Genomic DNA, 72,089 nt, shown 5'->3' with positions numbered 1-72,089 from the left:
TTTTATTCTGCATTGCTATTCACAGTAAACAACACACTAGCGAAAGAGACAGTACAGGTTTAATGATGAATTAAACTGCATTGCATTGACATTTTCTAAGCCAGTAAGCTCTATTTAATTGATTTTCTTTCAGAGGTCAATGTGAAACAGCAGTTTGAAAGTGACATCTCCAAATAAATTCTGATTGTTGACCCCTTCCATAACTGTCTTTCTGTATATCATTAGCTGAGGCATTAATCCTGTCAGTTTTCACCTGTATTACATGAGTAGAATAATGATTTTGCACCAGGGGATTGTGAGTAGAATAGCTAATCATATGATTTTTAATATATTTTAAAATGTCATTTCTTAAGATTCCTAAATGTAGATTGAATTAGTTATAAGTTCATAAAATAATCATCATAAGTGTATTTTACTTCAGGGTACTGACAGATAAATTGTATCAAAAATTGTATACATAAAAATGTTAACCCTTCAAAATGTTAACAACTGATTTTAAATAAGTGTGTTGAAATAACTAGTATTATATACAGATAACATATCACAGAATTTTAATTGAAATTCAATTTTATTTCACTCTCAGGGTATACATGTACACTTTAGTTTTTATGTTTTTACCAAAAATATAGTAACACACATTTCCTTCTTTGCTCACAGTATGTACGAGTTGGAGTTTAGTGAATCTTTGGGGATTATAAAAGCAAAATAATAATTATGCTGCTCAAGTCAGTCTTATTTTAATCATATATTTGTGTGACACTGAAACATATTGACATTTTCTCTTGAACAATTTCTGTCTAAATTGGATAAATTGGGATGTCCAAACAAATTAGAGAAGGTTGACCAATGGAGTCAGATGGAAACAAGAAAGGACAAATGGCCAAATGGAATATTTCAGTCCCATTGCCTGACTTCTCAAGACAGACAAGAGCAGAGAATATCATTGGTTTCTTTCTGCAGTGCTAGAACATTAAAGCAGAAAAGACACAGTGAGTAAAACAGGATGCTCTGCCATTGTCTTCAGGTCCTTTTATTCTGCCATTCTTATCACCAGGTTGCCCTTTGCAATGATCAAGATCATATGGACTGCTTCCACAAAGAGAAAACAAGAGATGATCCTTCATGAGGAACCTCCAATCAAATTGTGTAAAGAAGATGATTTTTACAAAGAAAGAAGGCATGTAGTTATCTCGAACACCTGCTGGCAGAAATTCAAAAACATAAAGCCAAACAAAACAAAACCAACCTTGAATACATGGGAATTCTGATGGCAGAGGCTAGCTGAATATCCCATTTGGAAAAGAAACTCTGGGTGTGGATGCCAGTTCAAGTCCCAACAGTTCCATTTTCTATCCAGCTCTCTTAACAGTGGCCTTGGAAGGCTTGGGAGCCTGCACCTGAAAAAAGCTTGTGCCTATCAGTTTCGTAGGAACCCACCTCCAGGTGTTGTGCAGTGAACCACTTAGTGGTAGACCTGTCTCCTTGACCTCCTAGTTCAGTAACTGTGCCTTTCCAACATAAATAAATAAATAAATAAATAAATAAATAAATCTTTAATAAGAAATTACTTTGATATGGCTGGGACTAAAAACCAAGAAGAAATCTAGTCCTCTCCAACTGGCTACAGTTTTACTTTGGAAGCAAAAATCAATCAAAATTTTTTTTCTAGTCTTTTCATCAGTAAGTACACTTATACAGTAAGAAAGACAAAACAGAAGCATAATCAGAGCTAAATGTGTTATATGTGGCCAAAAGACAATATGGCCAGAGCAGTTTAGTTTTCAAAATGATCTTTAATAGCCTCAAGTATACATGGACTATCTGCTTTCATTCATTTCAGAAAAACACCAACAATTATTATATATCTACAATGATCTGAAAATGTATGACCTTGCAAATTCTTGCAATAGAGCTTAAATGCTAATGTGGCCATGCTAAGCAATGGAGCCATTGGGATAATTAAATCATGACAGTGGGCTCATAAATGAGATTAGCTTTCTTGTAATGAAAATCAACCATAGGAGCTTTTGGTCCCTCCGCCATTTGAAGAATGAGCTAGAAGATACAGCCATGTGAAGTGGGTCCTCTCGAGTCACTGCTGGTTCATCATTTTGGACTCCCAACCTTAACAATTATAAAGCATGGATGTTAATAAGCCAATCTGATATTTTTGATGCAGCAGATTAGCAGAGTAAGATGAGATCCTATGAAAAGTTAAATTTATTATGAACAGAAAAACATTTTGCACATTGAGAACCAAAGTTTCCCCTTTTCAAAAAAAAATATTAGTTGTAGTTAAAGCAAATAATAGTAAACAGTGTCAACATGAAGCACCCATAAGAGATGAAGAACTATCTGACATGGGTAATGTAAGCATAAGGGTTGAAGGAATAATAATAAAAAAAAAACCCCTCTAATCCTTAATTACCAGTGAAGACAATGAGAAAAATGGAGACAGACAGAGATTGAGAGAAAGATTTGAAAATACTAAGTAATTAGCCTTGAAAAAGATGAAACACAAGACAGTTTGCCCCTCTGACTGTTGATCAAAAAGGCCCTCTCAGGGCAGGTGTTTACCCTGGCAGCGAAGGCCCTAGCTACTATGCCCATTTCCATATCAACGTGCATGGAGTTGGATTCCTAAGAGTGTTTAGCTTGCTGGGCACCAGGTAGTGCCTCAAGTAGTTAATTCTCCTCTACCCACACCAATGTTTTCTAGCACTACCTCATTCATAAATTCTAGTTTGGAAATAAGATGCTTTTCCCAAAAGTAAAACAGAGTTATGGTACTAGAAAAAAAACAAATTGAGAATGAAGTAAGAGATATTTCTGTATTTATTTATTGTGTAATGCTCTGTAGATGCTCCTGCTTATTTGTTTATCATCTCCTTTTCATATATCTGAGCTCTTCAACTACAAATTCAAAGAACTACAGGCCATTTTTTCCTCAATTTTCAGAGCAGCATGCTATATTTAACTAACAATATGAATACATGTAGAACATAAACTCAAGCAAGCCTAATGACAATATCTTAAGCTAACTTCACATTATATCTAATTTTAAAAATATAACTTACGAATTCTTAATATGCTAAATAGGGTATAGTATACTAAATTGTACATAAAAAACAGAAAACACATAATTCTATTAGAAAATGTAAACTTCACTAAGAGTTGTTTATATGATCCATACTCAATCTATAAAACTGGAAAACTAAAACTAGAAACTTAATAAAAGGAAAAAATACTGAATTACCCATCTGAACTGCTTCTAGTAATTAAAACAATGTTGGTTAGCTTTAGGGAGTGGGCTACATTTGAGTTTCCTTGTTATTGGATATTACAGATTATAATAAATTGTTTAGCTGCTAAAATAAGCCAATAGAATAGAGATATTTCAATGAAGTCCTGTCCTGATCTTATCACGTTAATGCTTCTATTTATATGCAACGTCTGTATTTTATGACTTAGGAGAATTTAGATTCAAATTACCTAGCTTTAGTTATACTAGTCCAGTCTGATTTCCCAGAATTATTTACTTGAGAAGTTCTGTGTTGAAATGTTATATTTCACCCTGGTAGAATGTAGGGGCAGTATTAAAGTTATATTCAACATGTGGAGTAAAAAATAAATACAGCAGAATTAATGATTATTTCCTTTTTAGAAGATCTGATCATTTCCAATCACCAAATATTAGCTTAACAGATCACACCACCAAGAACAATTTCCTTTGCTTACCAAATTGTCTAAAGAAGTGGTCATCTCTACACAATTCTTCATATAAGATTTCTTTACTCTGAGATTATTCAGTGATCTTACTGAACAAATTCAGAGTATAACAAGATAAGATAAAGTTAGATGTGTGTCACCAATTCCTTGCAAAACTATAAGAATCTTAGAATTGTTTGAATGACAGCTTTCAGGATGATTTTGATTCTTTTTCTCAACCTCAGGAGATATCTATCTATTTATTTAGATATCTATTTAGATAGATAGATAGATAGATAGATAGATAGATAGATAGATAGATAGATAGATCCTGAGGTATATATTTATATAGATAGATATAGATATATAGATTTAGATAATGATATATAGATATCTCCTGAGGGTGAAAAATGAATGATACGTATGGCTACATCCAAGATCAAGTAATCTCTCTTTTATAGCTTTGAAATGCCCAACAAACAATGTATGTCAACCAGGAGAAGCAGCACAAATCACGCAGTCCTAGGCCCAAATTCAATCTGAACTCAATCGTTCGGGGTGGACAGGCTCTTCAGCTGTTTCCTCTTTGATTTGTGTCCACTATTCTATGCCAATGATTGGATTGCTTTAGAGGCAATATGTGAAAAAAAAAAAATGAGGTTCCATAGCAATTTCTCCCATCAGTCAGTTTTGGGACTTTTACGTAGCACAATTAGACTCTGATATGATTCTTTAGAGAAGAGCAAGGCTGTTACTGCTTACATAGTAACTGGAAAATTGATCTGATGAAACCTTTATGGATTCGGCCGTGGAGAAGATAATGTACGATGTTTGCCAAAGTGAATTCTGGCTGAAGGATTTTCAAATCAGGCCCACCTGCTAACACTGATATTATTCTGGAAATGCAGGTTTTTGTACACCAGCAGACCTAACTTATGGTCTTCCTCTAAATTCTTTTGTTTCATCAAGCTGTTTTCTTTCGTCTGTATATGCCCAGATTGTGTGCAAGGCAATAATTTTCCCTGATGTTTCTTTTGCACATGCACAGTTGTGTTCTAAGAAGCCTAACAAAATTGTATCAGACTAATTTTTAAAGCCCAAAAGAAAGAAACTTTTGAGAAAAGGATGGAGAAAAAAAGAAACTTTTAACTTGGGATATCACTGAAACTTTACAAAGAAGCAGTTCATCTGGAAATACATGTTTTTATTTTAATGATTACCTAGAATTATTTTTACTGACTCTGATACTTTTGAATGTATTGCCTTATTAGTTTTTGTTATAGCTTCCTATTAGATTCAGTATTTTAATTTTTTTTGTTTATAACTTATTTTTGCACTCATTGATTTTACTGATATAATTTTGTTTATTATAGACTTAGTGTTTAAATAAACTTCAATATGCTTTATTCATTTATCTAAAGTTGACAAAATAGCTTCATTCTTTATAATTTATCTACTAATTTTGCTATGCTATTTTACATACATAAAATACTAAGTATTTATTTCCAAAAAAAAGTTGTTGTGGTGGAATCATTTATCAAATGAATTCTAGGTTATAACATATTTAAGGAATGCGATCATATCTTCTGAACTATATTGTTATGTTTAAAATTTCCTGCAGCAACAGAGGCTTAAAACTGTTAACACTATTTTTCAAAAGCTACTTAACATGTTATTTTCAATGAAGCTACTGTTTCCATGGGAATGGAATGAAGGACCCTCAGCAAGGGATTTCTGCAGTGTGTTACCTTTCAACAACTGAAACTTAATGTTCCTCTAATAACATAATCGAATTAGTAGGTGTTAACTACAGTGATTTTTTTTCTCCACAAAATTTCCCATAGTGAGCAGACTGATACTCCGAATGGTGGCTAAGTGGAAATGGGTAATTATCGATCTCCTTTGGAAACTACTGTAGAAAACACTGTGCATCTTAAACCTACTCAAAACCACCTTGTATAGAATTTGCGACTCAGCTGTTTGAAAAAAAAGTGCTTTTAATATATTCTCATTGCTCAGGAGTAGGAAATAATTCAATTCTCTATGGAAGCTTAGATATACAAATTGTGCTTGTTGTTTTGCATCAGCCTTTCATGCCTCGAAGCCAAGCCATTCCTAATCCAGGAGTCAGGAGCTTCTTCCAGTCCTCACACATGGGTACAGGGAACAAGGCTTTGATCCACACTGAGCTGCCCAGACCATAGACACAGAACTGGATTGGAAGCTGATCAGCCAGAACCCAAACAGGCCCTCATATTAAATACAGGATTAGCCTGGTAAGACTGTTAGCTGTGCTTCAGAAATAGTAACATATGTCAATTCATTTTTCTCTTTCATGTTGGTTGAAAGTGCTTGACATGAAATAAATAAGCATATGCGTTAACAAATACATCCTTAAATACATTTCTTGGGCAGAGCAAGTAAAGTACAAATCAATTTCTCCATTCCTATTTTGAATATTGGTGCTCCTTATTCTTATATTTGTGACTCAGTTATAATAGCTTTAGATCAATCAGCAAATATTATGAATTATAATAAAATTGTTGGTGTATGATAAAAGAATGTAAAGGCTTAGACAACATCTAAAATAAAAATCAAATAAAATGACCAAAACATACAAATGAGTACTGGAAGAGCCAATATATGAAGTTACCTATAATTTCCCTCCTAATGTTCTTTTTGTTTCTATAACCATAACAAAAGAAAATATATTTCTTTTCACCGTTCACTTTCTTCTTAACAAAAGTTAATTGCTGACTGTGACTAATCAGATTGAGTTTAATTCAGCAGATCAATAATACTTGCTTAAGAATTCTAGGGACTAACCACTGGGAGTAGGTTAGAATTGGGAGCTCTCAGGTAAGGAAAGAATTTCTAAGCACTCAGCACAAGTCAAAGGGAGCACCGCCTGGTCAGGAACTTACAGCTCACCATGTATAAACAGTTAAACAAAGCCATAATAAACATAGATTCCCAAATCAGTCCAAAGTCATTATCAACTGCCATAGATTTGACAAAACCCTAACAAGATTCTATATCCTAGCTTTCAAACCACCCTAGGCCAACACGACACCAACAGAGAAAAACAGAATAAAATGCACTTATACAAAATTAGATATTCCTAAGAAAAGTAACTGCAATGAATGACTTAAATCATCACATTTGAAACTGAGTTTTCACATAATCATACTAATGGCAACAGTCATAAACAACTGATACTGGATTTAACCTTCCTGTAAAATTAGGCAAAACATAGGGGATGAAGAAAAAAAATCACCTTGATCATTTTCCATCACTATTGTATTGAAGCTGCCTAATCATTCAGAATGAAAGAAAATAACTTGTGATTGTTTATAACATAATTGTACAGATAAAATACCCTGAGAGATTCACAAAAAGTGTTACTTGGACAAATAATTGAATTTAGGTAAAACTATTTATATTAACATCAAGAATGATACAATTTCTGAGGAAAAAATGAAAACAGTATGTACAATATTGTTATAGTGGGAAATCAAAACCATTTCTAAGATTAGACGTCCATGTAAATGAAAAGCTGGTAAATGGTTATCTATTTGAAAAAGGTGGAAGTTTAAGGGTGACAGATTTTTCTTAAGGTGATCTTTAAGTGTAAGGCAATGTCATTAGGATAGGAGAAAGTTTTTTAGACGGTTAAAATAAAATGTTGCAATTTTTCAATGATCACCATCCCAGTTAGGGACATGTTGAGTCCTCATTGTAGTTTTGATTTGTATTTATTTGGTGGCTAGTGATCCTGATCATTTCTCCATTTGAAGGTTGGCCATTTCTATTTCATCTTCTGAAAAACACCTGTTAATGTCATCTTCCCATTTCATACTGGGTTGCTTTGTTGTTGTGATTCCTCCCCTTGCATTATTTGAGTAATTTGAAAGGGATTGGGGTTAGCTCTTCTTTAAATATTTGATAGATGTCTACAGGGAAGTCACCTTTTTTGAATCCAATCCTCATTTTTGTCACTGATTTGTTTAGCACTTGTTATTCTAGGTTCTGGAGCTGCAATGTTAGATTATTGATTTGTGATGCTTCCAATTTCTTGACAAAATCATCAAATGCTCTAAATGTTCAACTTCATACTGCTCTCCATATATTCTATTAATTTGGAGACTGAAAATGGAACATATGTGACATTTCTGACCATAGAAGATAGCAGAAGAAAAGGGGAGGAAGTTCATTCACAGCAGTCAGTTGGAGAGAATTTTGCCATACAAGTTTTACAAAGAGAACGGCCTTGGAGCAGCAGGAACAATCAGGCACAAATAAACAAGTAGTTCCGATGAACCCTGTCTGCAGCTGGTGGCTGGCGGGTAAGCTCTATTTCTGCAGCAAGACATCATGAAACCAGAATAGTGGAAACAACATTTCAACAAGGCAGATCTAGGCTGCTGTGTACCGCATGATCCAGGCTTTTATTAGAGGGATACATTTGCAGGCTCTACTGATTCCGGTTCTGGCCTGGAGGGTTGTTGGGTTTTAGCAATGGTGAGAAGGGCAGCACATCACTTAGGTCTGAGAAGCATTCTCCTTTCCACAGCACCTGGCCTAAGCTGCTAACATGGAACACTGATAAACACCCGTTGGTTAGACAGCTGCTTTGGGGATTTATCATGCCATTAATGTTGAGAGTACAGTGAGAAAGAAGCAAGGTCCCAAATGTTTGAGTACAGAAACTGGAAAATTATATTAATAACTAAAAATTATTTAAAATTTTAAATTATTTAAAATTTGTTCTCATTACCATCTAATCATAAAAGAAGGAATAAATTGTCAGGCATATATACAAATAAAATCAGGATTTTAGAAAACAGCAATTCCAAATATTTGCACAATGAACTGAACATCTTCTGAATTTCTTCTCTTTAAAAATGTTGAAAAATATATGTGGCACATTTTCATCAACCATCTGACAGGACAGTGAGAATCACTGTGCAAAGCACCATAGAAAATCATATTATGAATTTATTGTTCCATAAAGTAGTCATAAAATATTCCACCAATATTATAGGGAAAATGTGTTCAGCAACAGTGTTGACCTGCTCAGTGATATAATTTCTTTATTACTTTTTGGAGTTTATGGAATTTATGGGTGTTTGGTGATAAATGACTATCTCATTCTAAGTGGTTGATTAAACTGGTTCTTATAATTTTTGCCTTGTGTCCTATGAGATCTCAACAAATTTCAAAAGCCTCAGGCACTCCAATCATCTTGTGTCTATACTTTTATGTCCACAAAATATGAACAGTTGCAGATATGTTCTGTTAAAAACCAGAGAGAATAATATTTGTTCTGTCATGTCATTTCTTGGACTTGGTAATAAATACTTCAGTTACTTAAGAGAATTAGTAGTGGAACAGAAATCACGTAACCAACACAGAGGTTTGAAATACATTTTTGTTATATGCTGCTGCATCTGGCACACATGACTTGATTAATTTGTAAAGCTTAGCATTTCTATTTTTAACCATGTTCTTTACAATGATTTATATACCATCCCTCTTATTTAAAATTTATTTTAATTTGAAAGGCAGGGTTACAGAGAGAAGGAGAGATAAAGACCTTGCATCTGATGGTTCACTCCCCAAGTGGCCACAGTGGCTGTACCAAGCAAGCAGCCAAGAGTGTCTTGCAGGTCTCCAACATGGATGTAAGGCTTTCAGTCATCCTCTACTGCCTTCTCAGGCCATGAGCATGAATCTATATGGAAAGTGGTACAGTCAAGACTTGAAAATTCACCAATACAAGATCCCAGTAGTTGCAAGGTGAGGATTTAGCCATTACACCATTATGCCAGGACCTACGTATGCTCTTATTTTTATTGTTGTGCACATCTTCCTCCCACCTAACAACCTGTAGGTGGCACTATTTTCCCTACCTCACCTGGAGTGATGCTTGTCCTCTCCCTGTCCATTAAAATCTGAGAATCTGTGTACCTATTATCTATGTCATGGAGAAGTACTCGCTTTTATAACACTTGGCCTTGTTTTAAAGACTCATTGATGTAATTTATATATAAGGTACAAATTGTTGAGATTGGACATAATAACACCCATGATTAGCTCATCACAATGAAGGCTGACTATGTATCCAACACCTCCCCAAATTTCTTTGTGTTCTTTTGTGTTTGTGTTTCTTTTTGTTTTGTTTTAAAATATATTTAGTATGATATTTGCATTATGAATTATAAACTGTATAATATCCTACTACTTGACTGTAAGCACTGCATCGCTTTGATTAACTTACCTCCTTCACATGAACAAATGGAATTAGCTTTTCATTGAGGAAATGTCTGCGTGTTCTTTCTTATTTCTTAATTGATTTATCAGATTTTTCCATCTGTTTTTCAATGTATTGAGTTGTAAGAGCTATTATATATTTTGGAAAATAAGCCATTATCAGATATACAGTTTGCAGGCATTTTCTTTTCATTGTGTAGGTTTCTCTTTTATTCAATTGATACTTTCCTTTGCTGTGCAGAACCTGTGGAGTTTGAAGTTCCATTTGCTGTTTTTAGTGTCATGTCCAGCAAATAATTTCCAGCATTGTTGTCAAGAACCATTGCCTAGATCATTTTTCCAGATTATTTAATGTTAGTGTTGTTGCATTTGAGTCTTCCATCCATTTTTGTGTACAATGATCTCATTCATTTTTTCACTTGTGGATATACAACTTTCCCAATATAGTTAGTAAAAGGAATTATTCTTTCCTCTGTAATTCTTGTCCAAGACCAGTTTAACACGTGTGTTTTGGGACTCTAATCTGTTTCACCTTCTGCCTTATATTTTGTTGTTTTGTTTTGCTTTGAATATTTGTTTGTTTGTTTTCTTTTCTAGCTAGTGCCTCCCTGTTTTAATTATTGTAGATTTGTAACATCTTGAAATTTGTCAGTAAAATGCCTCCAATTTTGTTGTACATACTCAAGATAGTTAAAGTTTACTTTCATCTAACTTTCAGATATGAAACAGATAATGTAAAGGTATAAATCTTGGTGAATTCAAGTATATAGAAAAATTCTGCATGCTGTTTAAAAATCACAGCAAACTTCTGAGGGTAAATGTGTACTTTAATATACTTTTACTCAATGATATTCTGCTTTTCATCTGTATTTTTAAATTGATTTTAAAGAATTACTGTAAATAAAATAAGATTGTAAATAAAAACATCATTGTTTCCAGTGACAATATCCGAAGTAAATGTAAGACTTGAATCATGTCATTCCACTCTTGATGTATTTTTTTTGCAGGAATTGAAATTAATAACTTACAAATGATAAAATCCACAGAAGTATATATGAGAATATGAGGATAAAGCTAAAGAAAATCAATGATATATGATAAGCAATCTCAGCTTTATTAAATAATTGCTAAAAAGTTGATATTAATTAAAATCAAACGATGAGCATGTTTTATCAAATTCAATAAAGAGGTTTTAGTCCTTTTCCTCCTCTTGTTCCCTATATAGCACTTTTGGGCTTTCCAGATCATTTTATGTTGAAATGGATCTTTTATTGTGGTAACTTTCATATTACTTGTTTGCAAAATATTAAACTAGAAATATGAAAAGTGCATATATATGCTATTTAAGATGCATTTCAAATATTTGAATCAATATGTTTGCTGACTTACTTGAAGTAAAATTAATATCTAGTTTTTAAATGATCAGAGTGATAAAAATGGAAGAATCATTAGCTTGTTCCTCTTTCTGGCAGAAGAATTATTATGTATTTCACCCATAAGTCCTGTCAGGGAGAAAGTAAAACGATTTTTCTCTTCTTTATCTTATCTGTCCATCCTTGTTACCTGACTGGTTTGCCTGCCAGAATTAATTGACAATGATGGCTTTAGATGCATTATGCAAATTCTCTCTGTCAACCTTTGTAAACTAAATTGATAGCTATATAACCCCGTGTAAGCATAATGAGAACATGCCATATTCTGTAGAGTTCAGAATAATAGGAGTATTACATCAACATATATTTTTTAAAAGTCAAATTTGCAAAGAGAAGGAGAAATAGAACAAGATCTTCTATCTGCTGGCTCACTCTCTGAAAGGCCACAGTGGCCACAGCTGAACCAATCCGAAGTTGGGAACCAAGAGTAAACAGCTTTTTCTGGGTCTCTGATGCGGGTGTTGGGTCCCAAGACATTCTCTACTGCTTTCCTAGGCCATAATCAGGGAGCTGGATCTGAAATGGAGCAGCCAGAATAAGGACCGATTCCCGTATGGGATCCTGCTGGAGTATTACTTAACTGAGTCATCTTGTCGTCCCCCTCACTAAAATTTTTTATGTGGAGAGAAAAATCTCGTATCAAACTTTTCATATACTTTCAAGTCAACGTTTTTTGTAGTACTTTAAAAGTGATTTTGATCAAACTGTATTTTAATATTATTTAATATTATCTCCAGTTTTGAATTACCCAAAAACCCTTATAAAATTTGCACAAACCACAAAAATTCTAATTTTTCAATTTTGTGAAAGGTGAATTTCGTCTAAGGAGCATGTGTTATGGAATGTAGCTTGAATAAGCACATGTTTTGTGGAATGTAGCTTGTAGAAGTTATATATGTTTGTAAATATTGTCTGTGTGAAGTTACTGTGATATCTTTTGATGTTTTAGTCTTTTGAAGTGATGTGAATGAAGTTTAAATTTGTGCCATACTGTTTCCTAGAATATTCTTAAGGTGGTTTCCTGTCTACATTTTAGTATCTTATGTGGTTTTGCTAATTTTGTTGCTGCTTCTTTAACTTACTCTCTCTCTATATATAGATTGCCTGTTTTTTTCTAAACTTTTAAACTTGTAATGAAAATCAGATTTAATTAAGGTATACAGTTTGTTCATAGTTAATGCGGCTCTAGCACTTAAAATCCATGATATCAGAAAACAATCCCTCCCATAGCTAACGGCATATGCTTTAGTTTTCCTGTTTATATGGTGTCCTGGTGTGGCTTCCACATTCCAGGATGAATGTGTAACACATATTAGGCAGAACGGCAGTAGAAAATCTTCCAAATCAAAAAATTTGAAATATCCCGCACACGTTTCTTTTTAAATTATTTTTCTTTCAATATCATTTACATTCCTGAAAGGGATACATTTCATGTAGGCCTCTGATTTTAGAGTGAGAAGGGTCAAGACGTGGAGGAAGGTGAGCAGGACAAATGTATCAGCTCTTTTAAGTCTCCCAGTCTATTGGGAGGTCCAGGAGGGGACTGCTCCTGGCTTTCAAACTGCAGTGGTACTTGAGGCTAGGGGACAATCACATGATGATAACCTGGAGACCCTGACACAGCGAAGAATGTCCTGAGTGGTTTTGGTAATTCTGAAATGTCATCAGCTGTATTTCATTGGGTTGAGAAAATCTTTCCAAGAGTTATTGGCTGACCAAGTACACCTCAGTGTGCATCCATAGACCCAGACCCTTGTGTCAAAGCTTGGGCAGCAGAATTGTCCAAATTGTTCTGCTTTCCATCCTCTGACAAGGTGGTTGACATCCTCTGCTGGCCTGGATGAGCCGGATGTAATGTTGTGTGCATTTCAGTATGCTGTGCACAGGAAAAAGCAACTGAGGAGGCCTAGTCCCAATACATGCTCTCTAAGGTTACATTACATATATTTTATGTTCCCTGTGGCCAAGATTTGTGCTCAGTGACCTATCTGGGGACTCTCCCAAGAAACCCTGCGAGGGGTGATCTCAAACTTGACTCTTATGTGCACCAGCTGGTTTGGGTCAGATTCTGTTATGTGCACCACCCAAAGCACATACTAGTGGTAGCAGCTGCCTGGTCAATTTTGCTCTAAGCCCCATCTTTTGTGTGAACTGATGGGTGCTGCGACCTAGCCCAGCACAATCTGCCACAGGTCTGGTCTTCATGCATACCAGCGGATGCTGCAGCCTAGCAAGACAATCATCAAAAGCCCCCAACAGGTCTGCCCTCAGCCCCATTTTTTTGCATGTGCTGGTACGTGCTGCAGCTTAATCCAATCCATCAAGCCTCCCGTCTACTCCCATGCACACCTATGGATGCTGCATCTTAGCTCAGACCCAGATTCAGCTGATGCTGCACCTTTGATCATCCTGGCTTGTCTCTAATCCCCACTCTCATGCCTAACTGTGGGAGCCCTAACCCTGTAGGTGAATATCCACACTTCCCATACCATGCCCTCTCCCTCCCCTAAATCTTACTCCTACCAGGGGGTACTGTGGTCCAGCCTTGTAGGACCTTCAGCCAGTCCTGACACTTGCCAGGTTGTGCTGCAGCCTAGCCTAGCTAACCCACACCCCTTCTGGTTTTCTTTATGTTCAATGGGTGTGCCAGCCTAGACAATCCTTGCCCACCCACAGACCCAGCCTAAATTCCAGCTGATGGGTGCTTTAGCCTTGCCCAGACTGGCCAATTCCTGGTTCCAGGTCTCACTAGTGGAAGTAGCAGACAAACATGAGAATCTCAAAGATAACTCTATCAGGCCCACTCCCAGCCCTGGCTTCTGCACATGCCAGCAGGTATGGCAATTCCACAGAGGCTGACTCAAAAGTCCCCAACAGACTCTGCCCCTACATCTGGTTCTCTCATGTTCTGGCAGGTGGTGTGGCCCAGCCTAATGTGGCTCATCTCTTCCCCAACACTTGCAAGCAGATAGTGTAGTCAAGCCCAGCCAGGCATGCCACCATGCCCCAGCTTCTCATTTCTGGCAGGCTGGAAACAATGCTACTTTGCCCAGTCCAGGTCTTTCATATGTCAGATGCCTTGGCTTGATCCAGTCATGCCTTCCAGTTCCCCCTCTGTAAACCACCCTAGCTCAGCTTCCTCACTCACTTATGAGTGCAGTGACCCAGTTCATAAAAGTCCCTATTGGTCATTTCTTTCCTGTGAAACATGTCCTCAGACCCCGATTCCTAGGCAATCTGCAGCCTCTTCCTGCCAACCTGGGGATCAGGGTGGTGTGTCCCTGCCAAGCTTTTCCTGATTTCCCCTAAGAAAAAAAAATAGGCAACTATGTTGGCAGACACTGGCATATTTAATACAAATTTAATTAGGCCCAGAGTCCCCACCAATATCCACCAGCTGTTGGTTGCACTTGTCCCATTAGTGTAACACTTGCATAGGTACAAGGCAACCTAGGCAGTTACCTACAGCTGGGGCTTATATGAGTTTCTGTGTGAAGAATTTAGTATATCTCTTTGGGAAATCAATTGTAGGGTAAATGTCAGTTCTGTCACAAATTCATCACAGGTACATACCCTTGTCTAAAAGAAAGAATATTGACATAAAATATGGACAAGTACTGAAAGAATGTCCAGTATTTTAGCAGGTGCGTGGGTAAATTTGTAGCACTTACATTGCAGCAATTTTCTGTTGCCAGAAGAAAAGTGTCACAGCTTTACTTCACAATCTTCAACTTAGGACAATCGTACTAGTTACGGATGTTTATACACACTCATTCCACCAAGCTATAAATGCAAAAGTTCCTAAGATGGCAATATCAACATATGAATAGGAACATCCCATTTTGGAAAGTATGTCTGGATATTCCAGAATTAAACAGAGAAGAAACTGAGGAAGGTGAGAATTCTGCAGGAGACAATTAATTAAACACTCCATTATTTCATTTTAAAAACATTGTGTTAATAAAAAAACAGGCTTCTTGTATTTGACAAATATAGTTCTAAGAATGTAACAATATTTTCTTTCCTCTCTCACTTTCTCCATCAAGCACCAGTCTGTCCTTTTTTTCTTTAGTTTTTAAAACATAATTTCAACTTACTCTGTAATCATTGACTTAGTGTACAAGTGTCCATAATTAATAAGTAGAAAATGCAAAGTCCACTGTTCCACAGGAGTTTAGACAAGGGCTATAAATGATAATCAAATTATAAAGTATTCATTTTATTCTTATACATTTGTGTAGCTTATATTAACTCCTTCATATCAGAGTAAGCATGATATTCGTCTATGGGGGACTGATTTAATTCACTTCTTTGTAATTACTTTAAATATTTGTCTTTCATAGAGGAGAAAACATGAATTGCAAAGTAAATTTGAGATTTTATTGACACAGGTACAATGTCTACAGCGTATATTTGGGAGAAGTTAAAATTTTATCATCTATCCTGAACAATCAATAACATCCAAGATACAAACAACAATTAAAATAATGACTAATATTTTTGTTAGATTCTTCAAAAACTAACTTGAAACAAATATAGAACTGGTCTAAGGTCCTCCTAACCCTTATTCATGTTGGGATGAAAAAATTATTATAATTGGCACGTATTTTTTTAAAGACGGATGGATGGACTGATTTTTATTTGAAAAATTTATAAAGAGAAGGAGAGACAGAGAAAGATCTTCCATCCTCTGGTTCATTCCTCAAGTGGCTGCAAGGGCCAAAGTTTAGCTAATCTAAAGCCAGGAATTGTGAGCTTCTTCCTGGCCTCCCACAGGGGTGCAGGGGTCCAAGGCTTCAGGTTGTTCTTGACTGCTTTCCCAGGCCACAAGCAGGGAGCACCCATAGAAAACCCTGGTGCATGCAAGATAAGAACTTTGGCCATTAGGCTATAAAGCTCTGGGCCTTAGATTAGGAGACTTTTTTGGCAACAATCACCATCGAATGCTACTTTCAGAAAGTAGAGTGTCTGAGAGGGAGGGAGTAAGGATTTATTTTGTTTTAGACTTAAATAAACTGATGTAAAATATGATTGCTTCTTTTGAGTTGTACTTCATTGCATGCTTTACAAATAAACATACAAATTATCTCTGAACAAATTTAGACAAGTTTTATGATGCTTCATAAGCTTTTAAAAAAGTATTGGATTCATATTATTTTTTATTTTGAGAGATCAGTTTTTATTTCTATATTTTTAATTTTATTTATATTGTTCTAATACATACGGTATGCTTGGAAATAATAAAATAAAAAGAGGCTAAATTGTAGATCCAGTAAACTAGAGATCCTGAAGTCAAGTTCATATTTTAATAGACTATCTATACTGTTTATAATGGAACTTTCCTTTTTCCATGCTACATGTTTATGTAATATATATAATTTATTTGCAGATACTGCACTTATAAAAGTGGGAAAATGTTTGATGATATTTAAAGTCCTTTCTAAACTTTATAAGAAAACATAAAGCATTTATATGCTAATATTTCTTCCTCATTACACATGCTAGCAAAAGCATATTAAATTTAAGGTAAGCCAGGAAGTTATTAAGTGTATTACATTCATTTGAGGTATAGAGTCGGAACAGCATCAAAGATTGGACTCACCCCATGGAAGAGTGCCTGGTGGCAATTCTGGCTACTTCGCATTTCGGATCTGCCTTCTGATGGTGCATCTAGACAGCAGGAATCATGGTTCGAGTACTTGGTCCCTGCTACCCATGAGGGAGACAGTAATGCAGTGTGAATCCCTATCTACAGCTCGGGGTTTTGGGGGCATCTGGATTAAAACACTCTCTCTCTCTCCGTCTCTCTCTCTTGCTTTTTCGTTCTTTCTCTAGGTCACTCTGTCACACAAGCTTTCAAATAAACATATTCAAATTCATCTTAACAAGGATTGAAGTTGACAATTTATTGAACGCAGTTTCATTTAGAGGCATAAAGCACAAATATTCAACACTCAGAAGTACAATTACATACTAAATTTGAGGATAAATAATCGGTCAAAAAAGCAATTGCTGTACTTTGCTGAAAAGCAGTTTTCTCAAAGAGAATTACTTCTGGGCTTTCTACAATTAAAATTATTCTTTTTTAATATCTATATCTTAAGCACTTAGCTAAAGGTAAAATTTATAGACTGGCTTTCATTTTCAGAATGCATTCACTCATTTTGTCTAATGTCATTCTACTATAATATCCTAAATTAAACTTAACAAGGTTAATTCCATTTTGCAAGTACTGAGTTTGTTACGCTGAGGAAAAATGTACATGAGTGTTAACGCTTTGGCTTCTATTTAGTCAATAAATGAACTTTAGATAAAAAGCCTGTCTTGCAGCTTTTTGAATAACTAACCCTTTTAAATTGTCTTTCTTTTGTTCAGAGATGCCCTGATATTTGATGATCATGATTTAAGACATAGTTGAAAAATTCAAATCAGATATTGCAATGAGCTTTTCATAACAATTAAAAATTTTATTCTTAATACAACTGCATTTAGTTCTAGCTTAAATCCATTAAATTAGGCCTATAATATACATCTTTAATTTAAGCATCTATGAATGCTGTACTAATGCACTTAAGAAAAAATAATGGTATATGGGAGGCAATAACACTGACGTACAAAAAAAATCATGTTAGAATACTTAAACTAAATTTCAAGCAAGAGTGAATAGGACCCTAAACTGATTACTAATTTTGTAAATGATTAATTATCTCCTATATTGTATTAATATCTCTGACATTTATTCTAATTAACAATCCCCTTGGAAAATATTCCGTATTGTCAGTGTGAAGATCACGGAGTGTTCTTTCAGGTTTTGCAGTCACGCATTACCTTCCAAGTCACAGGAACTTTCAGTGAACTCCACAGTGAGCTTTTTCAACTTTCTGTCAGCCAAATGCTATCAAGTGGAATGAGTCAGGGAGCGACTAGTGATGCCTGCGGCTTTTCCGTTAAGGTCCCTGGGAGGGTTCAGTGTTGTTGCTGCTCTGCTGTGCTATGCAGGGATTTATTTATAATCTTAGAGCCTACACATCCACAGACAGCCTCAGTCCCTGCTGTGCTCCTAATACACATTTAACAGATTCTTCTCCATTTACAGTGGGACTATCATCAGGGCTGCTGTTGCTGGATTGCCCACGGTGCAGAGTTAAGGCAATTCTGAGATATTGACAGGCATAGGTGGAAGACAGAATGAAGGGAGGCTGCTGCAGAGTGGATCTCTGGCCGTTCTTAATGAAGTGATGCTACACTGTGCATAAATTTTGGAGAAGTAGCTCTGCTCAAATGTCGGAGCTGCTACTAGTCTGTTTCAGTTGGGCATAGTGAGTGTCATTTTCCTCATTTGCATAAAGGATAATTCCTGAAGATTAATTCCAAAATCTGTTCATCTCAAAATTTAATATTGTAAAATGTGTTACTTGCTTCTAGTACTATGGTATTTGCCATGTTTTTTGATTCATGTTGTGATTTCTCAGGTTAACCAAAATGTGTTGATTTTTAAAACTTTTCCTTGAACAAAGATCAAATCAGAAATCACTGCCATAACTTTGAAATTTGAGTGATAATCTTAATTTCTTTTTAATCTGTTTTTGAAACAGGAAGAAAATATCGTCATTATGACTTGCTGACCATTTCTGATAAACACCAGAACTTAATCTAAGAAAGAAGTCAGGGTGTGTACAACTGACTTGTTTAGTGTATATTTATGGTTGATATCTTGACTTATTTTCAATATTTCTTAATAACTAATGATTTGGTCTAATTCCTCTCACGTATATGTCAGTTGCACGGTAAGATGGGGCACTATTTCCTTACCTGTAGCTCTGGAACGTTTCCGATAAATTAAACACCAAAGTATGGACTACTAATTCAAATTGCTTCCTTATCATTCCTATTAGCCTTCAGCATGACCTACAATTTCAGCTCAACAAAATAAGCAACATAAAATTTGAATATGGAAAATAGAATATACATTTCCATACTAATTAAATTATATCCAAAATTAAAAATTATAATTTTCCTATCAGTTACTTATTTATCTTTCAGAGAACACTTCTGTTATTTCACTGTCCCAACTGTCAATGAGTTTGGATGACAAGAAAGTACATATTCAATGCTAATTGAATACAAAATCAGTTAGCTTCAAAATTCTAATAAAATCAATTTTAGAATCAATACAGTACAAAATGTGCAATTATGATTTTGAAGGAATTCATGATATCTGAACTCATTAATTCCAAACCTCTTAGGACCATGAAAATAGATCAAATAATCAGACATTAGAAAACAAACCTTGTTGGGTTTGTAATAAAAATATTAATTCCCCTCATTTGCTACTTGAGTGTATTTCAGAGGAGCTTCCAAAGGAAAAAAAATGTAATATCTTTTTCCCTAATTATTTCTATGGCTATTGGACCTCAATTTCAACACACAGGCAGCCAATCAAGTGTGGTAAGATTAAGGTTTTCCAGGTGTAACCCTCATTTAAGGGTTAATACTATCTATGAACTAATACTCCAGCCTCTTTATTCTGTCAGAGGACTAGCTGAAATCCCTTATTCCTACCTCCTTTTGGGGTTTACAATCAAAACCAGCCTTATAGGGCACACAGAAGCAGCTCACTAAGTAATGACAAAGCTGGGATCCCTCCCTTGGCTGAATTTCTCATATCTTGATGGTATTTTCTGAATCCTCACAGAGCCCAATGATATGCATTGCAATATTTGCCTCAGGATATGCTTCTAGAACTACTGCAAATCAAATCATCTAACTCAATGTGTCCAATTAAAATGAACAAAAATATTTAAAAACCAAGATAAAAAATGCACACAGATATCCTAATCGCCATAATTAGCACTCTCAACATGAACCTTTGCTCATGATATGCATACAAAGTTCAGTCAGCAGACTTTCAGTTCATTCTCAACCGTCATTGTAAAAGACACCAGGCACATCAGCCTAACTTTTAATCAAACAAGAGTTATTTCCGTGCTGACATTGCCCTAAGTAACTTTTTTTTCAGAAAGGGGACAATGAAGAAAACAGACATGAATTTTGGTATGTAACAGCTAAGAAACATTTTGCGTATGTATCTTTCATGAATGAACTTGATTTTAAACACATAATCTAACATGTGTCCTGCATCCTTTTCAGAGACCTCCCATATCCCTCAGGACACCAGTAGGTTTGAGGGAGCCCCAAATGCCTGAAGGCTCCTTACAATATCAGCCTAGTAGTTGCTGATATATCCCCCACTGTAGCCCCGGAATTTCCTTCAACTCCAGTGACATTCCATGTTTGAGTGACCAAATTTTATGTCCAAGTTTGAAATTCTAGAATCCTCTCATATGCCACAAGGGCACTGTAAGTCCTTCCCAATCCCCAGGAAACGACTTGAAATTACATAAATATGCTAAAGAGCTTTGAGATATTTCTAGAAATTTTCCTTTTAACTATTTTATTTTACTTTTGAAATGTTTACATAGTTGAGAAGGTTGGATACCTGTGTGAACCACTGATTAGGGTAGGAGAGGTCAAGGAAGTGGGGAAAGTGGATGAAACAATTGTTTACATTTTTTTTTCCTCCTGAGGATGGGAGGAGACAAGGTGAAAGAGTTGCTCCCAGCATCAGAACCAGCTGAAGATATGGAATGGCCACTCAACGTGATCCTTTAATCCTCAATGTGGAGCACGTAGTGAGAGCACAGCCTAAGTGGTTTCAATGGTTCTTAGTTCTTGTTGATTCTATTGTTCCAAGGTTGAGGAAATCCTTCCAAGGTCCTTTGACAGACGTACTCCGCCTTAGAGTCTCCGTTCACCCAGATGCTTGCTAGCAGGGCTTGTTCAGGACAGAGTTCAATTTGTTCTGCCATCTACAGTATTAGAAGTTTTCTTTGCATGCGTCGATGATCTGTCATGTCACCCATGTGCATCTGGACGTCGTCCACTGCACAGGTTTCAGCAACTGAGGAGGTTTCAGTTCTGACACATGTACTCCATGATCAGACCACAAATCCTGTAGTTGGAGCTTTGAGACCAGCAGTCCAATTTGGACACTGGCTAGGAAATTTCCCATGTCAAGTGTTGTAAATCAGAATGCAGAATCTTCAAACTTTCAAGGAAAATGAGAGTTTATTATGGGGCAGGGCACCCACTACCCCTCACAGGATAGTACACCTAGGAGAAGACAAAAGACAAAAAAGACACTTTTCTATAGGTTAAAGTGAATCCACAAAAAATCATGAAGAACAGCCGGGTGGTCACTGGTTGGCAATGTGTTAATTCTGGGAACAGAAATGTCTCAAGCAGATAAAGCAAAAGTTAGAGATCAGCATGTCTTCAAACAATAACATGAAGCAAGTCAGAGGCCATCAGTAAGCACTTCGTCTTCCGGCAGTTAGATGGGTGAGCAGGCAGTTAGGATCACATCCTTGTTGGAATGGGGAAAGTGGAGTTTCTTTGAAGGTCTCCCCAAGAGGCCACTGAACTTATCTGGACAATAAGATGCTGGACTTTATGCTAGGTATATGCTTGCAAGGAAGGAATCTCAACTGAACTTGAACTGTGGTTATGCAGCAAGGTGGAGGAATCCACCATGGGGGGAGGGGTATGGGAGGGGTGGGGGGAATCCCCAGTGCCTATAAAACTGTATCACATAATACAATGTTAATAACAATAATAAAAAAAAAAGTGTACAACTGCTTGCTGCTGTCCAAAAGGTATCTTTAGCAAGAAAAAGTGCCTTCCCACCCTCCTGAGTTTTTACCTTGTCCTGAGAATGGAAAGAATTTACCGCCCACACACACTCTTCTGATGGCTTTTTGTTTGCTTATGAGTAAGCTAAACAGGATTACAACTCTGGCCTTCTGATTGGCTTCGTCTCTACCCTCTTGATGAAATTTTTTCTTTCTTGTGAGAAAATAAAGGTCACCTTTGTCTTTTCATGGGGAATGCCCCATAATATATACATTATGTTGTTATGCTGAAATTAATAGTAAAAAGGATTACTATTTGTATTTTATCTTGTAATAACTTTAACTTGCTTCGTATGCTGGAAAACTATTCTGAGTAAACAGGCATATGTTTTTTTTCCTTACTACTAGAAAATTCTAAAGTGCAAGTATAATTCCATGGAGTCTCAAAAGCTTATTATTTTCTGTATTTTATCCCAAGTCTGAAGACTTCTTCTTTTTGAGTGACTTAGTCACTCAAATCACAGGCAGACATCCTTTATTTTAGAATTTTCTATAAGTAGATCTTCAAATATGCACTTGCTACTGCTCCCACGACACTCAGCTTCTTGACCGCAGTGACCAGTTATAACCAGACCCAGCTCAGAACACACTGAGACATGCTTCAGAAGAGGACTTTGATTTTGCTTACATTTTCTTTTTGTATTTCACTGAGTACATGCATCTGAGGGAAAGTCTGTGACAGGGCCATACAATCGTAGACTGGGTAGAAATAACCCTGTGACACCAATCCTGGGTGGGCGGTGCCTTCCACCTGCTCTGCTTTCATTCCCACTTCCTGCTGACCGTCTGGGGAAAGCAGCGAAGGACAATCCAAGTGCTTGGGCCCTGCACCCAAGCAGGACACCTGGGTGAATCTCCTGGCTCCTGACTGAAATTTGAAGTAAAGTTTGTCCAGGAATCTAGTGTAGGGTTTCCAGTAGAAATTAGCGATGTGTTTTGGCCAACTGAAATATTTGTAGGAGTTTAAATTCCAGAATCAACCACTCTGATTCTGTACATGCACACAGCCCTCACTGCTTAACATTCTTTCCATTCATTGTTCCTCGTGTTTACTTTCCCTTTTCATAAGAGGTAGCATGCTTTAAAAATAATGGAGAAATCTAGTGCAATCAGCTTAAGCTATTTAAGGAAGGACTTTGAACCTTCTTCATGCCCTTATATTATAATTAGCTGTAATAATCAGATTAACAGGGCCCGGAGCCGTGGCCTGATGGCTTAAGTCCTCTCCTTGAACGCGGTAGGATTCCATATGGGCGTCGGTTCTAATCCTGGCATCCATGCTTCCCATCCAGCTCCCTGCTTGTGGCCTAGGAAAGCAGTCTAGGATGGCCCAAAGCTTTGGGACCTTGCACCCATGTGGGAGACCTGGAGGAGGTTCCTGGCTCCTGGCTTCAGATTGGTGCAGATCAGCTGTTGTGGTCACTTGAGAAGTGAACCATCGAACAGAAGATCTTCCTCTCTGTCTCTCCTCTCTGTATATCTGACTTTGCAATAAAAATAAATAAATAAATATTTAAAAAAATAATCAGGTGAACATCTGTAATCTTAGAACTTTGAACAGCTGCCACATCCTTCCTCTCATTGTTGTCATCGCATTTTTCTCACACCAAGAAGGGAGAATTGGTTGGAAGAGATTTCTGCTACAATTCTGACCCGTCCATCCTCTTCTGTGGTCCAGCCCCGAACCTTCTTACTTATTATGAACACAAACTTCCTGGGCTCTTGATGAATATCAACCACTCCAAGTAGACTGCCAATTTAATTGTGAAAATAAAATTAAACAGAAACTTTTAATTAATTCAGAAAATCTCTCTGTAAAACATTGTATCTTAAACAGAGCTTCTGCCAGTCACTGCACACACCATCTTTCCAAATTTTTTACAGTTTCTGAATATAACACTGATCTTTCAGTAACTCAACTTCCATATCTGAAGTTGCTGAAACAAGTTAGATTAAATGAATGACAAATGAATTACATTAAATTAAATGGAATGAATAAATGCATCATGTATTATTTAATTTTCTTTTAGACTCCTCTATGCAACAATGTGAATGACTGAAAAAATAAATCAAAATACATTGAGTTTCTTGGATGGGTAAATCTAAAATTCAGAAATTGGATTTGGTTGGTTGTTTCATAAAGTAAAAATCTACATAACCCTTAAAATTCATTCACAAATACAGAACGTCCATGTGTTTTCTTATACTTTGGATTCTAAGTAGTTGCATTTTGCTGATTATTAATCACAAGGAATTTTGGCACATAAAATGTAATTTTATCCATGAAAATCTATCATACTTAGCGATGTTACTGTCCTCTTCCTGATAGGTCATTCACAGCCTTTCACATATAAACTATTTTCGCTAGTGGTTTTCTTTTACTTTTCCTATGTTTTTCTCTGCTTGCTAACTTTTTCATGTTGTAGCTTCGGGTTATGTTGCTCACTCTAACAATTAATCTTTTCCCCAAAGAATGAGATTTCCCTGGAGTGAACTGTACATGCTGTGAGGAATACACAGCATCATCCTCACAAGGGTTGATTCTGAAATGCTCTTGAGTGAGTGATGCTCTTCCCATCACTAGGACATAATCAGATTACTTTTATCTTTTTTTTATGCCAAAGGAAGCCCAATCCTCATTATATATGCACGGAAAAAAATGCTCATTAAGTCAACATGATTTCCTCCAGGTTAGACATCAGTCATTTGCAGGACACTCTGTAATCTCAATTGCTTTCATGGCACACACCTACTAAGTAGTGTTTAAAAATATCTGTCACTCTACAAAATCTGCTTATTCATTTTACAGTGGAGTCATTTTCCTTTATATTATTTACTAACAAAGTCATAAGGAAGCAAATATTCATTCTAAACAAGTGAATAGGTACAATTTACATTTATGAGCTGTCCAGTGGTTTGCAAATATTATCATAATTAACTTTTATAAAAGTACTATGTAATGCAACTATACTTTTACACCCACTTTTGAATGAATAAGCTGAATTGTAGACACTAAGTAAATTAATTCATAATCTTCAAACTAATACTTTGTTGAAGAATATGATACAACCCAGATTTGATTTGTAATCAAAACCAATGTGATCTATACAGAATTTGGGTTATGAGTTATCACAGATCTTAGATTTCACAGGTACAAACTGTATGCCTTCTAGCTCTACCAATTGGTATTCATATGAGCTGGGTTAGGGAATGTGTGCCTTTTGGGAGCCACACAGTGGTATAGCATGCTAATCTGCCTACAGCACTGACATCCCAAAGGGGCCCTGTTTGCGTTTCAGCTATTACAAAGTCTTCAGAATTTCTGTGATGCGTGGCCAGCACAGTGTTGCACCATGTTAATTCTCTGCTTGGAAAGCCTACATCCCTCATGGGCATCAATTTGTGTCCTACCTGCTCCACTTCCTTTCCAGCTCTCTCTGTGTGTGGCCTGGGAGAGCAGCAGAGAATGGCTCAAGTCCTTGGGCACTTGCATGCATGCAGGAGACCTAGAGTGAGCTGCTGGCTCCCTGCTTCCGACCAACACAGGCTGGCCTTTATGGCTGTTTTGGACTGAACCAGCAGTTGGAGATGGCCATTTGGAATTGAACCAGCAGATGGAAGATCTCTCTCTTTTACTTTCTTCCCTAGCACCTGTGTTTTGAAACTCGTATTTTCAAGTAAAAATAAATAAATCTTTTTAAAAAGTGTGTATTCTTGTGTAATGGTGCAACACTGAGCACAATTGGAATTAAAACAGTTTCTACTTCTTCCACATGGTAAAATTATTCATAAGTCATTATTAACTACCATAACATCATTGATCATAGTAATCAATTTTATTTTTAAATATTTCATATTGCGTTTTCTAATTATATTGATTACTTAAAAGGACTTGATTATTTAAAAGTCAGAATCAGACTCAAGCTGTTGGCTTAAAAAGCTAATCCTCTGCCTTTCAACACTGGCATCTCACATGATCTCCCATTCTGCTTGGCTGCGATACTTCTGATCCAGATCCCTGCTTATGGCCTGGCAAACAGTGGGGGATAGCCTAGGTCTTTGGGCACCTGTATCCACACAGAAGCCCCAGACCAAGCTACTGTCCCCTGGTTTTGCTTTGGCTCATCTCTTGCCTGTCAACACTATTTAGGAAGTGAACCAGCAGATGGAAGAACTTTCTGTCTCTCTCTGTAAATCTGAATTTCAAATCAAAACATAAGTAAATATTCATGTAAAAATAAAAAAGGGAAGCCAGAGTTACGAAGAGACAGACAAACCCTAGGCTTTTATTCCAGAAGGCCAAAATGACCAGGGCCAATGGACAGGCTGAATCCAGGAACTAGCAGCTTCGATTGGGCAATCCATATCAATAGCTAGGGCCAAAAATCTTGGGGCATCTTCAGCAGCGGTCCCAAGCAGTTAGCATGGGCTGGATCACAAGTGGAACAGCTAGAACTCAAACCAAGGCCCACAAGGGATGCTGGTGAGGAAGGCAGCGACTTTACTTGCGTATTATACCGGAATTCCAGCCCCTAAACTACATTCTTGAACTGAGACTTGTCAACTAGAATCATTTAGTCAATTATTTTATCATTATGGCTGTGTCCCAATGTATCTGAATATTCTCACTGTCCATCTAGAGTTTTACACTTGTCACAAAAATATGCTCACTTTGAATATTAAACAAGGAAAATACAAACCTGAAAAGCATGTATGCACTGTTGTTGTGTATTGATATTTCAGAGGAGTTTCCTAGTTCAAGATAATAGAAAATAAATGCAATTTTCAATAGCTGCTATTTTGTATATAGACTGCTGTGGGAGAATTAATCAGAGAATACTTAGATTTTAAAAAATAAATTGTCAGCGCTGTAATATTTGTTGATAAATTCATGACTTAATATCTGCAGTCTTTTTACAGCTAAACATGTGTGTGTGTGTGATAGATTCAAGTGAGATTAAGCATTATGTCTGAATGTTTACAGGTATTTTAATGATAAAATAATTGCAAATTTTGACACATTAATTTCTCAGTGTAGGAACTTTTTTTAAGAGTGGGAGCATTTTTGCATTGCTTGCTTAGATATTATAATATATAGTAAAGAATTGACACTAAGCTTTTCAAAACAAACTCTACTGCATACACTCTGATACATGAGATTTTCAAAAAGTAAATTGTGGTTAAGCACGATCAAAAACAAACAAGGCATGCTGTCTTTTGGTAAATATTGTCTGTGCTTGCTACAAAAGATAGTATCAATGAAGACACAGAAAAATCACAGAAAACATAGTGGGGGGAATTAGTGTTCCTGGAAAGTGGTGACGACAAAGCCAAGTAACAAAAGTTAGAGCATGCTATGACCACAAGATTCCCTGAAATAAAATGTCTAAGTCCTAGGAGACAATTTTCTACAGAGTTTGTGAATGATATGTGTAAATATATTTGTGTAAATATATTGCATCCGTTCATTGACTCCTCAGATGACCGCAAAGGCCAGTGCTTGGCCAGGCAGAAGCTGGAGCGAAGAGCTTCTTCCACATCTCCTTCATAGGACGTGGTGGCTCAAGTCCATGGATTATCTTCTGCTGCTTCTCCAAGACCAACAGCAGGGAGCTACATAGGAGGTGCAACAATTTGAACATGAACCAGAGCCTAGATGGGGTCTGGCATTTGCAGGCAGCGGCTTTACCCACTATGCCACAATGCCAGCCCTGAGCCATGACTTTTGAGTTAGTCATCATAGGATATTACTTTTTGCTATAATATTGTAGTTAATTATAAACTCCTCTTTGCTGTCATCTGGTAAATTTTATATTGCACAAATCTTGTCTTCCTTCTGCTAAATTCACTAATGATAGGCATGCTTTTTCTGAAAAAAAAAAAAGTTTGTAACCAGTTTTGGTTTCTCTTATAGCTTAACTCAGCATGAATTTACTACTTCAAGTTTCATTTCCTGTGGAGTGGAATGAAAAAAATTTGAAAGGATCAGGTCTTTCTTATATGGATTTCTGGCTCAATTATTACCAAATCTCAAAAACAGCTTATAAAGGGCCCAGCGCAGTAGTCTAGTGGCTAAAGTCCTCACCTTGCATGCTTTAGGATCCCATAGGAGTGCTGGTTGGTATCCCAGCTGCTCTGCTTCCCATGCAGCACCCTGCCTGTGGCCTGGGAAAACAGTCAAGGACGGCCCAAAGCCTTGGGACCCTGGACCCACGTGGGAAACCCAGAAAAAGATCCTGGCTCTTGATTTAGGTTCAATTAGACTCTGGCTGTTGCAGCTGCTTGGGCAGTGAATCAGTGGACGAAAGATCTTTCTCTCTGTCTCTCCTCCGCTATATATATGACTTTGCAATAAAAAGAAATAAATCTGAAAAAAACAAAAAAGAGCTTACAGGGTTTGAGGGCCACTTGGCTTATGTCTGCTCCTTGTTTTGTCTTCAAAGCCGTGAAAGGTGGACTGAGTTTCTGTCACTCTCTGGATCTCTTACTTCTGCTGAATCTCCCTGACACATTCTTTGACCTTCTTTTTCTTTACTTAAGGTCTCATGGAATTTCATTAGACATATCCTAGTAACTCAGTCTTTAATTGGAGGTTGGAAGCAAATTTAACAATTCAAATTTTGATTACAAATTTTCATTTCCTATTTTTAATATGTGTGCTAAAATATTCACAGGGCCCACTATCTGCTTTTTTTTCTTTTTTTTGGTGTGCTATTAGCCTGACTATGATAGGTGTATAAAACATTTCATAAAAAAAAGAATGTCTTGTGCCTGCTGTAAGAGAACCACAGGACACACACCTATCAACATGTGTAATATAATTTCTACTGAAAATGTAACATAATAAATCCATAGTGATTGGAAAAATCACGAAATTATTACAAAACAACAATGTCTGGAAACTCATTGCTAAGTTTGAGCTTATTAATGCAAACTGAGCTTTTAAAACAGATTTCTAACTTTTTGGAGAAAATTCAGTCAAGTTCAGTAATTATAGCAAAGTTCCAGCAGAAAGTGAATAGCATTAGAAACTTAAAAATATATTTTTATTCAAGTTATAGGATGTCTGGGTCCAGACATCACAATTTACAGCTGAGGTTTATATTGAGTATACGATGCTCAAGTCTTGTAGTATGTAAATTCTTTATAACATCTTCCCCTTCATTCTGGGAGGAAGATTAATAGGATCATATATGATACGGATAAAATTCTTATTCTCCTTTGTTGGATTAAAGCTATTTAAAAAGTGAGAAAACCACAGATGGTTGCTGATGGATGCTGATCCATCACTTACTCCGTGGCTACTTCCTGCTGATGAGGGGCATAGGCCTTGCATATCCCAGGTTTGGAAGTCTCTCCTTTCTCCTCTATTGAGTCCATTTAACCAGCTGGACAATTTCCAGCCAATGCCAATGTTTGTTCCCCCATATCATCATCGCCACTTAAAAGCAATTGAACTCTACAACGGTCATCAATCATCATGCATCAAATTGCAAAAAGTAAGTTGTGGGTGGCGTGCTCTCCAGAAAATATTTTGAAAAGGTATCTGAGTTCCTTGACTGGTTTACAGGAATAGGCTTGCCTATCATTTGTATACAACTGGGCATTATCATCTCCCCTGCACAGGAGGCAGTGCAGGAGATGGCACGCTATGCACTGCATGCTCTGATGCCAGGACACATACATTTTAGGGGTTCAGCCTACCCGTTACCTATGACAAACCCATCTTTCTTGGTTTCAGCTTGGGTACAGTCAGTTCACACTCATGATGCCCCAAATCTGCCATTCCTGCCTGGGACCTGGGAAGACTATGGCCATCAATGAGCACTCCCCCAATAACCCAGCTTTAGACTCCTTGGTCTGCATTCTGCTAGGCACTGCCTACCTCATGACCTGTGGGTCAGGCCTGTCTCACTTATGCAACAAACATATTCTGAAAATTAATCCTTCCCATTTTCTATGAAAAAACTAAGTAAATCTGCATGATTTTAGTTGTTTCTAAAGAAAATCGTCGCCATCACCGCAACAGAGACATGCTTCAGTCACATTGAGCCCCCAAGGATTTGTACAACCAATAATTAAATAATCCCTCATAGAAGGGAAAGTGTACATTTATCTGAAGATTCCTCAATTCCTGGGCTTCATTTTCCTTCAGGCAGGTGGCCCAAGGGAGAAAAAGATGTTTGAAAACTTTTTCTTTTCTATTCCCAACTTGCCCCTTTACTTTTTCTCTTTGCCTATTAATCGTGGAACATAACCTCCCTAGGGAAGTGGGGAGAAGAGAGGTTAGAAAGGATGTTTAAAGAGCAGAAAAAATTTCACTTGCCTGGTTGTGTAATGGTTTGACTTCAGCTCTCTTGGGGCTTGGAATCTGACCAGATATAACTGCCTCATCCTGTACATATTAAATTTCTTAACTTAAAGGTAGGTCTGCTAAGAGAAGAAATTCGGGTTCCTTGAGTGGGGCAAAACATTTTCCCAGGCTGCCTGCTCATGCTTTTCTCTCTGTGTGACTATTCAGAAATGTAGCCTATTTGTCTCTTCCAGACAAACTTTCAAAGGAGCATTTTGAATAACATTAGGCAGACTTCTTCCCTGCATGGTACCTCCGGTAAACAAGACCCAGTCCACATTTATACAAGTTAACACTCAATAAATATTTCTTTTTCTCTTTTTCTGTGTTGTCACGTCTGCAGATAACCAAACCTCAGGCTAACTGTGTGAGAGTTAGATATTGTCCACTGGGACCAAATTCCAGGAAGAGTGTCATCAAGCTATGGAATGTGCTACCTGTTCCTCCACTAAAAAATGGGAAAAACATGATAAACACTGTCTCATTTGTGCTTTAAAATGTGTCTTTTTCTCCACTCTTTAAATTCCAGCATTTTATACTTTTGCATAATAAAGTCACAATAATCAAAACATCACTCACAAATGAAGCCACAGGGCAGTGCTACGGAGCTTTAGTGTAAGCTATAGCTGGGGATACCGACTTCTACTATAATGAGTTTCACCTGTTATGCTTTTGATCCAGTTTCCTAAAATACGCCCTGGAAAACAGCAAAAGATAGTCCAAGTGCTTATCTTGTGCCAACCTTATGGGGCTTCAGGCTTCTGCCTTCATCCTGCTCATCCCTAGCCAGGATGGCTCTGCGGGGAATGAATAATCATAGATGCAAGACGTTTTTCTTTCTCTCCCTGTCTTTGTCACCCTGAATTTCAAGTAAATTAATCAGTATCACTTTGACAAGTAAATTAAAAAAAAAAGTTTGACTACTTTTTAAACTTTATAAAGAAAATTTGGTGTCTGTTTTTGGAATATGAAAATGCTTGCCACATGTTTTCTTCCCCTAATGTATTGAAGTTGTGCAAGGGATGTTTGTATCTCTCAAATTCAATGGGTTTTGTGAATGAGTCTTTTAAGAGCTAATTAGAGGTAGATGTTGTGTCACAGAGGGGTCAGCTGACATTAGGGATACCTGTGCCTCCTGTGGGAGTGCCAGCTCTGTGTCCTGGCCTGAGGTTTCTGAGTCAAAATCCTGATAATGAATCCTGGGAAGCAATAGAAGGTGGTTGAGTTAATGAGCTTTCTTCCTGTAAGAGAGACACAGAGGGAGCTTCAGGTTTCTGGCTGGAAATTATCCAGCATGTATGGCGTATGTGTACTCCACCCTCTGTAGTTCCCTGACTAGGCAACAGAACCCCAGAGTTGCTTACACCTCTGCTGTTGTCTCAGGAACCTCTTGAAGATTGTGTATAAAACAACAACTTGACAAAGAATTTATTTTTAGTCTTCATTATGTAGCTTTCATTCCTAAAATTTTGCCGCACCAAAATGTTGCTTTTGTTTATAGACTTCCAGCTTTGAATCATGTATTATTCATATGGATCTTCACAGAAAATGGCTTCGTGAAAATGAAAGTGAAAAATCATAAAACCCAACTGGAAAATAATCATGAAGAAGGCAAATAAAAGGCATTTCAGTCTCTGAAACACATGTTTTCTATCCATATATTCTGTTTATCTTACCTCAGCAGCTATAGTCAAATACCATAAAAGGATAATTAAGAAATCATTAATATCTTCCTCATAGTTCCAGAAGCTAGAATTGAGGTACCCACAGGCCCAGCTTCTGAGTGAGCCTTATTTCCTGGTTCATGACAGGCATATTGTGTCTTCATGCGGCAGAAAAAAGCTGGCATCTGATGTCTTCTTAGTATACGAGCAATGAATTCATTTGTGAAGACTCTACCCTCATGATTTAGCCACCTCTCATCACCTCCAACTGCTACCACACCGGAATTTGGAATTCAACATATGTGTGGGGGAGTGGGAAGAGAGCACCTCCCCCCTCCAATTTCATGCATACAAACATAGATCTTTCACGTGTCGATTCATGTCCCCAATGCTATCAGTAAAACAAAACTGAAAGGAACCCCACACAGAGATGACTCCAAATGCTTGAACCATCATTACTTGTGTTCCTGGAAGCTAATTAAGAAGAACTTGGAATTGGAAGTGGATCCTAGAATTGAACCATATTCTAATATGGGAAACAAATGTCCCAAGTGGTATGTTAACCACTACACCAATCAATACTTGATGGATGATGATTTCCTACCTCTAGTAAAATTCTGGACTCAGTTTTCTTCGCTGGATGTACTGGGATCTGATTGTAGAAAATGGGGTTTATGTTTAATTATATTTTACTGAGAAAAGACAGACAATACATCGGGCAAAACCTGTTTCAATTGTTTCATATTAAGGCCCATTTATTTTGCTAATAAACTAGATAGTGTACGAAGTTTAAAAGGCTAAATGTAGCCTCATCGTAAAAGGCATTTTCTTATACTTCTTATACTGGAAGGCAGTACCAAAAATAAAATTGGACAAGTTCATGTATAGACATAGAGTGACAGAAGCCCTATTAACCAACCCTTGACCTTCATCTCATATGATCAAGGATTAGCAGGAAACTGGAATTTGAAGTGAAGCCAGAACAAATGCCCAGGTACCAAGATGGGAGATTTGGACATCATAACCAATGTCTTAACCCCTAAGTCAAATATTTGTCTCACAACTTCTCTTGTATAAGTGAGTTTAAAACCAGAAATTTATGTAGATTATTTTTCTTGCTAATGCTTTTTGTTCTTCACTATGGTAAATATATTTTGTGCCCCAAATCGCACTTTAATTTCAATAACCATTAAATATCAAACTATTTTACTGAGCATTATTCTTGGATTAGACTTTGTAAGGTATTAAACTTAACGAATTTTACTTTTTTATTTTTTAAGGTAGTAAAAGAATAAATTGATCAAATAATTTCCAAGCTGTCATACCTAGGATGTTGTGATATGTCTCTAAACAAATCTACAACTGTCTTCTACTGCATATATTTTGCATCTGCTAGAATGCTACAAATTGCTTTGGTGCAAATTGGCTAAGTAAGAATATATATATTTTTAAAGATTTATTTATTTATTGCAAAGTCAGATATACAGAGAGGAGGAGAGACAGAGAGGAAGATCTTCCATCCGATGATTCACTCCCCAAGTGAGTGTAATGGCTGATGCTATGCCAATCCGAAGCCAGGATCCAGGAACTTCTTCCGGGTATCCCACATGGGTGCAGGGTCCCAAAACTTTGGGCTGTCCTCAACTGCTTTCCTAGGCCACAAGCAGGGAGCTGGATGGGAAGTGGAGCTGCCAGGATTAGAACCGGCGTCCATATGGATCCTGGGCATTCAAGGCGAGGACTTTAGCCGCTAGGCCACGCCGCCGGGCCCATTAAGAATATTAAGTTTATCTACCTGCTTAGGTGAGCATCTTCTTTGAAGTTTCACCTTTTTCTCTGAATTGGAGCTTTATGAAGTCACTCTTTGTAATGGATAATTATGACATACTAGGTAATTAAATAGTTATTTTATATTAACAACTTAACTTTTGTGTTAATAACACTTAACAAATAAGACATAACCGACCCATAAACTAACTGTAGGTTAGAAAATTTCTGGCACCATTTCAGTAGTCTGTTGCTTCATTTCCTTTATATTTCTCACTGTTCTCAGTGTTGTAACCAATCAACAGAAGGTTTTATACATTTGAATTGTCTATTTCCAGTGATACTCTAAAGAATAAGGTATTCATTAATTCTGTTTTCATCAATTTGCTATTTACCATCAATTCATATAAAAAATGAAAGTAATTATGCCTCTTCAGCTAATTTACCTAACCAATTTCAGAGGTGCTCTGATCGGAACATTTTCTTTCCATGCTTTTATAGGAAATGAGTTTATTGCTAAGTGAAAATGCCTGATTTTCTTATACTCTAGAAGATTCTATTTCCTTGAGAAATGTTGCTTCTAGCAAAAGCAGCAGAATAAAAAGTTATGCATTCACTAATTTACACTTTCACTGCTTAATTCTTTCTTATAAATTTGGTTTTTATTTCTCCTTCCCATATATTTCTCCAATGTAAAATTCCTCCAGCAATACTTTTTTTTCTCAAACATAACATTCCTTGGTATCAAGTTGCAACACACATACACTGTATTTGGACTGCTCCTACAAACAGAATTCTTCGTCTAAAAAAATACAGGAATTTCTTTCTGATTTATTCGTGCAGTAAACATTATTTTTTTCAAAAATGATTTATTTTTATTCTTATGGCTAATAAGGATTATGTTATATTTTGTAGATAAATGTTAATATTAACAAAACGTATTAGCCATATTTGGTTTGACAATATTTTTCAAGTATTCTATTTTACTACTCAATTGAAATAAAGTAATACAGTAACTAGCATGCTAAGTAAATTTATCGGTTAAAATGTACAGATCAATGGTCTTTATTGGTTAATATATTCCATATTAAAATTACAATAAATATTAGGATATATATGCAAGTAAAGGGAAAACAGATACCTTGCAGAAAAAAAGGGCAAAGTAACAGCTCTGTAAAGTTTAATATCAAAGCTGAAGCCTCATGTTTGGCCACAGGCAAACTTATTTTGAGCTTGAGAAGGGTCAGAGTGAGCAAGAGGATGAAGAGTAAGGGCTTGACAAAGGGGGAAAAACATGAGTCAAAATGAACTAGCTTCAGGAAGATGATTACTGATTGTGCTAGAAACAGAAATGTTTAACATATCGTAATTACTGATCTGTTTCTATAAAAACACTTTAAGTATACAATACTATATTATTTCATTTGTTATACCAAATCAATATCTAGATATGAAAAACCCCTGCTCCATATAACATAAATATGCATTCAAATATTTCATGTAATTTTTTCTCTTTGCTTTTCTAAACTTCTCCTTGCCTCAATTTTCTTACATACGCCATAGTTTATGATGCAATGCATATCCCCATTTCAGTGTTCTATCATTCCCAAATACTGGTTTGCTAAAGGAGAATGTCTCTTTGCTACTCGGTTTTAGAGACCATAGTATTGCATTGGTACTGGATTTGTAATGACTAGAACATAGAGATTATCTATACATATGCTGAACATTTGAAAATATTAGAGGGTATATGAGTCTTTGGTGGTCTCAGGTGTAATCGAAAGACAGCTAATTTATAAGTAAAGGTGGTAATGGGAAGATATAGTTCCTTAAATTGCCTCCCTGGGAAATTATTTTTTGGTCTTTTGTAGCAAAGATTGAAGGACATACAATAGGGGGTATACCATATGTAAGTGCTTATTTCAATGTGTATGTTTATACCTTTATATATTTTGTCCTCAAAAGTTTGCCTCATTATCATCATGTTCTTAGAATTAAATCGAAAACTGTATTGAATCTATCAAAAGCTAATTGACAAGTAAAGTTTAAAGACAACAAAGCCTACACACAAAGAAATCTGCCTTCTGAATACTCCCTATTGCTTTAAATTTTGTGCTGTTCTAGTCCCCTCTGAGCAAGATGTTGCAACATACACCTTCATGAAACATTCTCTGAAAATCAGACTCCAATGAATAAATGCTCTGATATTCTCTGTGTGTATATTTGTACCCTTCTCTACAGTATGTCACTACGCATCCTTTAAGGTAAAGGAGGCGGGCCATTCTTCTGCAACCACTTTATGCTGGGCAGAGATTCCAGTGTCTCCCCAGTTAAGGTTCCCAATTCTGTATCTAGGGTCCTCAAGGGAGATTTGAGTTTTATTATAAGTGATGTCTGGCCTCCTCAAACTAATTCTACAAATGAAGGATGAAGGGGATTAAGTTTTCTGTCAGCTCATCCCCTCCGGTGTAGTTTGGACACAGCAATTTCCATGATCCTGCCACTTTTACTGTGAATGTTGGCACTACCCTGACTTTGCTAGCGGCCCACAGTGAATCCCACAAGTGGGCTAATACCCTCCCCATTGCCCCCGTTGGGTTACCTTAGGCAGTCTATAGAGAAACCAGTAAATAAAGCTTCCTGCCTTCACATCTGTTTGCCATCCTTCTCGGTTTCTATCACATTTTCTGCTAAAACCTTAAAGGAAAACATCTACCGACTGAGAGAGATTGATGTGAGGACCAATAGCCAATTTCTGAAGCTTTCTCAGAGGATGTCCAGAGTACTGTGAGTTATGCGGGGAGTGTTTAGAACTAACTGCCTTCTCTTGACTTCAGGGTCCCAAGAAGTAAACAGTATGAAACGTTCCCCTGGCTACAGGGTCCCCAGGGTCCCAAGAAATAAGCAGTGTGATGCATTCCCTTGGCTTCAGGGTCCGTAGAAGTACAAGAAGCAAATGGTGTGAAGTGTTCCCTTGGATACAGGGTCCCAAGAAGTAAGTGTGTGAGACCCAGCCTCTGCAGAAAGGCAGAATAATTTTCTCCAGGTGTCCACTGTACCTCAGTTTAACTTGTAGGGTCCCATTAATTCTTGCATGCCTTTTTAGTATCACATTGCTAGAAAGCTATTATTTCTGGAGGCTATTTGTCATACGGGTGCCCTGATTTCAGACCATCTTTGGGACTGTTTTCTCAGTCTGGCCTTCACAACTGCTTATTAGATTGATTGGCAACTGCTTGTCAGTCTCCTGCTGCCAGGAGGATTGACACTCTTGCATGAATTTCTGCCAAGCTAGGATTATGAGTTGTAAAATACCACCTATCAGTGACAGTAATTATTCTGATTTGAATCTGAAGCTGTTATCATGTGTATTACAAGAAAATAACTCAAAATTGGTGCACAGTCTATCTGTTATCTGAGGGAAGAACAAACCTGGAGCTGGTGCTGCAGGTTTAGGCCCAGGACCATGAGCCCGATACAGCCTGTAACATTCACATTGAAGTCTATGGAGAACCTCTTTCTCAGGTCATCCACTAGCATGGGAAATGCCTTCCCTTAGGATGTACAAAGAACAGCACTATTCTTTGTAACTAACTTTGTACTCCCCACGCATGGGGGACTGTGGATATATCTCCTAACCTCCCAGGAGCATCACCACACTGTTTTCCAGTACTTCCATTTCACCACTGAGTCTTAGTGTGACAACCGTATATTACACAGATGTACCTGTATAGGTAACTCAGGAAGCAAGCAAATGTGCTTGAACACTTCATGACTCACCCCTTCGCTATACACAGTCTCCTACAACAAATTTTGACATACCTATTCTACTTTTCAAAAAAAAAATAAATAAAATGCTGCTCCTAACCAATTCCTGGTTCTTCCTTGCAGTTCACTCTTTAGTGTTTTTTAATGATGTATTTATTTGTTTATTCGTTCGTTTGTTTATTTTGAGCAATTCTTCGGAACATATTAGAGTATTAATCCAAAATTAGTTACTTTTGATTCCATGTGACACTGAACAAAAGGGGGTCTACATAGTCACATCACATCTGTGATCTCCAAATTGACGGGATTGTCAGGCCCCAAGCAAAGCTTCCCATGCTAACAGATCAGATAAAACATTCCCCAAAGCAAATGAAGTCTGCATGATTAGACATTACAAATTGCTTCACTCATTGCTTCCAGTCACCCTGGTCTTGGGTTATGGACAATCTCATCTGTGTTCATCGATTTTATTAGTGAATGCAGGAAATCTGTTAACTTGAGATGTCACCAAATAACCGAGAAGTAGCTCAGAGGAAACTTTACTGTGAGGAGGACAGAAGACACCAAAAAGCCACATCTGAGCACAACAGCATAAGCTATGCTTTTCTTGAACAGCCTCTGAAAAGCAATTATAGTGACTGCACTGCACTTGATTTTGTAAGTGTCCCTCTTCCTAATTTCTAGTTTTGGTTATAGAAGATGGCAGAGCATATGTTTATCACCTATTGAGCAAGGAAAAGAAGGAGAAATAAGGAGTTATTGAAAATTACATTAGTAGTGCCCGGCACAGTGGCCTAGTGGCTAACGTCCTTGCCTTATGCAGGCCAGCAACCCATACAGGAACCAGTTCTAATCCCGGCAATGCTGCTTTCCATCCAGCTCTCTGCTTGTGGCCTGGGAAAACAGTCCAGGACGGCCCAAAGCCTTGGGACCCTGCACTCACATCAGAGATCCGGAAGAGCTTCTGGCTTCTGGCTTCTGGCTTCAGATCAGCTCAGTTCAGGCTGTTGCAGTCACTTGGAGAGTAAATCAATGGACGGAAGGTCTTCCTCTTTATCTCTCCTCCTCTCTGTATATCTGACTTTACAAAAAAAAAAGAAATAAATTTTCCAAAAATTACATTAGTAAAAGGATCCAACTCACTTAAGCAAGAAGGAAACTACAAAGGGAAGCCAAAAAAATAATTATCAGTGTATTCTGCAGATTCACCTGGACTGCCAACTTTCCACTTTCCATGCAGAGAAAATGATCATAATTTTCTTGATATCACTGCTCAGAACTGTCACTGCATAAAACAAATAAACAAACAAAAACAACAAAAGGGCTTCTGAATGTATGCATGCAATGCCATTTAGATAATTAAAATTTCATTATACAAAACCACTACGCCTCACATTCCCACTTCCAACGTGTGCTTATTCCATACTTCAGAGGTTCAAAGCACAGGACAATGGATCGAGTGGTACTCAAACCTGTCCTTGAATTCTGCACCTGTTGACTATTGAATTAAGCCTTGCCCCAAATAGCACCACCTAACTCCACAGTCTCATAAAAGAAAAATGTTGAGGCTCCCCAACTATCAGAAAAATACAAATACCTACAGAAGGACTCCAGTAACAACACCTGCTGGCGTGGATGTGGGAACAGATATACCCTCCTTTACTGTTGGTGGGAGCATAGGCAACCACAACCACTGCAAAAGTCAGTATGGAGAGTGCCATGTGAACCACCTATCCCACTTCTGAAAATATATATCCAAAGGAAATGATAATCTGCATGTGAGAATGGGATCTGTGATTCCATATTTAAAGAAGCAAAATGTACAATACCAAAGATAGGGAAGCATCTCAGATGCCTGATAAAAAAGGAATGGGTAAAGAAAGTGTGGTATGTCTATTCCATGGAATACTGCTCAGCCATCAGATATAATGAAATTCTACAATTTGCAGCCAAACGGTCCCAAGTGGAGATCATTACGCTCAATGAAACAAGTCAATCCTTAAAGGACAAATATCAGATGTTGTTTCTTATACAAGACAAACTTCTTGCAAAATGAAAGGTCAATAGCACTTTCAATACTGTTTTTGCTACTTTTGATATTTTTGTTTTTATTTTCATTTCTTAATAAAAGTATTTTTCTCTGATTTAATTCTTCGCTGACTAAAAGGTCATACAGTAGCATCATTTCCTTCAAGAAGATTTTTAAATTTTATTTCATTTTTTCAATGACACATTTGTCATTCTGTAGCATACTATTTAATTCCATGGCCTTATAAATCTTTTTTTTTTCCTTCTTGCTGTTGATTTTGTTTTGTGGCTTTTCATTTTTGGAAACATACAGTTACTGTGTAATGAAGACTGTCATATCCAGATATGAAGATACTATGCAGGATGCATCTCTAGTTCCAAATAAAAATGGACTGCTAATGAAACTGTTGGGTATAAATTGACAATACGATGCTGGACTGTCTGTCATTGTCTGTTCCCACAATGTCAGGACACACTTAAATAGTAGAATGATGGATTTATGACTGTTTAGGAATGACTATACTATTATAATAATATAAGGGAAATCAGTTGAGGGTGGGAGAGGACTGGGAGAGGGTAAGAGACATCCGACAGCCTCTGAAAGTGTATCATAAAATAACAATGAAAAAATAAATCAATACAAGAATATCTCTAAACTGACTGAATGTTTGCCTTTGTTGACCATGCATGCACTTGCTCTTAAAGTACAGATTTGCTTTGCATGCAAATAATTTGTTTCTCTGGTGATATTTTACTATGCCTCCTACTTGAGCTTGTTCCTGTAGTGCAGACGGAACAGGTATACATTCACTCCACAGTACCATGTCACTGGTGAGTCAATCAAGACGGGGCTGGAGTTGCTGCTAGTTTGATTTCCCATATGGGACATCTATCCTCAAAGTTCCTAACCATCACAGGAGTCAAGACATATCCCTCACACAACCATCACTTCATCCTTCAGCTGCTGCTTGGAACCTTTATTGCAGTGAGATTTATAGGGAATTTCTGATTGGGTAATTTTCTCAAGAATTAAACCAAATTCCCTGTGTTTTTGCAAGTATACCAAAAGCTAACTAACCTGTAATTGTGTGCTACTCCGAACTTACATGTTTTAACAACTTCTATCATCCCTGGGAAACTGTCGCTAGCTAAATGAATAAATCAATGCTAAACTTCCCCACCATAAGATGAAAATAAGAATACCAGGAACCAACTTGAACAAACAAACCGAAAAAAAAAAAAAACAGTCTGTTACCTTGGGTTGCTAATCACAGAGTGTAGGTCAGACCCTAGGGCAACTAAAAGATTCTTTAGATTCCCTAGTTAACTAGTCTTGGACAAACAACTAACCCTATGTTAACTACCAGCCAAATGGGGATATGTATACATAGTGAATATTAAGACTTACTGTAGTTATATTAGAACAGTAGGCTTGTGAAAGAAGGTATCAGAGGGCTTAGGATCAGGTCAACAATTCCATCAGTTTGGTAAGAGAATTTCTTTGATTTTCACCACCAGAGAACCAGCCAATAGTGTTCTGTGTTCTCATAGATGATAATTTCCCTTGTTCCTTTTGGAACCATATATTCATCCTAATTATCAGTTATTATTCACTAGAACTCAATAGTTTATTATAAAAATCATAGTCATGAAGGGATTTCATTCATTACCATGACTGGTTGTGAAGCTAATTCCCCCAGTGGAGCCTCTAAAATTAGCAAAGAATATTAATTGTGTTGCAAGACAAGAACAGTACCCCACCATGGTATGACAAAGTTTCATAAAATGGACTTTTCTCCCTCAACCTCCAATTAATATTAAAGAACAAGTAAGTAAAAACGTGAAAAAAATGATTTTGGCAAGGAAGTAAGTAGCAAGGGAGTGGGGATGTGCAGTGCCTCCATTTATCCTTATCTGGAGTGCTCCAGCTTTCCCACATATTTTACATGCAGCAGGAAAACCACAGGTTCTATAAAATTGCTCAGAGACAGGACCATTGGAAAATAATCCATATAGCTGCTAGCCACGTTCATGCAATGACCAATAGATAATAACATTGTCATTATAATAAAATTACATCATAACACAATTACTCCTACTCCCACTTAATACTGCAGCTGATGCCATAAAACATCTAAGATTTCCAAATCTGGGGGAAAAAATGCCCAGTATTCAATTTTGCACTTCAATAAATCTTCGGGTCATATAAAGAAATTTTGCTGAGCCCTATTGAATGAATCTCAGTCTTAATTATGTCCACACTCCCTGTTAACCATCTATTTTCACTTTGCATGTAAACAGCTGCTTATTCTGCTGGCCTCTGCCTACCTTTCATCTTTGGATTCTTTCTGACATTGGAGACAAAAACATGAACCCAATCAGTCTGCAACCTGTGCCTTGGCTTCAGTCCATTAAAGAGGGCTGGTTCTTGGGAGTCTGTGACAGAATTCCACACTTCCTTCTTTTCCAATGCAGAATACACAAACAGAAAGCAGGTGTCCAATATGGAAGAATGCTGACAACATAGAAATGGAAGAAATGAAGATCTTATTTCCCATTTATTTTTGTCCAAACTCATAGCCTAGGCTTTTGAGGATGAATCGTCTGAACACTAAACTGTAAAGTAACCTGAAACTATAGTGTTTAGTCCCAGGACCACAGAGCAGAGGGTAAAAATGAATTGCATCTGAGTTGCAGTAGGTAGATAACAAATACAGTACAGTATTGCTTTCAAGAATTACATAAAAAGATATGGGTTCTGGGCTGACATAACTGTCATTAAGTTTATTACAAATAATTTTAAACCTTAAAATTTCTCAAATAATACTAGAATAATTTAATTCAAAAATCTCTATCACCTAACTGGTAATTACTCCAGAGTTTTTCATTTCTTTGTGTTATTAAAATGCTATTGTAGTCTTCAAATATTTACTTGTGAAATATTTGATATAAACTTTGTATAGGTAAATGCACTTTATCAATAAAAGGAAAGTGAAATCAAACATAGTTTCCATAAAATAGACCTGATTATACTCTCATATGCACATATCTCTCCCTGGCAGAGATATAGCAATAATTAGATGCTCAAGAAGCTAATTAACTTCTGTGAAAATCAATTGATTCAGCTAAAAAATTACAAAAATAACTATCTGGCAAGAGTGTTTTATAATTACTATAACTAACATGAAGTGCTTAATGCAACCATGAAATATGGTGAGCATGTAATAAAACAACCTCAAGAGCAAAGTTGGCAGAAATTTTAATGCGGTATTGATTAACCCTAAAGATATAAAATGTGCAGAACAACAAACTAATATTACAACCAAATTATTTAGCTCTATGCAATAATCTTGATAAAATTGTGTAGTGTTAACATGCATATCATCTAAAATATGTATACAGAATAAAGTCTATTTAAACAGTAATTTCAAAATTTTCACTAAGATACTATAAAAATATTTATGGAAGTTTTATGTGATGACTTTCTGAAACATAGTGACTTTTTAATCTTTATGTTAATATTTTGTGAATATGTTGATGATACTATTTATAAATTCATTATATGATTATAATCCAAATAAAGTTTACTAATCTATATTGTTGTGAATTCATTAAATATACCTCGATAATAATTTCATATCCTTGCACGCACATTCAAAATAAAAATGCTAAAATTTAGTTGCTGACAAAGATATGTAAAGGCCATTCACAATGGTTTTGAAATTTTGTATAAACAATTATGTGTTTTCCAAATATTTGTACAGTTTCTGTATGCTTCAAGTTGTCAAGTCATCATTTAGAAATATCTAACCTCAGTCTCCAAAGGACACACAAAATGTATTGGAGATAAACGTTATCCATGGCAAAATGTAAAGTGACCTGTAAGCCACAGATATTACAAATGAGGGAGGAATAAGGAACATATATGCTGTTTCACAATGGAAAAGATGCATGAAATACAGCCTGAAAAATAAGGAGCACAACTTGTTCAGGATTGTTTATCAATGCACTTCATGCCTATGAATAATTGTCTCAAATAAAGAAGCGTGCACTCGGGTTTGTTGGACCTTATCTAACCTGTAAACAATTGTAGGCACAAAACCTGGATTTCCCTGAGCCAAGAATTTCCTTGTTAATTTAAATCACATATGTACATTTTCATTTTGGTTCATCTGAAAAGTGTATTGGCGTAATGTGCAAAAGTCGCACTTCTGTATAGAAAATACTGACTTAAAATATGATAGTCTAAATTGATTTAGCCATTAAATGTTTGCAGCCCTGGCTTGAGGTGAAATGTTTGTTGATTTTGGGCCTGAACTTATATACAGTTTATTGCTTATTTGCTTCTCAAAAATAATCCTAACCCATTCTGAAATTGCTGTTTCCATTCTTCAGTAGACTGATGTAAAGTTGAATGCATTTATATCCATTCCGACATTTATAATCTAATTTTTAAAAATGAAGTCATTATAGCTTTATGTCATTCTACTATAAATTGTAGGATAAATTCAACAATGATGTTCTCCAATAAAAGCTTTTTTCTTTGAATTCAGATTTGATTATTGTCTGTATTTTATGTCATCATTCCATTGCTAGTGCCACATACAGACTGATTCCAGTTACTATCAAATATTTTCATGTAAGTACTATAGCATCAAAGAAATATGCCATGCAGTTTATTATATATTTCCAGCACAGAAAATATTTTCTAAGACATCTACAACTTCATATTTTCTTAAAGCTTAATCTTACTTCAAAATTTGGGGAATTAAAAAAAACATTCAATATGGTTGGGAACAGTCTTCATAATGCTGTATATTATTTAAAAACAATATCTTCATGCCAGCAAAAATGGCAGAATAAGGAACTCCAAAATGTCATTTTTCTATGGAAGTTAACAAAACATAACTAGCAAGATGCATCAGAACAAACTATTTTTTTTTTCCCAGAAATTTGAAAATAAGCTAAATGATTGCAGCAACTTCTGTGGCATTCATTCGCTCTGAACTTCTAGACCACTGAACTCCAGCACGTTTTAATCTAACCACACTCGATGACAAACTGGGTAAGGGGTAGAGGAGAAGCCAGAATTCCTGTTACCAATAGGGTTTCATTCAAGCTTCATTTGTTATTTGATTTGTCTGCAGCTTCCTTTAAAGGCTTAACTAAGTTTTTCCTTATTTTACTTCATTAGCTAACTTAATCGAAAAAGAATCTGCTCAGCAGTGTTTACTAAGAGCACTTAAGCTTCATGTCAGTTGATGTGGGTGGACTCACACTGAAGCAAGTAATCAACTAACCAAATAACCTCAAAGGCAAAACCAGAAATGATATGTTCATAGAAAATCTCAGAAATCAGTCTGACAATCATGGAATTTTATATATTCAGAATTCTATATATATTCAAGAAAGACACTAAATTCTCACCTTGCTTGAACATATGGCATTGTGTATGCAGGAAGCAAAGGTCAATACAGAATTACAAATGGCAAGCTTGCGTTTTGGAAACATGTTTCTCATGAACAGGAAGGAAGCCACCATGCACAGAGTTCCTAACAATCAGGGAAGATTTACTTACCCAAATAGGACACTGCTGCACAACAATCATATGACTATGAAAATGGAAGCGCTTTTGTCAAACCCTAAGAAAAGAATGAAAAACATACAGCTGGAAGTGGACGAAAATCCTTTACTGCAATGTGTGTGTCATAATAAGATCTCTCACAATTACAACGCAAACATAGAAAAATGCTTCTGCAGCAAGTATTTGCTCTGATTGTTAAGATCTCATATCGCATGTGAGAGCACTCAAGTTCAATTCTTGATCCTGGTCCTGATTGTAGCTTCCTACCAACGCAAGCTAATACAAGGGAACAGAGATGACTTACGAGCTTGGATTCTTCTGAAACACAGAAAGGATTTAGATGACCTAGACTGAATTCTAAGTCCCAGATTCTCACCACATCCAGGTTCTTTTATGGAATTTGCGGAATTAATGGGTACACTTTTCTTTCTCTAGAGAGGAAGTGAGTGAATAAACAAATAAATAAATAATTTTTTGAAAAGATTTTAAAAATATTTCTTGAGGAATATCTGTTTAATACTGTTTTATAATGACATGGCACCATTCTTGTTATTGTCCCCATAGTCAAACATTGATCTTTAAAATGACAGGTTTCAGTAATTGTTTTTAACATGCATATAACTTAATATGGAATATCAGTGCAATGCTTTCCCCAAATACACATAACTGATGTTTCAAGAAATTTTCTTTTTATCATATTGGTTAACACAAAGAGCAGACGAAATAATTAGATCCGGGCCGGTATGGTTGTTTAATGGCTAAAGTCCTCGCCTTGCATGCACTAAGATAACATGTGGGTCTGGTTCGTGTCCATCAGCCCCACTTTCCATGCAGCTTCCTGTTTCTGACCAAAGAAAGCAGTTAAGCACAGTCCAAAGCCTTGGTTAGAATCCAGCACCCGTGTTAGAGACCAGGAAGAAGCTCTTGGCTCTTGGCTTTGGGTCAACAGAGCTCCAGCCACTGCAGCCACTTGCAATCTTCCTCTCTGTCTCTCTTCCCCTCTATATATCTGACTTTCCAATAAAAAATTGATAAGTTTTTAAAAATTAAAAAATAATTAGATCTGGGCCCTGTGCGATGGCGCAGTGGTTAAAGTCCTCGCCTTGCACGCCCGGGATCCCATATGGGCGCCAGTTCTAATCCCGGCGGCCCCGCTTCCCTTCCAGCTCCCTGCCTGTGGCCCGGGAAAGCAGTGGAGGACAGCCCAAAGCTTTGGGACCCTGCACCCGCGTGGGAGACCCAGAAGAGGTTCCTGGCTTCGGATTGGCATAGCATCGACCATTGCGCTCACTTGGGGAATGAATCATCGGAGGGAAGATCTTCCTCTCTGTCTCTCCTCTCTGTATATCCGCCATTCCAATAAAAAATAATAAAAATAAATCTTTTTTAAAAAATTAGATATTATATTATTATGTGATATATTAATATATAGTATGTACTGTTTTATGTATGTGAGTGTGTCCCTGCACACATATACAAACATACCACATTTTTCTCTTCAGTCATCACTTGGCATACTTCTGGGTTAATTTCATATGCTAGCTAATTTGAATTGAGCTGCTATAAACATGGGATACAAATAAAACTTTCATATGACGATTTCATTTCATTTGATAAATTCCCAGGTATGGCAAGTGTGGGTTTGTGAATTTTCAGATTGTGTATGTGTATATATATATATATATATATATAATATCACATTTATATTAAATATACTATCATTCATTTTAAACATTCCTTTATTTTATAATTGTCAAGAATGACATTTTCAATAACTGTTACTATTTATCTCAATAAGAGTTTTACTAATTCAAAGATTTTTTGCATAGATTTATTTTCAAATAACAGTATGAAATATGAGGATGATCAGCTAATAGCTCATTCAATAATTTATAGACACTGATATTTACACGAGGAAATGCACAAAGCCTTGAACAAAGAAGACAACAAAGCACCTGCTTCCATGTAATTCACCTGGATGTGCTGAGGTACTCTGCCAGGAATGGGATATTTTCTTTTAACAGACAGTTCATTTTCTTTCAGAAATGTTCTCAGCGAAGAGTAATAGTAGAAGAAGAAGCAGTTAGCAAGTGAAGAGGAGTTAAATGGAGATTCTTTCCAAAAGCAGATTGATAGATGTGGTTTTAACAGTGATTGGAGACTGATTCTATGTGAATGATGATGGTTGGGAATTGCAATATGAAAAAGATAGGTGGCAAAAAGTGAAGTTACACACTGAAGTTCACTTTATGTTTGACATTGAGGTATGTCCTCTCTGTCCCTCACAGAGGCTTTCCTATCGATCTCTCTGCGTATCCCCTGGCCTTTGTGCATCCCAACACTTGTGACTATCATTTTTAATCAAATAGTGACAGTTCCAGCCAAAGTACAAATTACACTGCAAATGTAATTTTGTATGTGATTGTCATTGTTTTTTTCTACCATTCTCTTAACGAACCTCCTAAGATCACATGGCTACCCAACAGGGGTATTTTTCACTTTCAAAGAGTGTGTTACAATGCCTACAGAGAAGCACAAGCACAAACATAACATACTGCCAACATTCAGGATGTGATCAACACACAAGTGTAAATACCCTCCCTAAGAGATACTTTATGTCCAAGATCTGAGATAAGAACAGAGTGTTTTTAATTTTAAAGAAGTACGAGAGGACACTCCAACAGCAGATGGGTGCCTGGAGACACATGGACACAGGGAAGCTGCAGAGACAACAGAATGGTGTTACAATGACAAGTACCCCAGAGGTGGTTCAAGTTCCACTGGTTGCCAAAGCTCCACCTGCAGCCAGGAACGGAAGGGGAGTTCACTGGGAGCTCAGGAGCTGAACCCAGACAAAGAACTGTCCATCCTGCTGATACATTTGATCTGACCAGGTGCAGACAGAGCAGCAGACCTTGCAGGAGCAGGGTGGATTTCATAGCCCAGACTCCTAGCAGTGCCACATTGGGTATAATTCTTGTAGTATGGCAAAGGCCTTAAGACTAGGAGAGCATCAGCCAGCTGAGCATGCCTTAGCTAGAGGGAAAAATCATTTCTTGCTTAGTACATTACACTGGCCCCACAAGGGAAACAGTGACAAACCTTCCTTACAAATGATAAAGATGTTCTCTTGACAGAAAAAAGGAGTGGCATCTACCTAAACCAAAGACAAATGTGGAGAACATCCCAATAAAATAACAACAGAAGAATAAATCAAACAATGAACAACCCATTGCTAAAATGACAGGACCAAATTACCACCTGTTCATATTAACTCTGAATTTAAATGGCTTAAACTTGTGATTAGTGGACTGGAACAAAAAACAAAACCCATCTGTCTGTTGCCTAAGAGAGACATCTCACCAACAAAGATTGGTAGAAACTATATCTCATGGATTTTGATTGTTTTAAGTTTCATTTTTTCAAAACAGTCTTTTTTATATATTAGATTCTTCACTGACTCATAGGTCATACAGTAGCACCATATTCTTCAAGAAGGCTCTTGATTTTCTTTTGCATTTTTTTTTGGTGACACATTAGTCATTCAGTAGCATGGTATTTAACTTCATGGCATTTCAAATTTCTGTTGTAACTTCCTGTTATTGATTTTGATATATGGCTTTTCATTTAAGGGGATGTATAGTAACTGCGTAAGAGACACTATCACATCCAAATGTGAGGATACACCGCAGTATGTATCTCTACTTCCAAATGAAAAAATGGACTCCTAAAGAAACTATTAAACATATCTTGACAATAGGATGCTGAACTTTGTCTCATTGTCCATGCTGAAAATGACAGGATACACCTACATCACATAATGATGGACTTATGACAGTTTACGAAGAACTATACTATTTTAATCTTACATGTGAAATCCCTGGGAATGGAAGGTAATGGGGTAGGGAAGAAAGAGAAATCTAAGAGCCTATGAAATTGTACCATAAAATAAAATAATAAAATGAAAAAAAAATTAAAATATTGATTTTTCCATGAGTGAACACCGTCATGTTTCTTTTATGCTTAATAACAATGGTGACTTAATCAAGCAAACTTAATCATAATGGACCACAAAAACATTAGTTATCCACCAGGGAATAATACACCCAGATTGTGGAAATTCAGAACTGCATTTGAAAACAATGTGAAAGGATCAGTTTGTATCACAGCTTGCTGCAATGACATCCAATGGGATAATGGCAGTTGGGCTTCTGGATGTTCTACATTCAATCAACTTCCTGCTATTGCCCGTGGAGTTAGGTGGAACCTACCATCCATGAAGGACATCAGGATGGCGATTCCGGCTTTGGCTTGGACATGGCCAAATTCAGGCTGCAGCAGATGGACAATGTCTCTTTAGCCTTCTATCTCAGTTGTCCATGTTTCAAATAAATAAATCTTTAAAACAATAATAAATAAAGCATTTACTAAGTGTATTTTTATGAACATTTGACATTGAATCCATTTACTTTACTATGGGATTCTCTACTAATGTGACAAATTCAGAAGAAATTCCTAGCTCCTGGCTTTGGATAAAGGACCCCTGTAGCCCTTTGGGGAGTGAGCCAGTAGATGGAAGATGTATCTCTCTGTGTCTTTCACTGTCCCTGTGAATCTGTCTTTATAATAAAAATAAACCTTATACACTTATAAAATATTATTTGCCTTGTTTCTCTTTTAATTTTTATACCATTGTAAAGGCGCATGGTATGTAATTTGCATGATCTTTATAGGCATGTGTTCTTAGACATTGCACCAATTGATGATAAAATCAAGTTAGAAGGAGACAACAGACTTTGTTAGATTAGTGTCAGACGTTTAGCCTCTGTGTCACAGAGATCAATGTTGTAACATCGCACATTAGGCTTCTGTTCATGATGTGGCATCTCATGTCATTTCAGTCAATTTTGGACCAGCACTCTGCTTCTGATTCAGCAGCTGGTCCATGCACCTGGTACAGCAGTGAATGAATGCCCTGAGCTCCTGCCACCCATGGGAGACATGGACAGCAGCCATCCTCCACCTTCTACCTGGCCTAACTTTGGAATTATTTTTTTCATATGGGGCATGAATAAACAAATTGAAGGTCCTACTCTCTTTCCGTGTCTGACTGTTTGTCATTCTTGCTTTTCAAATAAGCAAATATTTTTAAGTTGTTATATTAACACAATTTATGATTCTAATATTTACTCTTCATCTTACCTTTCTGAATAGACTCATTTCTATTTATCTGAGTATTTAGTAATATAACCAAACATCTATTCACTGATGCTTCTCTTATCCATTTCTACATCTCTCCTTTACTAACCAGTTATCTTTAAGTAATTGAAATTCTGTGAAATGCTAATAAAAGTAACACTATCAAGGAAGCTTCATTTCACTCAGGTATGCATAGGTATATAGCTATTTTATTCAAATATATAAAAACATAATTAAAGGACAAATCATTGTACTAAATTAGACAAAAGAAAATTATGCTAATTATATTTGAATGAAAATAACAAAGTACAACAAAGAAATTAAATTCAATATTTTAATAAGTACTTCAAATTTTCTTTCAAAGTTTTTACATTGTTTTACTGACAGATAGTTGATATATAAAAAAGCTGTATTTATTTGGCATCCATAACTTGATGAGTGATATTACTACCACAATTAAGACAATTAACAGAGACCTCATCCTCAGAGTTTTTCTTCCGTCCTTTTCTCAGTCTGTGTATTTTTTATGTGTTGACAACCATTATTTAAACACATTTTTAAAAGATTTATTTAAGTCATTGGAATGACAGATCTACAGAGAGAAGGATAGTCAGAAAAATCTTCCATCTGCAACCACCAGAGCTGAGTTAATCTGAACCCAGGAGCTTCTTCTGTGTTTCCCAAACAGGTGCAGGGTCTCATGGATTTTGGCCATCCTCACTGCTTTCCTAGGCCACAAGCAGGGAGTACGACTGGAAGTGGAACAGCTGGGACATGAACCTGTGCCCAATGGGATACCGACGCTTGAAAAGGGAAGATTAGCCAATTGAGCCATTGCTGAACGCCCTAAGCACAGTTTCTAACTGCATTTATTTATTTGTGAGACAAAAAGAGACAAAGTGAGAAATAGTTTGAGAGAAAGATAGAAATAGAGAGAGATAGAGAGAGAATCTCCTCACAAGTTTGCTCCCCAAATACAATGGCTAGGACTGAGCCATGACTGAAACCAGAAGACAGTCACTCAAGCCAGGTCACCCACACGGGTGACAGGAACTCAATTACTTGAGCTATCAATGATCGCTCCAATATTGTGCATTGATGAGATGTGGAAGACAGGATTTGGCCAGCAGTATCAGATTCTAGATCTACCGAATAAATAGGACATGACTTTCTCAGCTATAGACTTAATAGCTAGGCTAAATGCATGCCCATTAAATCATTTGTACGCATTCAACAACTTAATATTAATTATAGTCACTAGGTGGTACAGCAGAGGTGTAGAACTATTCATCTTGCTTAAGTCACACATTGTAGTTTGACATATTGAAAACATCACTTCTCCCAATCCCACGGACTCAAAGAAAGCACAATGCACCGCGTTACACCTGTTGGCAATAACAGAAATTAATGGTTAACACCAACCGCATGTAAATAAAGTACTCCTTCCACAGCGTATTTCCTGTAAACCATGAAATCCACAACTCTTACAAGAAGTTCTAAGGAAAAATTCCCATGGATGAAGGCATAACCTTCTGTCTTTCGCACTCAGATGATGGGGTTATATTCTCAGTTATATTCCCAGTTATATTCTCTTTTCTTGCATCACGGCTTCACTTCCTCCTTGTGTCACATCCAACAAACACATGAGCCTAACCTTTCAGATCTCTGTCTGTTAACTTGCTAGGAATACATTGAGCACAAATAAAACAACAGCTGCAGAGCATCTACATGTAGATTTAAGTTTCCTGGGACATACAGTTGTGTGCCAAAACAAAAATCCCGTGAAACATATGCTGGAACACCTCCAACCAAATGTCTGCATTCTCTAGCCAAGGAAAAACTGGACCTTCTGGCCACTCCGAAGCTAGAAGTTTCCTTAACAAGAGAAACCAAACTCTGCATTAAGCATTTTGGAAAGTTCCACAAATGTCTCTCTGTCTTCCCGGTATGACTTTTCATGAGTTGTGTTCCGTTTTGTCTACTACGGTCACTTTACAATGATTTTAGAGATCTTTGTTGGTTTTTTTTGTTATTGTCTACTTTGATGAGTAGAGGCAGATTCAAGAAGAGCCACTCTACTTCTTCTGATGTCAAATATCTTAATTTTTAGCTATTAGGTGACAAATCTGGTGCTTTTTTTTTGGTCATAAATTTGTTTTATGTGTGGGACATCATCCCGGGTCTCTGCCTGCTATCTGGTGGGCGTGACCTAGGCACCTCTGCCCTGGTCTAGCGTGTGACTCCCAATCCTGTTTATAGAACGTGAGCTCTGACTGAAAGATCAACAGGATTGGGCGTGCCTTGCATCCAATCACAGTGTCATCACTGGGTTAAGGGACTACCTGAAAACACCCTGCTATCCTCCCCTAGGGCTTTATAAACCTGGAACTTGGGCTGAATAAACAGACATTTCTCACCAGCTTGTCTCCAGTGGTTGTTGTGACCAAAGAGCAGTGTCACCTCACCCTCGGTGACCTCGGGGCCTGCTGGCATGGTCTAAACCCCAAGATTTATGTTTTTGTAGCTCATATAGTTTAAGAATCTGCTTTATGTTCTCTAATTTAATCAGATTTCTCTTATGATTATTTTATATTCTTATTATGGTATCAATAATTGGAGTCACTTTTTTTTATTCCTGCTAACCCTAGTTTGTCAATATTTTTGGTGTGTCTAAAAAGGCATACATTTGGTTTTGTTGAGGCTTTCTATCTCAGAAAATTGTTAAATTTTTTCTCTTAATCTTTGTTGTTTCATCTGCTTGATGTGAACATGGTTTCTGTGCTATTTTGCGATTTCCTGAGGAGGAAAATTAAACTATAGAAGAGATTCTCTTGCAAAATCTTATTTTTCAGCTACATTACACATGATTTATAAGTTGCGATTTTCAATTTTGTTTTTCTCAAAACATTTTCTAATATTCTTGTGTTTTGTTTGGCTCACTGGTTAATTGGTCTGTGTTATTTAATTTCTACCTTTCTTTCTGTTCTTGCTTTCTGTTTAAGATGCCATCAGCAAATCATCTCAAGATTTCATCCTTCCACATCATTTGTAGTATTTGTGTGGTTCTGATCACTTTATATTTATGAAGGATTACTGTACGCACGCAGGTGTTCTGTCCTGAGGACTCCACTGTGCCAGGAACGCAGGTCGACATGTTGGTTTTCTAGCGGCAGCCAAGCGCCTCTCCCCAGTGCTTCGCAGAGCCGGTTGGACTCCCTTTCTCTCGGTCGGGCAGCACTGGCCAGCCCTGCTCTCTCTCAGCCACTGTCTCTTTACAGCCTGCCTGTCTCGGGACACAAAAGGCCCATGTCCTCTCTTTCAGACTCTCTACCTGTGCCCTTTCACTTCACGCTGTCTTGCCCGCCAAACCCTAGGTTACCCATTTGCTTTGTCTTTGCATCAAGCCCAACACTTAGTCCCAGCCAGCAGTTCGTCTTAAAAGATGCTATGTTTCTCACTTCCTCTCTTTTCTTTGACAGCATTTTGAAAAAGTACTGGCAAGAATTGGGTGTAACATGGTTCCTTTGAAAACCACTCGTTTTACCACCAACCACTTCCTGGCAGGACATGTTTTCCACCTCTTTGCTGTTTTACTTCTAGCTGTGCAGGGTGGGCCTCCTGCCTCGTGTCAATCAGAGGCTCCCCTTTTCTCATATACCTGATAATGAAAGTCATGCTACTCACGTGCCGCACATTTCTGTGTTCCGTGACTGGATCCAGTAAGCGACTGGTTCAGCTCAGAGACCCCCAAGTCTATTGCCTCTCCTGTAGCAGGCCCTGATGCCTACAACAATAAAAGATAGCCCTGCCACACTTTCTGAAATTCTGTAACTTGTTGTGTTATTATGACCATCAATTTAATTTTCCTTATGCTATCCAGATGGGATTTTCTGAAAATAGTTGTGATTATCTTTATTAAGTTATGCCTTTTAGGAAACTCTGTGGATCCTATAATTAAATTATAAGGTTGATAACTTTATGTTTATAAATTGAAAATGATAAATTTAAGGATATTTCTTAGATTTGTAGATTTTGTAATACTATAGTAAAATATATTGTAAGAATCATTTACATGTTTGTCTCCAAAATTTTCAAATTTTATTTAATTTTCAGTTCAGTTTCTTTCTTCTTTCTTTTTTATTAAAAGACTTTTTTTTTCTTAAAAGATTTTTTTCTTAATTGAGAAGTGTTGAAGAGTGTAAACTGAAGGAACAAATAGGCATGAAAGAAAAACCCACAGGAAGCAAAGTACAACGATGTGTCGTTGATGAGGAGGGATGACAAAGGAGATTTGTTTCTGGATGGAACTATGGGCTTGGGTTTATCACAGCCGACTACTGTGAGATTGAGTTTGATCCGATTATATCAAACTTATCTTAAAGTTAGCTCTTGATTTTTTTTAAGATTTATTTATTCTTATTGCAAAGTCAGAAACACAGAGAGGAGGAGATACAGAGAGGAAGATTTCCCTCTAATGAGTCTCTCCCCAAGCAGCCACAATGGCCTATGCTGAGCCATTCTGAAGCCTAGAGTCCAGAGCCTCTTCTGGGTCTCCTACGTGGGTACAGGGTCCCAAGGTGGGCCGTCCTCGACTGCTTTCCCAGGCCACAAGCAGGGAGCTGGATGGGAAGCAGGGCTGCTGGGATTAGATCCGGTCCCCATATGGGATCCCAGAGCTTGCAAGGTGAGCGCTTTAGCTGCTAGGCTATCAGGCTGGGCCCACTCAAAACAGTATTACCTGCTTCGCTACCTCTTGTTTCATGGTGATTTCTAACTTTTCTCATGATCCATTCCTATGCTAATAGCACATAATATGGTGTTTATAGTCAAAATCTTTCTGTGCTGTTATACCTGACCTGAATAACAAACTTTTACACATACTGGGCAAAATTCCTCATGTTTTCTGTTTGTACTGAGTTTTTGTTTCTCTGAAAAATGTATTCTTAACAGAGTTAACATCTGCTTATTTTTAAAACATCTGCGTGTTTTCTTTGACTCTGATTAGATTTGGCACACAGCTTTATTTGAAATGTTCAGGTTAAATTTGTGATTTAATTATTTTGACCAAATAGTTTGAGCCATAGTTTGAGCCACTTACAACTCTTCAGATTTAAAATTCTAACCTGAGTCTTGAGTATTTTTACTATAGGACTGTCATTGGATCCCAAGAATTCTTTTTTTTTTTTTTTAAGATTATTTTATTGCAAAGTCAGATACACAGATTGCAGAGCAGAGACAGAGGAAGATCTTTAGTCCGATGATTCACTCCCCAAATGACCATCACTGCCAGTGCTGCACTGATCCAAAACCAGGAGCCAGGAACTTCCTCCACGTCTCCCACACGAGTGCTGGGTTCCAAGGCTTTAGGTTGTTTTCAACTGCTTTCCCAGGCCACAAGCAGGAGCTGGATGGGAAGCAGGGCAGCTGGGATTAGAACCGGTGAATATATGGGATCTTGGCAGGTTCAAGGTGAGGGCTTTAGCCACTGGACCACCGTGATGGGCCCTGGATCCCAAGAATTCTTAAAGACTATGACTCCCTCCTCGGAGGGATGATCACTTTCTATGTTGATTCAAATCGCATTATGTACATTGTCATGAAGCAAAATGGAGGCAAATCTATGTTTTGCTTATATAAACATCCAATGGTCTACATGTTGGGGTCCAGCTCTGCCAATGAGGCACGGTTTCAGAACAGACCTATCCCCATGGTGGTGATAGCAGATAACTTTATATCAGACATGGTGCTGGTTGTTTTGGGAATGTGTGCTCCTTCTGTTATCCACAGTGTCTTGGACAGATAAGGAGGACACTTGGTCAAATAAGGACTAGCTGCCATCTTCCGCTGTACTTTAATTCTGCAACCTTATTCATCACTTCCTGGTGCTTAGCGTGTCTTAGCACTAAAGTTTCAAACCCGTGTAGTATGGGAATGTTTCCATTCCTATACACATTATAGTGATGCATCCATGAGTAGTCTTGACCCCTTAGCATCCACATGGTGAACAGGAACATGACCAACAGATAAGCTTGAGTTGTATGCACATGTTTTCCCAGTTAAACTGGATAAAGACAAGAGAAAACAGGTTAATATAGGGATGTTTGTCCTACTTACACAGTTTTGGCTAGTAGGTCAGATCAATGAAAAGAAGTAGTAACAATATTGGAGATACAAGGTCAAGGAGATACACACCATGACCCAATACTGAGTCAGAAATTCTCACTCCATTTGACATGGTCATAGAGCTGTGTGGTCTCCCCCAAGAAGTATATGGTTTGTCACATGTCCAATTTGAACCAGAAACATCATTCTTGAAATACGGTATGCATCTACTGCCACTTGTAAGCAGTTTATATATCTAAATGTCATCTGCTCTAAAGGACTGGTTTGGCTAGCCCATGGTGGGACCTTGGTCATGGCTGACTGCAGCTGTGATAAAGGTTACACTGCTCCTTCCCCAAAGGCATATTAACTCTGGAAGTCCACATGTCATGAAGTTTATGTGCTTCTCTGTAATGAAGGAGCTGTGGTCTGTTAGTCCAAAATTTGCCCGAGTTGAGACTGTTTTTAAGAATGCCTGAGCATAGAGATCCCATATGGGTCCCAACACACATCACAGCTGTTCCATGTTTGATCCAGCTAGCTTGTTATGGCCTGGGAAAGCAGCAGGGGTGGTAGCATAAGCCCATAAGCCCTTTGCACCCATGTGAGAGAAGCAGACTAAAGTACCAGCTCCTAGTATGAGACTGACGCAGCTCCAGCCAATGTGGCCTTTCAAACGACAATAAATAAATCTTTAAAGCAATCTGGCAGAGCTGTCCTATGGTTATAGGATTTGGATGTGCTACATGGTGCGCACGCGCGTGTGTGTGTGTGTGTGTGTGTGTGTTCTGTATCCTGTCTCAGTTCTCCAGAGGTAAGGATGAGCCTTATACAGTTCACTTATTGACTTCCCAGTTATGCATTTCTTTGGACACTTTCTGTTAGAAAGTTAAGGATGCTAGTCAACTATTCAAAATTGTATTCTTGGTTAAGAGAATGATAAACCTCCTTTTTTTTTTATTATCTTTCCAGCCCAAGGTATTGGCTCTTTATACCCTGCATAACGGCCTGCCAAAATGGGCATAGACTGTGTACAAAAACCAGTTGCAGCATGATCTGGGTTAGCTATTATTTATGTCATGTTTACTAGCTCATTTAAAGGCAAACAGGAACTGTCAGCAGGGCATTTGGGCCCAATAATGAATGTGTGGGTTGTAAGGCTTGTTCAGGTGTGTGTGTGAGGTTCAAATAATTTATCTTTTTACCCTTCAGTACATTCCTTTAACACATTTCCTGATATACCTGTATTATTTGTCCTGTGTAGTCACTCAGGTGGCTTCTAGGGAGTAATTTAGTGGTTACCTGATTCTGGCACTGACATAAATGTACACATTTTTCAGTTCCTTGAACTGCCTTTCACAAATAAACAATTAGCTCTGAATGTACTTTGAGCCATGGCTTCATTGGTGCATCTTTTCATTTACTTCTTCCTTATGCACACAATTAGCCAGAGGTATTAAGTTAGAATTTACTCAGTAACTTCTTTGCCAGATTTCTACCACACTACTGTGTGCTTCCTACGAGATATTTAGAAATACAGTAAAGCATTTCAGACTTTTTTTCCTTCTCTTCTTCTTTCTTTTTTTTAATGGGTATCTAATTTCCAGATCTTTAAACTTTGTTCATGAGTTTATTTGTTGATCCAATAAGTCCTGGCCCTTGGTAGAAACGATGGTAACAACTTCTGTTTGTCTAATTGAAAAAGACAATGTATATAAGAATTATTCCACTAAATTTTGAGTCTTTGTAATAAAACATAAACTCTTAAAAGTTTATATTTACCAGGATGAAGCGTGGTAGGCTAGTGGCCAAAGTCCTCGCCTTGAACAAATGCCAGAATCCCATATGGGTGCCGGTTCTAACCCCTGCAGCCCGGGTTCCCATCCAGCTCCCTGATTGTGGCCTGGGAAAGCAGTCAAGGATGGCCCAAAGCCTTGGGACTCTGCATCCCCATGGGAGACCCAGAAGAGGCTCTGGGCTCATGACTTCGGATAGGCTCAGCTCAGGCCCTTGCGGTTGCTTGGGGATTGAATTATCAGGCAAAAGATCTTCCTCTCTGTTTCTCCTCTTTGTATATCTGACTTTGCAAAATAAATAAATCTTTAAAAAACTTTATATTAACCAGAATCCCTCCTTTTATTTAAACTGTTATCTAACACATGTAGTTTTGCCATTTTCTCTTATATTAGTGTCAGCAAAAGTGTAATTTAAGTGTATAAAACCAACATTAAAACCTTCTTAATTTCATTATTGTATTTTCTTTGTTACAACTTGGATTAAAGGACATTCACAACACTCTCATGTCAGCCACTGATTAAAGGAACTGTCTGTCGTGAACCCTTCTTCCCTGTTGGTTATTTCTGGGGGCTACGTTTGTGATGGAATGTCTCTGTCCCATTCTTGATGCCAGAAACCATGGTGATTGTGCTTTGCCTGTTTGTAGTCTCCAATTTTTGACAATCAAGAATTCCATGCCATGATGCAAGAACTTTGCTCTAAAACTTTATTGAGGAATTACTTATATTACTTCATTAAAAAAACCTCACATTTTATATATTTTCTCATCCGAAGTGTTTTCAGCTTTTTGACTTTCTGTTCACAGTCTGTTGCATTCTTGTCATGTAAGCATGCTAGCGTAATACAAAGACATAGAGATTTGGAATAATAAGGCAAGCTTTCAGTCCTGATTTGATAAAACACAAATTGTTCCAAGAGGAAATTTCTTAGAGAGGCAAGAAAAAAATTAGAATGAAATACAACCAGCCTGAGATTCTCACCTCATCAAGGAAAAGTACTGCAGCATAATTTCCCCCAGTTAATTGTTTGAGCTTCCACCTGCTCCATTAACAGGAAATATAATGTATCCCTCTTGGGCTATAAAATCTTCAAAATGTCTCTAGAATGCTAGAAGCCTGTGTTGGCCAGGGGAATGGTGGCATCTGGTTTCTACATTCAAGTGAAAACAGAGATTTCATCAGGCTGATAACACCGTGAGCTTTGGAAAAGGACTATAGAATCACAATATTTTGTTTTTATATGTTGTTGTATCTTGAGAATTAAAAGCATAACACGCATTTGTGTATTATAATTGTATTTTAGCAATCACTACAATACCTCATTGTGTTAATATATCTTCTCCTGTTTGAAGAAGAGAATATGTACAGGATTTTAATAGAAACAAGAATAATTAAATTTGAAGTGTCTCATTAAAAGTATTTAATGGTTGATAACTTTTGAAGACTGTCATAAGGAGTAAATGTTTGATACATGTTTCAGGTTGTGCTTGGGAAGGCTGTTATCCGCTTAAATACTTCCGCTTTCAATTCTGACTTCCCACTGATGGGCAGCAAGTCATAGTCCAGGTGACTGAGTCCTTTTCCACCCATATTCCCACGGAAATTGAACCAGAATAAGAAAGCTCTCTTGTCATCTGTGTCTGCCTTTCAAATAAAAAAGCTAGTATCATACTGGTAACACCCTTAATAAAATTATTACATTCTTATTCAGCTTTAATATTTTAAATTGAATTAAATTTTTCTTTGGGATAAAGTTGCACTGATCAAAAGCAAAACGGGATGTACATATTAATTTTGTTTTTAACTGTTACATATTAAATGTTGGGTACTGATCTAAACAATCCAACAGAGTAATATAATTATTCCCTTCTGTGTAAAAGCTGTGAACACGTCAATTATTTGCTTCTTCCCAGGCCAATGAACGTTGTCCTTTCACCGTTCTGGAATTTCTTATTACCAGAGTTCTGAATATTTGAGCTTATATATATATTTATATATATACATACTTTTTGAGTTTTTATATTCATATATACATATATGATATCTATATATGTATATAGATATTAATATATATTATTTTCCATCATAATTTTGTGTAGGTATAGGACTTTCTCCCTATTCTGTATTTCCCCTCGCTTTCTCCCTGCTCCTTTTCCCATGAATTTTCAATAATGTAATCCTTCAGCTGAAGTCACAATTCCCGGATTCTTCCATTTATGTGTTACAATGCTGTAGGTATAGGCAATGGTAGAGATTCTGGTATCTTGTTGTCACGTTATATTTAACAATCTCATTGGGTATTTGAGTTTTCTAATATCCAGGCACAAAGCATTTGTAGAGCTAATAATATCCCACTTACCCTATATTTAGATATCTTCATGTCTCATAGCTAGAAAGCACGGTGACAAGTAGTTTGTTTCTAACTCTGAACTATCTTGCACCATTATCTGTTAAATTAGGCAGCAGGCAAGAAAGTCAGCATATTTATTGACTTACAAACAAACCTCTAGCTACATCGTAGTTAGAAGAGTTAGCCACTTATCTTGGGCTCAATTTTAGTATATCCTCTGCTAGTGCGGTTGGCAATCATGAATGTCTGTACTCCTAGTACCCACGGTCAGTGCGCCTCCTATGCTGGAGTTTGGCTGACCATTAGCCATGGCTGTAAGGAAAGATGAGCTGTTTGTCTCCTGAAGCACCTTTGGTTTCTTCACATCCTGACAGTTAAATGGGTTTCTTCTACCAGTCAGTGGGGACAGTCCAATTCTGTAACTATTTTTCACCCTCCAGCTGCTATCATGTCAGTTATCTCTCTCCCCACGCGTCAACATTGGTGTTACAACCAAGCCCTCCTACAGACTTCTACCGTTCCGAAGAATCACTATTGATGTTGTGTTTTGGCACTTTCTTCACTAAAGAAAAAAAAAGTATTCCAGCAAATTTAATCTCTAGTGAATCATATTTCTGGAAAATTTACTTGATTAATTATAACTTTTACTTGGAAGAAAAGAGCATCTTCATAATCGCAACACTTTTATTTCTACTTAAAATTAAGCCGTACGTGTGAGCTTGGTTTCCTTTAAGCGAAAGATTATCTGCCTAGTCTCCGTCAAAACAGCATTTTCCATTGCATCATCTCTGCCAGACAACCACTGGCCTCAAAACCGACACGGCAATTTCAGTGCACAATGGAGGAAACTGACAATGAAACCCTGGAGACTTTCAATAATGCAGACTCTTTTTTTGAAAGCTGCCTTCCCTTCCTACAAGGAAGAGGTTGAAAGCATTCAATGTGAGAGAATAGTTATTTTGCTATTTTTTTTTTAAATTGGTATTTCTTCAAACTTGAGAAGTTTCATGTTTTTTTTTTTCAAGCACATTTTTAACAGCAGTAGAACCAGACCAGGTTGAAATCTTCTTTTCTCAGCCAAACTTGGGCAATTGAAAACACCAGGGCACAACAGAGGCTGCCCTGAAAGAACAAACTGTTTGGACTGGGAGGTGTTGACTGTCCCCATTATCCTGATGTTGCCTGTGCTATTTCATGGATGTCACACTCAATGAGGTAGAAACACTACAATAAAATTGCAAACAAGGGCCCAGCACAGTAGCCTAGCAGCTAGTCTTTTTCTTGCACAAGCTATGGGCAAGTTGGGCGCCGGTTCTATCCTGCTTGCCCCGCTTCCCATCCAGCTCCCTGTTTCTGGCCCGGGAAAGCAGTAGAGAACTGCCCAAAGAACTTGGGACCCTGCATCTGCATGGAAGACCCAGAAGAGCTCCTGGCTTCAGATCTGCTCAGCTCTGGCCATTGCAGTCGCTTGGTGGAGTGAATCAGCACACAGATCTTCCTCGCTGTCTCTCCTCCTCTGTGTATATCTGACTTTCCAATATATATATATATTTTTAAGGAATTGCAAACTAATGGCAATGCAGGGGACATATCAGGCAATTGGTGTTTTTCCGACAAGTTTGTTGACTGCAAGTTTTCCAGTGTTGGTGTGTGTGAAGTTTGCCATTCCTGCTGTAAGCTGAGCTAATGGCATTGCAAGCTTTATCAGGGAGCTGAGTGTTTTCTCAATACGTGACGAACACAAGTAAGGCCCACACGCAAAGGCTCTGAGTGTTGGCTTTTCATTTTCCTCAGTCGTGAATGTCAGGATCTATTTTCCTGCAACCCGTTAGATTAGGGCAGTGTTAGAGATGTGTGGTTATAACGACTTTGAGGAGCAACTGGGAGAAAAATGTGTTTCATTTAGGTTCACATTTTTAAAGAAGAAATCAGCTGTGCTTTTAAAACAATGAAAAAGCAATCATGTAGCCATTAGGACAAAATTTCAAAGTCTATGCAACTTCCTAAGCTTTAGAATAGAGGCTCATTGGTGTTTAAGAAGGAAGGTGAGAGCTGTGGCCCGAGTCAGAGCAGCTTCCATCAACCTCAAAGCAGAAGGACCCTCCAAAAACGACCTAAGACCCCTCTGATTCCTCCATCTAAGGAAGCAACCAAGGTCACCATTTGCTGTGACTTTCCTGTACTACTTTCTGCATTTTCATGTTCATTTGCTTATTATTTCTTGTGTTTGCTTGGCATTTGGTTTTTCTTCTTTCTTTCATTACAGAATAATAACTTGAGACCACCCTTGTAATATAAACTGTATAATTTTCCCTAATTACTATTTCAAATGTACCCAACTGTGTTGGAGCTCAAAATGCATTTGATATTCTTGAGAATTCTCTTTTGAAAATATGTGATTTCAGTGTAACCCAAATTTCAAATATTCCCAGAATATTCACGATGTATTTGCCTTGTTTTCTAATTTTGTTACATTATGGTATTCAAATGGAGTTTGCTTGATTCCTAGTCTTCAAAAATTGGTTTGGATTTGTTTTTTTCTCTGAATATTGTCTACTGCACTGAGCGTTTCATGTTCACTTAGGCTATTCTTTAAATATTCGTGAGGAGTTCTGTTTTTGTTTGTTTTTAGCAAGCCTGCAATGTTCTTGACATCTTAAGCTATGCTACTTAGGTGTTTTAAATATGCTCTTAATTAATAATCATGTTCTTTGGCTCATTAAGATTAATCAGTAAGGACAAATAGTAAACACATGACTGCTCCAAGGGAGCTGAGGTCACTTATTCAACCATTCTTTTACACATGTGACAAAAAGATACCTTACACTTTAATAACAAATATTATTTCTTTTATTTTTTTGAAAGTCAAAGTTACAGAGACAGAGGTGGCGGTTTTCTCCCCAAATGACCATAACGGCCAGAGATGTGTCAGCCTGAAGTGAGAAGCCGAGAGCATCCTCTGGGTCTCCACACAATGCAATGGCCCCACACCATCGTCTGTTGCCTTCCCAAGCACACGAGCAGACTGGATCCGAAGCAGAGCACCCAGGATTGGAATACCACAGCCATGTATGATGACTTTATCTACTATGCCACAGTATCAGCCCCAGAATCCTGAAATCCTTCTTGAAGAAGAGAGAAAAAAAAAATCCTTAAAATTTGAACACCATATTTATGACGTGAAATCTTTGAGTCTATATGAACTGTGTAATTTTAAAACATATTGACTACTTGTTTGTTCACTCACTTACTATATGAAAATGGGTAACACAGACAGGCAGTCTTCCACCTACAAGTTCACTCTTCTCTGCAAAAGATGGTGCTGCATCATGCCAAAGGCAGCAGTCTGAAACTCAGCCAGGTCTGCACCTGGACGGCAAGGACTTAAACCTGACCAGTCCCCTGCTTCCTTCATGTCTACCCTGATCCAAAGTATGCACAAGTATATCAATTCAGAGTGTGTAAATCTGAAAAAAAGAAAGATTTACTGTACATTCAGTTTTACCTACAGTGCCCAAGCTGCACTGTCAGATTCTCTATAATGTCCCTGTAGAACAAAGTCAGACATTAAGGATTAGTTATTCAATTTATTGAATTGAACATAGCATCTCCTATTAGAATTGACATTTAACATTGCAAAACATAGCATTACTTTTGTTTAATTCCAGCATTTGCACAAGTTATTACCAGAGAAAACTCTTGAAAAAGCCTCCTTTCGCTTCATTTGAATGTTACATACAATGTGGTTTCGCTTTTTGATTTTAGTTCTGGTTGTTGTGCTTGTTAATATCAGTTCTAGGATACGGTCCCTCGCTTTCTGACGCTCTACGATGTTCTGCATTCGCCGCTATCCTCAGCACTAGAATAAGAGCCTCATTTCAAAACAGCACGGTTTGATTATGTTTCTTCTGATAGGAACTGTATGTTTTATTTTTGCAAATCAAAATATTTGTAAAAATTCCTTTTAGTTTTTGATTGATGAAACTTAGGTTTCAGAGACAGTGTCAAAGTGTGCACTACTGTGCACTTTGTTGCAAGTCGGATTTCTGACCTATGACTTATTTTTCTTGAATAAAATAACAAGTAAAAATGCTTAATAGGTTTAAAATCTAGTCACACAAACAAATAAAACAGCTAGAGTTCAGGAGCAGGAGGCTGTGACAAATTAAGTTATGTTGCCACCATTTAAAAATGTGGGCTAAAATTTGAAGTTCTGAAAAAAGTTGCACTCATAGAAGAAGAGCAAATACTGTAAGTTTTCAGATAAAAAAAAAAAAAGACAGGCAAAAAATATGCACATTCAGAGGAAGGAGTTCAGGTCCCAGCGCGGTGACCTAGAAGTTAAGTCCTCGCCTTGAATGCACCAGGATCCTATACAGGTGCTGGCTCTCATCCTTGCGGCCCCACTTCCCATCCAGCTCCCTGCTTGTGGCCTGGGAAGGCAGGTGAGGACAGCCCGAAACCTTGAGACCCTGCACCTTCGTGGAAGACCTGGAGGAGGTTCCTGGCTCCTGGCTTTAAATCAGCACAGCACCAGCCGTTGCAGTCACTTGGGGAGTGAACCATTGGACGGATGATCTTCCTCTCTTTCTCTTCCTCTCTGTATATCTGACTTTGCAATAAAAATAAATAAATCTTTAAACAAAAAGTCTAAGGAGTATAACACTGCTTATTTCCTTTATCTTTCTTGCTAAACAAATGTTTATGCTCTACATGACATGTACAACATTTGGTAACCTCAATCTGATGGTTTTAATAAGACTTATATTTAAAATTTAAAAACCTACTCAGGTATTACTACCTATTGTGGAAAGTACTATCTTCATTTTTGGTTCATTTTAAAAATTCTTATAAAAATGAATACAGCTATTTTGTTTAAAGTTTATATCAAATATTCTGTCTGAAGAAACAAAGTGATATGTTAATATTGCTTTCCATATTATTGCAATAGAAACTGTTCAATGTGCAAATGCAGGGGATTTATCCTTTACTGACTTATGTGTAGTAGTTTTGAAATGGACAGTCTTCCACTTCTATTTGACTTTTACCGGATAAGTGTTTGTTTACATTAATATAGATTCTTGAAGACAAATTGGATACGTAATGATGATGTGGTGGAAATTAATCATCTTCATCAGTATGAAATTTTTTTTCTTATTATGCCATGTTTTTAAAAAGACTTTTTAGGAACTTGAAATCAATTCCCTTTCAATAGTGCTGAATAAGCTTAGTAACATTTTAATTATATAGGTCCAGGCATGACTTTTGACGTGCTCTATGATCTATTATTCCCATCATATGTCAATGTAGGTTGTGCCACTAATTAGTGCCTCTTAGGAAAACTGCTTTTTGAAATTAAAAAAAAAAATCATTGCGAGCAGCTTTCAGATGCAAATAAACAGGTGCCAAAGCAAAAATGCAGATATATATAACTTTAAATTCTGTGACATTTTTTATTAGATAAGTCATAATTATATTTGCATAAATCAGTTTAATTCCGTTCTGCAGTTAAAAGTTACTGCCTAAAGCTCAACAAGATTATTGGTAAGTGCTTATGATATTGAACAAATATAAAATATTTATGGCCTATTATGATGAAAATCATGTTTTAACATGAGGTATGAATGTACTAAAAGCTATGGCTTATTAATTATTAAAAGTTTTAATATAAGCTGTAAGGAACTTACTTTTCAATATGCCAAGTTATTTAAAATCTTTGCCTATGATTAATAAACACTTGAATCCATGTCACAAAATCGCTTTTCGAAATTTTTATTAATGCTCAAGGCATTGACTTAAGTGAATCTCGTCTAACAAAGAGAGGTATTCCTTCACCACGGCGGTGAGATGCTGGAGGACCCTGCCTTTGCCAGGGAACAGCCTCTTAACTGAAGCCTGGTACAATCTTCTTCTCTGCTGCTAGGTAAATTCTGATTTTAGATTTTAATTTCTAACAGTATAGCTGAACAACACAAAGAATGTATACAATGCATCCCAGATGGTACAGTGGGGGACAAACTTCAACACACAGAAGTGGGAAATACTTGTGTTGTTAAATGCACAAATGTTGATGACTGTAAGATAATGCAATCCTCAATAGAGTACATATTAATCAATATTCCATGGGGGGAAAAAAACTTTCAACAAAAAGTCATTTAAATGTTATTTTAAATGTTTCTTAGTGTTAGATGATTCTTAATGGTAGTAGTTATTTCTTCTTTAGTATTTAAACATGTGATTACATTAGGCCACATGAAGCAGAAATTCAGTCTCATGTATTTAAGAAAATAGGAAATACACTGAGTGGTTAAGAAAAAGTGGCTTCAATTGGGAGAGAAATTGTATGCTGTGTCACATTGCTTCACAAATGGCATTTAAATCAAAAAAAGCATGAGTAAATTTTGAACAAGGACTACTACGTGCTACATAACAAAAAGTGTGTGAGTGTGTGTGTGAGTGTGTGTGTGAGTGTGTGCGTGTGAGTGAGTGTGTGTGTGTGAGTGTGTGTGTGTGTGTGTGCGCACACCCTCAGACAAAGAGAATCATCTCATTTTTGAAACATAAGAAGGTGTATTCCATTTCTCTTTTGTCATGATTCAGTATCTCAGAGGATGACTTGGTACAAAACACATTTTTGTAAATCATCTGTCCATTGAGGAAATGAGATGGGTGTTAGTCTCTGTGTATTGCGATGCTGTGTTGTAAAATTGACAGTTTGGGGAAAATTTACTGCTAAAATAATTTGTTGACAAGTAATAGTCTACATGGAAAATTCATGCTAGTTTTGGTTATAATTTGAACCTTCATGATACAAATACTTGCTAAAAATAGGTGATCAAATTAAATGTATATTATTTTATAATTGTAGCAAGGTACCATCAAAGTTTAATAGTGATACCACAAGAAAATTAGGAAAGAAATAAAATATGAATATCATAAAAATATTTACACAGAGGACAAGAATCTTTGAGAAAATGTACAGTATTTTCATTTATAAAACACAATACAAACCTTGTCTTTCAAGGAGAGACCTTGATGATAAATGGAAAGTGATGAAATACAAGTAGGAGATAATACTACATGCAAAAGAATGGAGGAAATCAAATAGCTCATATGACGGCAAAATTTAAAGCAGAATGAATATGATGGCACAAATAGTGTATAGGTTATTTATGGGAGAATAAAACATACTTCTTTTAATTATATTTTTGACAATCTTTACATTGTTAATTAGGGTAAAAAGGCACTAGGGCTGTAGGAAAGTAGGAAAGACTATTATTTCCCTATTGTTTGCGTCATATATCTGAGATAAAGAGAATATTGAGGGAAAAGCCCCACCCAGTCTCCCACCAGCCCCAGGTCCCGGATGTGGGGCATGTACCGAGATCCTTGCTCAAGTGGTTTTGATAGTTCACCAGTCATGAATCGCTGCCAATCTCGCCACTCCAGGCATGATGAAGTTGTTGAAGAATCCACTGATTGACATAGACCGTCATAGTCTCCATTTGCCGACCATAGCTGAGGTGGTTGATTGACCCGTTCCGGCTTCCGTCTTTTCTTGGTTAGGGTTCTGAGTCCAGCATTTTGATTAGGGAGAGCCCCAAAGAAACTTTGAGGTGTTACCAGACCAGATTATTGTATGTACTAGCAAGTATAGTGCCCGCCACGGTCCATCATCCCAATCAGCTGGTGGTTGCAATTGCTGGGTTGCTTCTGATTTCAGCCCCAACTTCCACTGGAACCAATGGGTGTTGTAGTCCAGCCTGATTCTGCCCAGCACATACTCGGCCCTCACATAAACAAGTGGAAGGTGCAGCCCAGTCAGAGCGACCCACAATAACCCCCACCAGGCCCGCCCCTACCCTGGTTTGCCAGTATGTGTAGTAGTCTAGTCCAGTCTGTCCCTTATCCCATTTGGCTCTCATACATGTCGAAGGGTATTGAAGCTCAGTTTCATCTAATCAGCTCAACTATCCAGCCCTCACGGATGTTATTGAGTGCCTCTCTGTCTAGCCACCCCAGCCGCTGTCCTAGTTTTTTGTGCCCTCCCATGGGAGAGGTAACCCAAGAGGGAGGAGCCCACTATTTCCCTCCCAGGTCTCTCTTACTCCCAGATTATGCACTCTCCAGGTGGTTCTGTGGTTAGACTCGACAGTTTTAGCCCCCAGTGCCAGCTTCTGCTGTGGTTAAGCCCAAATAACCCTCACCCACCCTAATTTTGTTTGCACCAGTAGGGATAATCTGCCCATCCTGGCTTTTCCCTGATCTGTTCCACATGAGGCGCACAGGTGCTGTGGCCCTGCCTATTCTGGTCTGTTCCCATCCCAGCGCACACTCTCCAGTGGGAGTAGCTGTCCAGCAAGGGAACCACCCCTTATTCCCCTGCCGGCTCTGCCCCTCTGTTCCTGATTCTCACATGTGCTGGTTAGGAGCTATGGTCACATCTGGCACAGGCAACCTCACTGTGGCATTCTGTGTTGTGTACTGCTTTTGTCGCGCCCAAACCTGGCTTGACCCACACTCTGCTCTGGTGTTTGGATTTGCCAGTGGATGACATGAACTGATTCAGCCTGGTCCACCCCCGACCCATGTCAAATGTATGCCAGTGGGACACTATCCATGAACTGTTCTGGGCTATTTCCTTCCATGCTTCTTGTGCTTGCTTGCAGGATCTGTGCCCTGTCAGAGGAGTTTAAAACATGCATTTTTTTTAAGTAAGCAAGTAAAATATGTCATGCATTTGGCAGTTGTAAGAAATAAATAAGATTATAAATGAAAATTAGATTTGTGTTCCTGAATAATGGTCCTCAAATAAGAAAACAAAAAAAAATTATAGTAAGATGCAATTCAAGTAATGAATATGTACATGTGACAAGCAAAAGAATACACAGTATCCTATGTGGAGGGGAATTTGCATGTTTTACCAATACAGAGAAACGTTGCATTAAATTCAAAAATAAAGAATAGATACCTCCATATTGGGCAAGATGTTGGTATAGGGTGTGAACAGGTTTAGGGAGAATCATTAGCCAATGTGAATTGTGGAAGGCAGATTCCAGGAAAAGAAAAATGATGGGTCAATGACAGGTGGGTACCTAGAGACTTTAAGACACGTTGAAGCAGCCCAGATGGTAGAATGATGTTTCAGCAACCAGATAACCCAGCAGCACTCAGAGAGCAGTGACCTGGGCTCCACCAACAAAGTTCCAGCAGCAGCAGCAAAGTGGGAAAGGCAATTCATTGGGAGCTAAGGAGGTAAACACAGGCAAAGAGCTGTCCATCCTGCTGATTTGTTTGATCTGACCATGAGCAGAGATGGAGAAGCAGAGTGCAAGGGGCAATGCAAGAACAGAGTAGATCTCAAAGGGCAGACCCTCAACCAGTGCCATATCAGGCACCATTTTGTGTAGTAAAACAAAGGCTGTGGTACTGTAGTGATGGCCAGGAGCAGATTTGTTTCTGGCTCACCACATTAAACTTATTCCACAGGAAAATCAGTGCCAACTCTGCATTCAGCAAGCACCAACTCTCCACCTACAGCAAGCCCAAATGGCCCCCAGACCTAATGACCAGCAGACCCAGAACTCCACCAGTGCGGCATCAAGAGCCATTTTGTGCAGTGCTGTATAGACTGTGGGGCTGAAGAGACAATAGCAACCTGCACAAACACTAGACTAAAAACAAAATCACTTCCAGTTCAGTGCATTGCACTGATCCCACAGGGAAGACAGCACCGACGTAGTACCCTGTGGAATCCAACCAAGATGGCTCTAGCTGGCCCTCAGACCTAACAGCCAATCAGAACCACCAACAGCTCAGTTATTTAAAATAGCCAGAGTCTCCCTGCTCCTGGGCACTGCTTTAAAGTGGGAGAAGTGAGAGAAAGGCCGTAGGGACAACAGTGTAATCACAGCATGAGAGCATAGTAGGTTAGTAGTAGTGGTATAAAAGCTAGGGCTATGGAGGGAGTCTGTGGTGAAAGACTGGCAAACAGCCCTGGCCTGAAACTCGCTAGAGGTAGTGGCACAACTGAGTACAAACAAAGAACCAGGTACTAAATCTAATAAATAAAATTGAACTTCAGGCCTGTGAGTGACACAGCTATGCAACCTGCCCTAAGGAGAAGAATCTACTTACCAGAGCTGCACTGACCAAGAACAAAAGAAGAGACAGAGGCACCATGAATATTACTGAAGACCCCCCAGCAAAGGAGCAAAAGTCTCTTTCAACCTCAGAGTTAACTGAGGAATATATAGCAAAAATGGGGTGTGGGCAGGTGTAGAATTGGAAGATTTGTTACAAAGTTTCCGACCTATAACGAGAAACATATACAGGGGTACAAGGAATTTAAGGAATATATTAAGAACACAGGAAATAGTAACACTAAAATAGAATGAAGCCGAATTATTAGAAATGAAGGACAAATTACAGCAAATTAAAAATACAGCATAAAGTTTCAATCATGGAATGAAGCAGAAGAAAGAATCTCAGTCTAGAGGTTGAGATGACCTTGTCCCATTTTGAAGTACTGGCTTCAATTTCTAGCTCTGTCCCTTGATTCTAACTTCCCACAGAAGCAGACTCACGGTAGACAGCAAATAATGACTTGAGCATTTATTTTGTTTATAACAGCTCACATGGAAGACAGGAACTGCGTTCTTATCTTTTGGCTCTGGCATCAAACCAAAAAATGATGTAGATGTTATAAGAAAAGGGACAATGAGAAGAAACCAGTCACCACTTGCAGGAGCTTCAAGGAATAAAGGAAGAGCAAATAAAGAGGATCATTGCAGAGAAGTGATGGTTGATAGGCATCATCAAAACAATATTTCTAGAGAGCACACTGGGAGGACTTCAGGAGCTCCAAACAACAATTGTGTAGGAAGACCACTGCAGTATACTTCAAGGAGGCTGTAGCGTGAAGACAGGTTGCAATTTGAAATTCCTAAGTTCTTTGTGGTAACTCATTTCAACAGGTATTTAAAGCAAGTTACATTGGTTCCAATTAATTGAAGCAGAAAACTAGTGCTAAACTGTCATTTCATATTTTACATGTACAATTTCACATACAGGCATACAAACATGCTTTCTAGCACATTTATATAATATGTTTCCAAATGCATATGAATCAACCTATCTGACAGATTTGTTGATAAACTATTCTATTGTCTTATATTGTCATGTATGAATTCATTTTATTAAAATGATTTTATATGTGTATTACTCACTATGATATGTTTTATCTCATTAGGATGGTGTAAGGCTCTCTCACCCATTGCTTTTTGTTTTTCTGATTTTAGTTTTTCTAAACCA

The sequence above is a fragment of the Ochotona curzoniae genome, unplaced genomic scaffold, assembly GCF_017591425.1.
Source record: "Ochotona curzoniae isolate NIBS_2020 unplaced genomic scaffold, NIBS_Ocur_1.0 contig_64, whole genome shotgun sequence".
Taxonomy (NCBI): Eukaryota; Metazoa; Chordata; class Mammalia; order Lagomorpha; family Ochotonidae; genus Ochotona; species Ochotona curzoniae.
Note: the sequence above shows the minus strand (reverse complement) of the source record.